This window comes from Hordeum vulgare, chromosome 3H (genome assembly GCF_904849725.1).
Source record: "Hordeum vulgare subsp. vulgare chromosome 3H, MorexV3_pseudomolecules_assembly, whole genome shotgun sequence".
Taxonomy (NCBI): domain Eukaryota; kingdom Viridiplantae; phylum Streptophyta; class Magnoliopsida; order Poales; family Poaceae; genus Hordeum; species Hordeum vulgare.
In genome coordinates, this window is record NC_058520.1 from 230666800 (window position 1) to 230738888 (window position 72089).

Here is a 72089-nt window from a genome sequence, read left to right on the forward strand (position 1 = left end):
GATCACCGACGTCAACTGCATCGAGCTTGACCTCGACTACATGGAACCAGGCAAGCATGTTTGAACTCTTGATGTGTTGTTTGCTAACCTAACTCATATTTAATACTCATCACCTTGCATATTTCATACATGTTATACGTATTTCAACAATGATAAAATGTGATGATGGGAAGTGGTAGTTATGAAAGGTCGTGGAATAGCCTAGTCACGCGGAACGTGATAGGCTATGGCCTGGTCATGACATGTGCACGATGGTGCTGGTAAAAACTTGGTTAAACTTAGGTATTGGCCTAGATCGAGTCTTGTCCATGTCATACTTCTATATCATGCTACCATAGTTTCCTGGATAATGGATTTGGTATAATCAGTTGTAGACCTATTATTAGTCACACACCACTAGAGGGGCCGGTATAAAGGTACCCATGGCCCTGGACTAAATCCAGTCATCCGGTCCAGGGGCATGGGTGTTTCCGGTCTGGGACCGGAAGGGAGGGCACTCCCCGTGAGCGCGCGATATAAATATTTTTGATCCGATGCTAGTCGAGGTCGGAGACTCCCCGTCTTATGGTTTTGCCTTGGCAGCGTAGTCCGGGTGAAGCCGGGCTCGTGGAGGTAAAAATGGGTGTGTGCTGATTCTGAGTACCCGCTTCTAAATTACGTATGCAGGATTAGTCATGATGACTATCGAAAACCATTGGCTATGGGTAAAGAGTACACCCTCTGCAGAGTCAAAACTATTCGAGTAGTCGTGTCCCGGTCAAGGACGTTGTTTGACGAGTCAAGTATCGGCCCTAGAGTCAGTCTTTGGAGTATAAGTAATGGTGATAATAATGGTTGTGGGGTATCATAAATAAACTGTGGAACCTCATCAAATATTTTACTGGTACAAGAATTGTCCTGAAGGGTGGTTGTACCACCCGGATACTTGTTATTTATTCATTTTGCCCTTTCCATGGTGTCGCTGAGACGCCCGACTCTGGCGTGTTATTTACTTATTATGCCCTTTCTGTGGTGTCGCTGAGACGTCCGACTATGGCCTATTACTTATTTATTATGTCCTTTCTGTGGTGTCGCTGAGACGCCCGACTGTGGCTTGTTATTTATTATGCCCTTTATATGGTGTCGCTAAGACGCCCGACTGCGGCTTGTTATTTATTTATTATGCCCTTTCTGTGGTGTCGCTAAGACACCCGACTGAGGCCTTTTCTTTATTTTTCCCTTACTGTGGTGTCGCAAGGACGCCCGTTTGTGGCTTGTCATTTATTTCTTTTATGCATGCCCTATATATGGTGTCGCTCAGACGCTCGACGGTGGTTTTACTAACCTTTGTTAACCTTTCAAGGCGTCGCTCCAGACACTCGATTGGTGTACTTTAATTTTCTGTTAAGGATATCTTGGGAGGACTACCGCCTGATTTATCCACTAAATTAATTTACTTTTAACACATATATTTTGGATATAACCTCATTCTAACCATGCATATTAAAATCCACTTCATCCATCTCATCTTTTGTGCAAACTGTTTGCGAGTACTTCTCGGAGTACTCACTTGCTTGTTGTTGTGGCTAGATCTGGATGAAGGAGATCTCATGGATGAAGAGTTCGATAGCGAGTCCGATGTCTAGAGGAGTCCGAGTCAGTATTGCGATCCTGGAGTCCGCCGATGTTTTATTCCATCGCTTCCGCTACCCCGAATAAATCGTTGAGCTTCACTCTGATGCTTAACGCGTAGTAGTACTTGTCATGTCACATTACTCTGATGTGATGTGACCCCTTTTATTTTTGCGAGCAGTACAGTCACCCTAAGACCACTGTAACATTCTATTTTCCCTAAGACTTGGATATGTTGTAAGAATTGTAGAGCAACCCTTGCTCTACTTGTATAATATTAAGTACTACTAGTTTTCTGTATCAAGTTGAGTATGTCAGTGAGAAATATTTTTCTTCACTAAGGACGCACATGGCTGATATCCAATTAATTCATTTATTTGGAAACTGGTCGTGACAAACTTGGTACCAAAGCCAGGCTCATCGTAGGAAACCCCTAGGCACGATCGCTGACAGGATTAGTCGTTTTCAATTCCTCCTTATTTTAGCAATTTTCTGTTAGTCAACATATATTTATGTTTTGACTATATGAAAAAATTGTTTTCTAGATGGCTGGCAGTGGTTGCCCGTCGCAGGTGTTCGCCAATGAGCCAACGGGATTTTCACGACTTCTTTCCGTCATCGTTAAGATCGCGATTAGACCAACGACTCGCACCGAGTACACATTTTACCGCCACAAGATCAGCGACTCCCTGACTATGCATCAGGCATCGGTGCATTTTATTGGTGGTCGACCAGAGATTCGTCGTGTTCGCTTTGTTGGGACAGCCATGCCTACGGAGAGGCGAGCTATTCAGATGGCAGCCAGAGAGGCAATTGCTCGTCTCCAGGACACTCTTCCAGCAATGAAGACTCGTCCTTATTATTACCTGCCTTGCCACGTGTCGTACACCAGTCACTATGCATTTGCTTGCCCTAGAGGAGAGGAAGATGATGCTCTTGGGATGCTCATGCAGTATGTCCGAGCCCTGGAGTCAGCCTTTGATGGCCTAGAGGATGACTTGGTGGCTGCTCGCATGGAGCACCTTACTCGTCCTCACCACAGGACTGAGCTCCTTCGCCCCGCACCGCCTCGGTTATGCCCGTCTTCTTCTGCCTCATGCACCCCGCTAGCTCATCTCCGCCGTCAGCTGCCTACCATTGAGGAGTTCAATCAATTCATTGCTCCTTCCCCCATTATAGTTGTTATGCCTGCTAGTCATGTGCATGCTTCGTCGTCTCTTGCAGTCCGCTTAGAGCCAGTAGAGGAGGAAGTGAACTCCCTAGCTCCTCATCTGGGACTTTCCCTGGGTCAGCCAATCCAGGTTCCTTTCGACTCCGCCTAGAGATGGTGCAGCAGATCGCTGGCACGCATGTATGATATGTATAATGATGTGCTCCTAGACCGAAGGGAAGTAGTCGGGTTACGTCATGTAGGACAGGAGAAGTGCACTAACTTAAATAACAAGTCACGCATACGAGAGTACGACCTGAGTGGTATGTATAATTATGTTCAACGTAAGATGTATCGCAGTCCTTCTCCGAACATGACAGTTATTTTATGAAAAATCCTTGTAGTGTTTCCTTGGAAAATATTTCTGAACTTTTTATTCGAACTTCACTTTTCTTATTGATTCTTGCAACATTAACCCATCTTTAAGAAAATGAGCCGTCCCTGGACACGCTCCATGCCAAGGGACAATGGAGAAAATCAATCCGCTGAGACAGGGAACAACTTCACTCAAGATCCGCACAACCAACACGAAAGCAGCCCAGCACTTTCAGAAGTCTGTCGTTTATACGAGCAGAGCCAACAGCAGCATCATGAAATGATGAATCAACTGATGAATATGGGAAATCAGCGTGGTCCGCACCCACAACACTCCCGACTGGCTGAATTACAAAAGACACGTCTGCCAACATTTTGGCACACCGACAAACCAATGGAAGCAGACGATTGGCTGCGTGACATTGAAAGAAAGATGACAATTGCACAGTGTTGGGATCATGAGAAGGTACTTTACGCTCCCCACTATTTGACTGGAGCCTGCAACCTCGTGGTGGGAAAATATAATCCACGTACATCCAAACGAGAATAGTATCACATGGGCTGAATTCAAGTAAAGTTTTCGGGGAGCGCACATACCCAACAGTGTGATGAAAATAAAGAAGAGAGAATTCGAAGACCTGAAGCAAAGAAGTTCCAGCATGGTGGAATACTGATACGTCTTAAACGTATCTATAATTTTTGATGGTTTCACGCTATTATCTTGTCTTCTTTGGTTGTTTTATGTACCTTTTATATCTTTTTTGGGACTAACTTATTGATTCAGTGCCAAGTGCCAGTTCCTGTTTTTTCCGTGTTTTTGACTCTTTTCATATCTGATTTTAGAACGGAGTCCAAACGGAATAAAAACCCCGAAATGATTTTTTCCCAAACGGAAGAAGACCAAGGGGCCTTTGGGCCAAGCCAGGTGGGCTCCAGGGAGCCCACAAGCTCCCACCACGCCACCAGGGGAGGCGGCGGTGGGCAAGCTTGTGGCCTCCCTGGCCGCCCCCTGACCTAGGTCTTTGGCCTATAAATTCTCAAATATTCCGCAAAAAATCAAGGAAGCCTCGAAAATACTTTTCCGCCGCCGCAAGCTTCCGTTTCTGCGAGATCTCATCTGGAGACCCTTCCCGGCACCCTGCCGGAGGGGACTTTGGAGTTGGAGGGCTTCTTCATCATCATCATCGCCCCTCCAATGACTCGTGAGTAGTTCACTTCAGACCTACGGGTCCGTAGTTAGTAGCTAGATGGCTTCTTCTCTCTCTTGGATCTTCAATACAAAGTTCTCCATGATCTTCATGGAGATCTATCCGATGTAATCTTCTTTGGCGGTGTGTTTGTCGAGATCTGATGAATTGTGGATTTGTGATCAGATTATCTATGATATATATTTGAGTCTTTGCTGATTTCTTATATGCATGATTTGATATCCTTGTAAGTCTCTTCGAGTCTTGGGTTTTGTTTGGCCAACTAGATCTATGATTCTTGCAATGGGAGAAGTGCTTGGTTTTGGGTTCTGCCATGTGGTGACCTTTCCTAGTGACAGTAGGGACAGCAAGGCACACATCAAGTAGTTGCCATCAAGGGTAAAAAAATGGGGGTTTTATCATTGGTTTGAGATTATCCCTCTACATCATGTCATCTTGCTTAAGGCGTTACTTTGTTCTTATGGACTTAATACACTAGATGCATGCTGGATAGCGGTCGACGTGTGGAGTAATAGTAGTAGGTACAGAATGTATCGGTCTACTTGTTTCGGACGTGATGCCTATAGATATAATCATTGCATAGATATCGTCACGACTTTGCGCGGTTCTATCAATTGCTCGACAGTAATTTGTTCACCCACCGTCTACTTGCTTTCATGAGAGAAGCCACTAGTAAACACTACGGCCCCCGGGTCTATTCACATCCATCGTTTACATCTCCGCTTTTACTTTGCTTTGTTACTTTGTTGCTTTCAGTTCTCACTTGGCAAACAGTCTATAAGGGATTGACAACCCCTTCATAGCATTGGGTGCAAGCTTTTGTGTTTGTGCAGGATCTTGAGATACTCTTCCGCCGGATTGATACCTTGGTTCTCAAACTGAGGGGAATACTTAATGTGGCTGTGCTACATCACCCTTTCCGCTTCGAGGGAACACCAATGCAAGGCTCCAAGGCCACGGGGGAAATCCTTTGCATACTTGCCTAGGAAGTCCCTTAAGGCGTAGCCGCAGCTGAAGGATTCCTGGTGTCGTCGACACAACTATTTCTGGCGCCGTTGCAAGGGATACACAGCAAACATCAGAAGTATTTCTAGTGCTGTTGCCGGGGAGGAGAAAACAAGATCTATCCAAGTAGGTCTCACAAACTCTTCTCTTGCATTTACTTTTGTTGGCAGTTGCCTCTCGTTTTCCTCTCCCCCACTTCACATTTGCCGTTTTCATTCGCCTTTCGCCTTCGCCATTTTCTTTTGCCTTTGCCGGTTTTCTTGCTTTCTTGTGTGCTTGTTTGGTTGTTTTAAGTCATCATGTCTGAAAACACCAAACTTTGCGACTTCTCGAGCACTAATAATAATGATTTTATTAGTACTCCGATTGCTCCCGCCACTAGTGCGGAATCGTATGAAATCAACGCAGCTTTGCTGAATCTTGTTATGAAAGAGCTATTCTCTGGCCTTCCTAGTGAAGATGCCGCATCCCATCTCAATACCTTCATTGAGCTTTGTGATATGCAAAAGAAAAGAGATGTGGATAATGATGTGATTAAGTTGAAACTTTTTCCTTTCTCGTTGCGAGATCGCGCAAAAACTTGATTTTCTTCTTTGCCTAAAAATAGTATCGATTCTTGGGATAAGGCAAAGATGCTTACATATCCAAGTATTTTCCGTTGGCTAAGATCATCTCCTTACGTAACGATGTCATGAATTTCAAGCAACTTGATCATGAACACGTTGCACAATCTTGGGAGAGGATGAAGCTTATGATTAGATATTATCCCTCTCATGGCTTGAGTTGATGATTATACAAATCTTTTACGCTGGCTTGAATTTCGCTTCTCGCAATATCTTGGACTCCGCCTCAGGTGGAATGTTCATGGAAATCACGTTAGGAGACGCTACAAAACTCCTAGACAATATCATGACCAACTACTCTTAGTGGCACACTGAAAGGTCGCCTGCTAGCAAAAAGGTGCACGCTATAGAAGAGATTAACTCGCTTAGTGCTAAGATGGACGAGTTGATGAATCTGGTTGCTAGTAGAAACGCTACCGTATATCCTAATGACATGCCACTATCTTCTTTGATTGAGAGTAGCAACTCTAGTTTGGACGTGAATATTGTTGGTAGGAACAATTTTGGCAACAACAATGCTTTTAGAGGAAACTATGTTCCTAAGCCTTTTCCTAGTAACTCCTCTAACAATTATGGTAATTTGTATAGCAACACTTATGGAAATCACAACAAATTACCCTCTGATCTAGAGAGTAATATCAAAGAGTTCATCAACTCTCAAAAGATTTTCAATGCGTCCATAGAGGAAAAACTACTCAAAATAGACGATTTGGCTAAGAGCGTTGATAGGATGTCTTGTGATATTGATGCTTTGAAAGTTAGATGCGCTCCTCCCAAGGTCAACTTGGATGAAACTTTCAATGCTATGCGTATCTCCATGAATGAGAGCAAAGAAAGAACCGCCCAAATTCGCGCTAAACATGAATGGTTTAAAAGGGTGCGTTCTAGTGATGCAAATCACGAAGATCTTAAAGTGCTTGGTATTTCTCCTCTTGAATCTTTGTTTTCGCGTGTCAAACCTACTTATGGAGGGGATGGATATGAATCTACTTTGGTTGAAAAAACGCCCTAATGATTCGGAGACCACCTATCTTCATGATAAAGGTGTGGAGAGTGGAGTAGAAGAAGTCAAAATTTTGGGTAGTAATGGAACTCCCACTTTGGATTTCAAGGAATTCAATTATGATAATTGCTCCTTGTTTGAATGCATTTCTTTGATGCAATCCATTGCAAACTCTCCACATGCTTATAGCCAACGCAAAGCCTTTACCGCGCATATCGTAGATGCTATGATGAAATATCTTGAAGAGAAGCTCGAACTAGAAGTCTTTATACCTAGAAAAGTTCATGATGAGTGGGAACATACTATCAAAATCAAGATCAAAAACTATGAGTGCAATGCTTTGTGTGATTTGGGTGCTAGTGTTTTCGCGATTCCAAAGTCTTTATGTGATATTCTTGGTTTTCATGAGATTGAAGAGTGTTCTCTTAATTTGCATCTTGCGGATTCTACTGTCAAGAAACCCATGGGGAGGATCGATGATGTTCTTATTGTTGCAAATAAGAACTATGTACCCGTGGATTTCATTGTACTTGACATAGATTGCAATCCTTCATGTCCCATTATTCTTGGTAGACCTTTCCTAAGGACTATTGGTGCTATCATCGATATGAAGGAAGGGAATATTAGATTTCAATTTCCTTTAAAGAAGGGCATGGAGCACTTTCCTAGAAAGAAAAGAAGATTGCCTTATGAATCTATGATGAGGGCTACCTATGGTTTGAGCACCAAAGATGACTATACGTGATTCCATCACTTTCGCCTAGCTAAGGGCGTTAAACAAAAGCGCTTGTTGGGAGGCAACCCAACGAATCTATCCTTTTTCTTTCTATTTTGTGTTTTCCACACTTTCATAATTCTGTTATGATTGTGTTTTTTGTGTTTATTTTTGCATTTGTGCCAAGCAAAACTGTTATGATTAGTCTTGGGGATGATCGTTTGGTCATGCTGGAAAAGGCCAAAACTTTCTGGTCACAAAACGATTTTTCATTTTTTTTCTGTAAGAGCTTTTGAGTTGATTCTTTTTGCTGTTGATTGCTACGCAAATTCTTTAGACTGTTGTAACTTTTTAGAATTTGTGAAGTGCCAGACGTATACGAAATATACAGATTGCTACACACTGGTCTGTTGTTAATAGATTCAGTTTTTATTGTGTTGGTTGCTTATTTTGATGAAACTATGGATAGTATCGGGGGGTACTAGCCATGGAAGATTGAAAGTACAGTAACCCAACATCAACACAGGTAGAATTTATGTTTGCTACAATACCTAAGGAAGTGGTGGTTTGCTTTCTTGTACTAATGTTATCACGAGTTTCTATTTAAGTTTCGTGTTGTGAAGTTTTCAAGTTTTGGGTGAAGTTCTTATGGACAAAGAGATAAAGAGTGGCAAGAGCTAAAGCTTGGGTATTCCCAAGGCACCCCAAGATATTAAAGGATGCCGTAAAAGCCAGAGCTTGGGATGCCCCTGGAGGGCATCCCCTCTCTCGTCTTCAACCCATCAGTAACGTTACTTGGGGCTATATTTTTATTCACCACATGTTATGTGTTTTTGCTTGGAGCGTCTTGTATCATAGGAGTCTTTTATTTTTGTTGTGTCACAATAATCATTGCTGCACACCTAGAGAGAGATACATGCACTCACCGTGATTTTGTCGAGCTTGACTTATATCTTTTGGTAGACAATTCAGCTCACATGTGCTTCACTTATATCTTTTGAGCTAGATACTTTTGCTCTTTGTGCTTCACTTATATCTTTTAGAGCACAGCGGTGTGTGGCTTGGTAGTTGATCTATGCTTTGAAAGTAGTCTCAAAAGGGGTAGTTATCCAAACGGATACAAAAACTTCCACCTTAATGTGCATTGAATAGTTAGAGAAGTTTGATTCATCTCAATTAGTTTTGAGTTGTGGTTATGGTAATATTGAAAGTCCTGCTGGTAAGGTGTTGTGGATCTAGAAATACTTGTGTTGAAGTTAGTGATTCCCGTAGCATGCACGTATGGTGAACCGCTATGTGATGAAATCTGAGCATGATTAGTATATTGATTGTCATCCTTTGCGTGGCGGTCGGGATCGCGCGATGGTTTATACCTACCAACCCTTCCCCTAGGAGTATGCGTTGAATGCTTTGTTTCGATTACTAATAAAACTTTTGCAACAAGTATATGAGTTCTTCATGACTAATGTTGAGTCCATGGTTTAGATGCACTTTCACCTTCCACAATCACTATCTTCTTAGTGTCGTGCAACTTTCGCCGGTGCACAAAACCCACCATTAGCCTCCCTCAAAACAGCCACCATACCTACCTACTATGGCTTTTTCAAAGTCATTCCGAGATATATTGCCATGCAACTACCACCATGACATGTGCCACCACGTCTACATTGCCATTGCACGATCGTAAGATCGCTAGCATGATGTTTCCATTGATGTCTATGCCATGCTAGATCATTGCCACGTTACACTACCGAAGGCATTCCATATAGAGTCATCGTTACTCTAATTTTTGAGTCGAAAGTGTGATGATCATCACTAATGGAGCATTGTCCCATGTGAGGAAATAAAAGAGGCCAAAGCATCCCACAAAAAAACAGGCCAAAGAGCCCACCAAATAAAAAAATGAGAGAAAAAGAGAGAAGGGACAATGCTACCACTTTTTCCACACTTGTGCATACTAAGCACCATGATCTTCATGATTGAGAGTCTCTCATTTTGTCACCACCATATAGCTAGTGGGAAATTATTATTATATAACTTGGCTTGTATATTCCAATGATAGGCTTCCTCAAAATTGCCTTAGGTCTTCGTGAGCAAGCAAGTTGGATGCACACCCACTAGTTTTCTTTAAGAGCTTCCACATACTCGTAGCTCTAGTGCATCATTTCTATGGCAATCCCTACTCATTCACATTGATATCTGTTGATGAGCATCTCCACAGCTCATTGATATGCCTAGTTAATGTGACTATCTTCTCCTTTTTGTCTTGCAACCTCCACCACATTCCACACCATCTATGGTGCTATAACCATGGCTCACGCTCATGTATTGCGCGAGAGTTGAAAAGGTTTGAGAAAGTAAAGGTGTGAAACAATTACTTGGCCAATACGGGGGTTGTGCATGATTTCAATTCGTTGTGCAATGATGATAGAGCATAGCCAGACTATATGCTTTTGTAGGGATAACTTTCTTTTGGCCTTGTTATTTTGCAAGTTCATGATTACTTTGCTAGTTTGCTTGAATTATTATTGTTTCCACGTCAATAGCAAACTATTGTTCTGAATCTAATGGATCTGAACATTCACGTCACATAAGAGGAATTACAAAGGACACCTATGCTAGGTAGCATGAAAGCATCAAAAATTCATTCTTATCACTTCCCTACTCGAGGACGAGCAGGAGTTAAGCTTGGGGATGCTTGATACGTCTCAAACGTATCTAAAAATTTTGATGGTTTCACGCTGTTATCTTGTCTTCTTTGGTTATTTTACGTACCTTTTATATCTTTTTTGGGACTAACCTATTGATTCAGTGCCAAGTGCCAGTTCGTGTTTTTTCCATGTTTTTGACTATTTTCAGATCTGATTTTGGAACGGAGTCCAAACGGAATAAAAACCCTGAAATGGTTTTTTCCCAAACGGAAGAAGAAGAGGGGCCTTTGGGCCAAGACAGGTGGGCTCCAGGGAGCCCACAAGCTCCACGCCACCAGGGGGAGGCGGCGGTGGGCAACCTTGTGGCCTCCCTGGCCGCCCCCTGCCCTAGGTCTTTGGCCTATAAATTCCCAAATATTCCGCAAAAAATCAGGGGAGCCTCGAAAATACTTTTCTGCCGCCCCAAGCTTCTGTTTCCGTGAGATCTCATCTGGAGACCCTTCCCGGCACCCTGTCGGAGGGGACTTTGGAGTTGGATGGCTTCTTCATCATCATCATCGCCCCTCCAATGACTCGTGAGTAGTTCAGTTTAGACCTACGGGTCCGTAGTTAGTAGCTAGATGGCTTCTTCTCTCTCTTGGGTCTTCAATACAAAGTTCTCCATGATCTTCATGAAGATCTATCCGATGTAATCTTCTTCGGCGGTGTGTTTGTCGAGATCCAATGAATTGGGGATTTGTGATCAGATTATCTATGATATATATTTCAGTCTTTGCTGATTTCTTATATGCATGATTTGATATCCTTGTAAGTCTCCCCGAGTCTTGGGTTTTCTTTGGCCAACTAGATCTATGATTCTTGCAATGGGAGAAGTGCTTGGTTTTGGGTTCTGCCAAGTGCTGACCTTTCCAAGTGACAGTAGAGGCAACAAGGCACACATCAAGTAGTTGCCATCAAGGGTAAAAAGATGGGGGTTTTATCATTTGTTTGAGATTATCCCTCTACATCATGTCATCTTGCTTATGGCGTTACTCTGTTCTTATGGCCTTAATACACTAGATGCATGCTGGATAGCAGTCGATGTGTGGAGTAATAGTAGTAGATACAGAAAGTATCGGTCTACTTGTTTCGGACGTGATGCCTATAGATATAATCATTGCATAGATATCGTCACGACTTTGCGCGGTTCTATCAATTGCTCGACAGTAATTTGTTCACCCACCGTCTACTTGCTTTCATGAGAGAAGCCACTAGTAAACACTATGGCCCCCGGGTCTATTCACATCCATCGTTTACATCTCCGCTTTTACTTTGCTTTGTTACTTTGTTGCTTTCAATTCTTACTTGGCAAACAATCTATAAGGGATTGACAACCCCTTCATAGCGTTGGGTGCAAGCTTTTGTGTTTGTGCAGGATCTTGAGATACTCTTCCGCCGGATTGATACCTTGGTTCTCAAACTGAGGAAAATACTTACCGTCGTTGTGCTACATCACCCTTTCCGCTTCGAGGGAACACCAACGCAAGGCTCCAAGGCCACGGGGGAAATCCTTTGCATACTTGCCTAGGAAGTCCCTTAAGGCGTAGCCGCAGCTGAAGGATTCCTGGTGCCGTCGACACAACTATTTCTGGCGCCGTTGCAAGGGATACACAGCAAACATCAAATAGTACTCGGTAAGTTTCCTGTCAACAAAATTCCTGCCCTGGTTTTGTTTGATTCTAGATCTTCCCACTCGTTCATTTAGAAAATATTTGTCTCGAAACACAACTTTTCAACCCTCCCCTTGAAAAATTCAATGACTATCAAGTCCCAGGGAGTACAGCACACTACTCAAGAATATTGCAAGAATGTATCTATTGAAATCAAAGATTTGGTGTTTTGGGCAAATCTTATTGTTATTGAAAGCAACACATTGGGTATTATTTTGGGAATGGACTGGCTAAACACCAACAAGGGATTTATTGACTGCTTTAATCAAACGGTCACCCTCACTCACCATCAAGGTAAGAGGGTAAATGTTGCAGGATTGCAGCTCCATGGAAGGGAAAATCAAGCAAAGCAAGATTAAACCAGACAAAGGCGAGTGAGTTGAAAGACGTTCTAGTGGTATGTGAATTTCCGGATGTATTTCCTGACGAGATGCCAGGTATGCCGCCAGATCAAGAAATAGAATTTGTTATTGAGCTTGCACTGGGCACAACCCCAATATATAAGAAGCCGTACCGCATGGCACCAACTGAGTTAGTCGAACTCAAGAAGCAAATAAAAGAACTATTGGACAAAGGGTACATTAGACCAAGCTCTTCACCTTGGGGATCACCAGTACTGTTTGCCAAGAAGAGAGATGGAACGCTGAGACTATGCATTGATTATCGATCACTCAACATGGCCACTATCAAGAACAAATATCCACTGCCCCGAATAAATGATTTGTTTGATCAATTAGCACAAGCAAAGGTATTTAGAAAGATCGATTTAAGGTCAGGGTATCATCAGCTCAAGATCCATCCAGAAGACATTCCAAAGACAGCCTTTACCTCGAGATACGGATTGTACGAGTTTACACTAATGCCTTTCGGACTAACCAACGCACCAGCTTACTTCGTGCATTTGATGAATAAGGTATTCATGAAGTACATGGATAAATTTGCCGTAGTCTTGATCGACGACATACTTGTCTACTCCAAAAATCCTGAAGAGCATGTGGATCACCTAAGAATTGTGTTTGGAGAACTCCGCAAACATTAGATGTATGCAAAATTCAGCAAATGTGAGTTTTGGCTTAAACAGTTTGGATTTTTGGGACATGTGATGACACAAGATGGCATAGCCATAGACCCAGAAAAGGTCAAGGCCATAAGTGAATGGCCGCAACCAGCCAATGTGACAGACATCCGGAGTTTTCTCGGATTAGCAGGATATTACCGAAGGTTCATTGAAAAAATTCTACTATTGCCCGACCCATGACCTAGTTGCTCAAGAAGGAAAATAAGTTTGAATGGACAGAAGCTTGTGAGAAAAGTTTCAAGGAATTGAAGAAGAGATTGACTACAGCCCCAGTATTGATTGTGCCAGACTTAAACAAGTATTTTGAAATATATTGTGATGCCTCCAGGAAAGGCCTCGGATGTGTACTCATGCAAGAAGGAAAGGTCGTGGCTTATGCCTCACGACAACTCCGGCGACACGAAGAGAACTACCCCACTCACGATTTGGAGTTGACCGCCGTGATTCATGCTCTCAAGAAATGGAGACACTTTTTGCTTGGAAATCGCTGCAAAATATACACGGATCATAAGAGTCTCAAGTATATTTTCACAAAGCCAGATCTCAACCTACGACAATCACGTTGGTTGGAGTTAATTAAGGATTGTGATGTGGGCATTCATTACCACCCGGGTAAGGCTAACGTAGTAGCAGATGCTCTTAGCCGGAACCCCGCTATGATAGCTCGATGCCGACGTTCCAGAAGATTCCCCTTTATTTATGTTTCCGTCATGTGATTATTTTCTTTTGTTGCATCATCATTTAGTTTGCATCATGGCATCTTGCATTATCTGTTGCGTGTGGTGTTTTGAGTGTGTGTGCTTCAAGTGCTCTCGGTGTTTTTGCATGCAATAGGAACTCCCCTCTCTCCTCTTTTATTTGTTTTGTGGTTGCGTAAAAGTTTCCGTTTTAACCCCTTTTAAAAAAATGCGTCTTCTTCTAAAAACCCTTTTATTAAATGTGGGGGCAACCCCTTGGGTTTTTCTTTTAGTTCTTCTTTTGTTTTATTTCAAAACCAGAGTCTCATTTTCTTTTTCACCTTTAAAAGAGTTTTTATTTTATTCATTAAAAAAAGGGTTTTATTTTATTCCTCAAAAGGTTTCATTTTTATTCGTTAAAAAAATGCCCAAGCTATTTTTATAGTTGGGGTATATTTTTCAAAGGAGCCAAAAGCATTTGTTTATTTTGTTAAAAACATTTTCTTTTGTTTGAGTTTTCTGTTTTTAAAATAAAAGAAAACAAGATTGAGGGAGGGAGAGAAGGAGCCCAGCCTGCCAAGGCCAAGGCCCAAGGCCCCTACTACCTAGCGAGAGGAGCTCCTCGCCCTGTTCCTGCCCGATCCCTTCATCCTTCCCCCATGCGCTGCAGCTCTCCCCGTTCCTCCCAATCCCCTCTTCTCCCTTGCCCCAGCCTCGCCATGCCCCAGGCCCGAGCAGCCCCGCCGCCAGTAGCTCCCCCGTGCGCCGCCTCTTCCACCCCCCCCCCCCCCGCGCGTGCTCGCCGCCGTGCTCGCTGCGCCGCCTCGTGGTCGCCTCCCCGTGTTGCGCCCATGGAGCTCGCCTCCCGTGCCGGAGCCATGTGTCGCGGCCTCCTCCTACCGCTCCGCCGCCTGCGTCGTGGCCTGCCGCCGCCTGCCGCAGTGAGTTGCTCGCCCGCCGCCCTCGTCCCGTGCCGCGGTCTCCCTCAACCCCGCCGACCTCGTCCGTTCCCACCGCCGGCACCCATGGCCTCGCCCTCGCGAGCTCATCGGCCGCCGATCCCCCGCGCCGCTGGCCTCGGCCCGAGATCCTCCTTCCATCCCCGTGTGCCCGAGTTGCTAGTTGCCGAGCTTGCCGTTTTGCTGTGCAGGTTGCCGGTGCTAGTGGTTGTTGCTAGCCTGCCTTGCTGCTGTCGTTGTAGCTTCTTGCCGATAGATGTTGTTGCTTGCTGGCTGCTGCTGCATGTTGTAGCCGCTGCTCTGCTGCCTGCTATCCTGCTGCTTGCCGTATTGCGTGCCTGCTAGTGATGTTGCCGCTGCTCTGCTGCACCGCTTGCCTTGCCGCTGGTTGCTGCTGCCGAGTTGTTGTTGTTGTCCCGTGCTGCTTGCCTGTTGTTGTCTGATGCGTGCCTACCTGAGTAGCTCTTGCCTGCTGCGAGCGATTGTTGTTGCTGTCCCGTTTGCTTGCTTGCCGCTACTTGGTAGCCGTTGTTGCCGGTAGCTGTGTGTTGCTATTGTCAGATGCCGTTGCTAGCTGCGGGTTGCTGCCCGCTGCAGCTTAGTGCTGCAGGTTGTAGCTTGTTGTTGTTGCTTGCTGCTAGGCTGCTAGTTGCTGCCTACCGTTGCTGTTGTGCTTGCTTTCTAATGCCTGCTAGGTGATGTGCCTGCATTGCTTGCTACTAGCTAGCTAGTTGTCGTAGCTTGCATGCTACTAGATGTTGCTTGCTTGTGTTGTCGCTTGCTGTCGCCGCGTGCACCATCCCCGCCGTCGTGGTATCGACAAATTTGCCGACCACCACGTCGTCCTCGACGACCCCCGGAAACGTGTTCGACTACCGCCGCCGAAGACCCGTCTACCGACGCCAAATGTATGACCACCGCCGACAAGATCGCCAAGAGTACGACTATCATCGACGAGACCCGTGTACTGACGCCAAGCGAACGACTACCGTCGATGAGACGACGACCACGACTTCCACGACGTCCGCTACGAACCGAACCGCTCCGATATGCATGCTTCGAAGGTATACCGTTGGAATGTGTCGTGTACCGAATGCAAATGTTGTATGAGATGTACCGTATGTTTGCACCGTATGTTGCCCGTTGCACGTGTACCTCTTTCGTTGAGCCCCGACACATGGGAACCCGGTAGGGGGGATAACCCCATCTTTGTTTAGCATTCCTCACACGCTTCCTATACGTTGGCACGATGTCTCGACGAGTTATCGGGATAGGAACGTTGTCGTGGCTTCGTTTCTGTCTTGCCGCCATGGTTCCCTCTCGCTTGCCGTGGTGACATTTGCTTCTTTCTCTTCTTGCCGTGATGTTGTAACTTGCATGCATGACGCATTCATGGCATGATATCTTGTGTTGCATGTCTCTTGTACGTAGCTCCGATCTATGCTCCGCGTGTTAACCGACTAGGATGACAGGTAGAATCACCGCTTCACCCCTTGCCATGTTAACAACATTTAATATTGTGTGTTAATAAAACGGGAGTGAACTAAATAATTAAACGTGGAGTTTCGTCGATATGTAGCTCGTTGCATATCGAGCTTCACTTAATGTGTAGTGTTTGCGTGAGGTGAATTGCCATGTCATGCCTTGCATCAGTGAACTGATCATGCATCATATTAGGTTTGCATCATCTTGTCCATCGTGTGGTGAATATCTGTGTTGATGTTTGTTTCCGGTTTGCTCCGTCTCGATAGAGTTCCGCAAGCGTGTCGGAATGTGAGGACCCGTTCGACTACGTTGGTTCGCCGACTTCACGGAGTTGTTCTTCTTCCAAGCGGGATCTCAGGCAAGATGGCCATTTCCCCAGATACCATTACTATCATTGCCATGCTAGTTATTTCGATGCTATCGTTTATGTCTCGTTGCCTACCACATGTTAAATCTCAGCCTCTCAACAATGCCATGATAACCTTCAACCTGTTCGACCTAGCAAACCACTGTTTGGCTATGTTACTGCTTGCTTAACCATGTTGTTAGCGTTGCTAGTTGCAGGTGTAGTTGCTTCCATGTGATAACATGGGTCCCTTGTTATATCACCATATTAAATGCTATTTAATTTAATGCACCTATATACTTGGTAAAAGGTGGAAGGCTCTGCCTTTCTAGCCTGGTGTTTTGTTCCACCTTTGCCCCTTAGTTTTTGGCTACCGGTGTTATGTTCCATAAATGAGCGCTCCTAACACGATCGGGGTTGTTATGGGGACCCCCTTGATAATTCGTTTTAGATTAAAGCTGGTCTGGCAAGGCCCAAATTTGGTACTACATTTTCCTAATAACTAACGAACCGCATAGGGAGTAATTAACCCGAGGAAATTTAATCAACCCCCGGGCCAGTGCTCCTCATGAGTGTTGGTCCACCCACCTAGCAGTCGGCGGTGCCACCACGGGGCAACTCGAGGTTTGGTTCTCGTCCACTATGCATAGACGGTGTGTCCTGAGAACGAGATACGCGGCTCCTATCGGGATCGTCGACACACCGGGTGGCCTTGCTGGATTAGTTTTACCTTTGACGAAATATCTTGTGCATCGGGATTCCGGTGATGCTTTGGGTAATCTCAGAGTTGAGGTTTTCCACTAGGGAATCCGATGAGATCGCGAGCTTCATGATTGAGGATTTCTATGCGACTTGTGGTAATTTGTGATGGACTAGTTGGAGCACCCCTGCAGGGTCAAATCTTTTTGGAAAGTCATGCCCGCGGTTATGTGGCAACGTGGAAACTTTGTTTAACACTGGTTCTAGATAACTTGAAGTTAACTTAATTAAAATATGCCAACTGTGTGCGTAACCGTGACTGTCTCTTTCATGAGTTCCTTCTCCGATCGAGGACACGGTGGGGTTATGTCTGACGTAGGTAGGTGTTCAGGGTCATTCATTTGATCAAATGTAGTTCACGACCGCTATGCGTAGATCTTTCCCCCTCATTTTTCTTGTACTCATAAGTTAGCCACCAAATATATGCTTTAGTCGCTGCTGCAACCTCACCACTTAAACTTGCCTCACCTATTCAGCTTTGCTAGTCTTGATACCTTTGGAAATGAGATTGTTGAGTCCCCTGTGGCTCACAGATTACTACAACACCAGTTGCAAGTACAGGTAAAGGTTACTTGACGCGAGCGCGTTGATTGTTCATTTGGAGTTGCTTCTTCTTCTTCTTCTTCGATCTAGGATGGGTTCCAGGCCGGCAGCCTGGGATAGCAAGGATGGACGTCGTTCTTCTTTTCTCGTTTGTTTTCGTCCGTAGTCGGACCCTGCTCTTACTCTTGATGAATATGTAATGTACTGATGTGACTCTGATGTAGCTTATGCCGAATGTAAGCCAATTCTATATATATCTCTCTTCTTTTCAGTACATGTACTTGTAATGATATCAATTCTTGCGACACGACGAGATGCGCTTCTATCCCTGACGAGGCCCTCTTGCCAAATTGAGGATAGGGTCGCATCTTGGGCGTGACACTCTCCTCGGGCAAGAAACTAGTACCAAAGATGAGACCTGAGCTTGCAGAAGAGTTTGCTTTGCTAAACCTGCTCCTCATTCCAGAAGGTCCAGTGGCACAACTTGAAGTACAACCCACTTTGGACAGGAATATCAAGGAAGCTCGGAAAGGACACCCCAGCATTGAAGGCATAAAGAAAAATATGAACCTCCGGAAGGCCCCTGAGTTTATTATTGATGAGCACGGGATTCTGTGGTAGAGAGACCGACTGTGCGTACCGGACCAAGAGGACCTCAAAACTCAAATTCTGGAAGAAGCCCACAACGTGCCCTATTCTATCCACCCAGGAGGCACCAAAATGTTCAAGGACCTCCAGACGAAATATTGGTGGCACGGAATGAAGAGAGATATTGCCTCTTTCATCGCCCGTTGTGATTCATGTCAACGAATTAAGGCAGAACATCAGAAGCGAGCACGGCTATTACAACCTATGAAGGTACCCGAATGGAAGTGGGATGAGGTAGGAATGGATTTTATTGTCGGACTACCCCGGTCATGACATGGACACGATGCTATATGGGTGATCACTGATCGGCTCACAAAAGTGGTTCACTTCATACCAGTCAAGACTACGTACTCCACACAGAATCTAGCAAGACTATACCTCGCCCGTATTGTGTGCTTAGACGGGATACCCAAGACTATTGTATCCGATAGATGCACCCAGTTTACCTCAAGATTTTGGGAATATCTGCAACAAGCTTTGGGAACACAACTAGTATTTAGCACAGCCTATCACCCTCAGACTGGAGGACAAACCGAGCATGTAAATCAGATCCTCGAAGACATGCTCAGGGCTTGTGTGCTCACATATGGGAACAGTTGGGAAGACAGTTTGCCCTACGCCGAGTTCTCATACAACAACAGTTATCAAGCAAGCTTGGAGATGTCGCCTTTCGAAGCCTTATATGGAAGGCGATGTCGTACTCCTCTAAATTGGTCAGAAACCAGAGATAGCCGCATCTTGGCCCGCAGTTCCACCAGGAGGCACAGGACAAGGTAAAAGACATAAGAGAGAAACTCCAAACAACCCAAAGCCATCAAAAAAGCTACTACGATCAAAAACACCGGGATGTCGGTTTCAACCCTGATGATTATGTGTGCCTTAAGGTATCACCCATGAGAGGGCTACAAAGGTTCAAAGTCAAAGGAAAACTTGCACCTCGTTTCACTGGACTGTTTCGCATAATTGCTCATAAAGGTCAAGTTGCCTACCAGCTAGACCTGTCAGCAGAATTGTCATACGTACACAATGTGTTCCACATTCCGCAGCTAAGGAAGTGTGTGAGGAACCCCGAGCAACAGGTAGCTCATGACAACATATAAGTGCAACCACACCTATCCTATCAGGAACACCCCGTGAAAATATTAGAGGAATCATAAAGAAGGACTCCACAGAAGGTCACCAAGCTATTCTGAGTATAATGGAGCAACCACTCACAAGATGAGGCCACGTGGGAAAGAGAGGATTACCTGTAGAAAGAGCAACCACGGCTTCTTGAGGAATGGCTAAAATCTCGGGAACGAGATTTTTCTTAAGGGGGTAGGTGTTGTAACACCTAAGATTTTTTAACTTTTATTTCCTTGATTTCCTTAGATTTTTAAATTCTTGGCTTGACAAAAAAGCTTTGAAGCTCTCTTGCTAACCTTCTTGAGAAAACCTTTTGGAGCTTCTTTTTCCACCAAACAAGTTTTAGAGATATTCTTTTGGCCCTTTCTCAAAAAGAATTGGTTGAGAGAATATTTTTTCTTTTGCAAATTTGGAAATTTTTCATAAGCCTTCTATTATTTATTTCAAAAAAAATTAATCACCACCTTATGTTTTAAATATTTTACACCTTCCCTAGCCCTAAAGTATTATTTTGAATGTTTTCCAAAACTTTAGAAGGGATGGATCACCCTTAATTATTTTATTTGAATAAAAGGGATTTTCTGTAATCAGTTTAAACCTCTGCCATTTTACAAAGGAAATCATCTTTTCCTTTGGATTCTTGACCCCAGACTCTAGCAGTTTGAAGCCCTTAGTGTCTTCTATCATTTCCACCAGAAACTTTGAGTTGCCAAGTTCAAATATTTCGACTGAAGTTTGACCTCGGAAACTTATTTTCTCTGAAACCTGTCTCAAACTTATCCAAAAATTCTGAAAATTTCTGGAGTGCCTTTTCTTCCAATGAGAGTGCTCCCCACAAAATTTCAGCTCCAAATTCATCCGGCAGCTATCCTTTTCAAATTGTCGAGCACCTCATCTGCACTCTGACTGTGCCTGTCTGAATTTAATTCAGACCAAACTTCAGTCACAGCCGCAGCTCTCTCCCCCTCGTCAATCTCGCCAGTGTCGTTGCCTTGGTCGTCGGTCCTGTGTCTCGAGCTTATCCCCTGCGTCGCGCATCGCCTTGGACGCTTCTCCCCATCGGTGGCTAGCTGACAGAGCCGGCCAAGCTCAGGCAGCGGCTCTGCAACAGCCGTAGCATCTCCCTGGTGCAGCCCCGTGCCGCCCGGCACCGTCCATTGCCTCTGCAGCCTCTGCGTGCGCCCCTTCAACAGTGCACGCCGCGAAGACCGTTGCCACGCACCGAGCTCCTCAGAGCACGGTTTCTGCAACCGCAGAGCTCATCAATGGGTGCGTCATGGCCGCGTTGCCGCACTCGATGACCAGCACCTCTTTGGTCAAAAATGAGACCCCCGTGGTAGTTAGGTTCGATCCACGCCACCTAATCTCCTGCCCGAGCCTCTACTTTGCCGGAATTGCTTGTCGGAGTTAATGTCGAAGCTCCTCCCGTGGCGCCTATAAGTAGAGCCCCTCCCTAGAGCTTTGGAACCCATCTCTCTCCTCTCCTCACTCCTCCTTCGCTCCCCTGCACCAGCCGATCCAGGAAGAGGCCCTCGAGGGACCTTCTTCCCCAGCTCCGCTCGCCCCGATCCGCTTCGGGATCCGTCCATTCCAGAGTCGTGTAAGCATCGGTAGGACCTCCAGAGGCATCCATTCGCGTCCAGGAGCTCCTCCTCTTCTTACCCATCGCTCAATTTGATCGCAGTAGCTCTCTTCCGTCGATCCCCGCAACTCACCGGAGCTGCTATCTGCCGGAGACTTGTTGCCATCGACGTGAAGATTCCCCCACAGCCAAATCCTCTTCCTTCAGATGGGCGAGTCAACGGTGAGTGTTGTCGCACCCTCAGCTCGCTCTCTCCTCCCTCCTATCGTCTTCGGCGATCACCGGATGCTTCTGGTGCTGGTGAGGCCTTCGAACCTCACAGTGGGACCCCCCCCTTGTCAGTGTCTCCCTCTCCCTCCGAAGCGTTGCAGAAAATGTATTCGTATAAAAGTTGTTTTCCTTTCGGGGAAACGCCTTTCCCCTCGGGCACTTTGATTTATCTCAAGCTAGCCCCTGTTTGAAATAAATATTATTGCAGATTAGTCCCTGAAACTATTTTGGCTATAACTTTTGATCCATAACTTATTTTTGAGTGATTCTTTTTGCAAATTGATCCTGGTAATGCCTAGATTAATTTAAGATTTTTCTAAAAATATTTTAAGGCCAGTAGCTAGGCAGTGCCACTTATGCCATTGTTTGATGTATATCGTAGATTCCGACACCGAGATCACCGACGTCAACTGCATCGAGCTTGATCCCAACTACGTGGAACTACGTGATAACCCACAAGTGTAGGGGATTTTAACAATTTTCAAGGGTAGAGTATTCAACCCAAATTTGTTGGTTCGCCAAAGGGGAAGCGAAAGAATATTCTCAAGTATTAGTAGCTGAGTTTGTCAGATGCAACCACACCTGAAAGATTAGTGTCTCCAAGCAAAATATCAGTAGCAAAGTAGTATGATAGCAACGGTGTCAGAAAAAGATTTGTTGACGGCAGACTATTCCTAACTGTTGTATCAATGGCGCCAGTAAGTTGCACGTGGACGGGGAACTATTCTTCCCCGGCAACGGTGTTGAAAAAGGGTCTTCCAACAAGTAACACCAAAGTAGCAAGGAACAGCAGTAGCAGCAGAGTAACAGCAGTAGCGACAGCAGTAGCAGCAAAGTGGCCCGATCCCTTTTGTAGCAAGGGACAAGCCTGGACAAAGTAACATAGCAAGGACCGGTAGTAAAAGACTCCTAGGCAGTGGATCGGTGATGTATGAGTATGACGGATGTGATTCATCATGTAACAGCTATAACACGGAGAGATAAGTAACTAGCTCCCGTTCGTCAATCTAATGTAGGCATGTATTCCGTATGTAGTCATACGTGCTTAGGGAAAAGAACTTGCATGACATATATTGTCCATCCCTCCCGTGGCAGCGGGGTCCTAATGGAAACTAAGGGATATTAATGTTCTCCTTTTAATAAAGAACCAGACCAACGCATTAACACTTGGTGAATACATGAACTCCTCATACTATGGTCATCTCCGGCTATTGTCTCTCCGGGGTTGCCGGGTCATAACACATAGTAGGTGACTACAACTTGCAAGATAGGATCTAAAACACACATATATTGGCGACGACACAATAGGTTCAGATCTGAAATCATGGCACTCGGGCCCTAGTGACAAGCATTAAGCATCGCAAAGTAGTAGCAACATCAATCTCAGAACATAGTGGATACTAGGGATCAATCCCCGTCAAAACTAACTCGATTACATGATAGATCTCATCCAACTCATCATCGTCCAGCAAGCCTACGATGAGATTACTCACGAACGATGAAGAGCATCATGGAATTGTCGATGGAGGAAGGTTGATGATGACGATGACGACGATTTCCCCTCTCTGGAGCCCAAAACGGACTTCTGATCTGCCCTCCAGATGAAGAACAGGAGGTGGCGGCGCCTCCGTATCGTAAAACGCAATGAATCTTCTCTCTAATTTTTTATCTGGCAAGACAGAAGATATAGAGCTGAGTTTGGGGGCGGTGGTGCCACATGGGCCCCACAAGCCCTCACGGCGCGACCAGGGGGGTGGCCGCGGCCCAGGGGCTTGTGGCCCACTGGCACACCTCCTCCGGTGGATCTTTGCGCATGTATTTTTCATTTATTCCAGAAAAATTCTCCGTAAATTTTTTGGACATTCCGAGAACTTTTATTTCTGCACAAAAACAACACCATGGCAATTCTGCTGAAATGAGCGTCAGTCCGGGTTAGTTCCATTCAAATCATGCAAATTAGAGTCCAAAACAAGGGCAAAAGAGTTCGAAAAAGTAGATACGACGGAGATGTATCAACTCCCCCAAGCTTAAAGCCTTGCTTGTTTTCAAGCAATTTAGTTGACAAACTGAAAGAGACAACAGAAAAACTTTGACGAACTCTATTTGATCTTGTTGTTGCAACTATGTCTAACTCATATCCAGAGTTTCAGCAAGATCACAAGCAAACCACATAAGCAAATGACATCTAGGTTTCACGGTAAACTCATATCAATTACATAATCAACTAGCGAGCAAATAATAATAAGCCTCAAACGTCAACACTTCAATCAAAACAACATGAAGTAGTACGAATAGATGGTATCTCGCTAGCTCTTTCTGAGACCGCAAAGCATAAATGCAGAGCACCTTCAAAGACCAAGGGTTGACTAAACATTGTAATTCAAGGCAATGAAGATCCAGTCACAGTCATACTCAACACAGTTAAAAGCAAAGCATAAAAATGACAGGGGTGCTCTCTAATTGGTGCTTTTATAAGAGGAGGATGACTCAACAGGAACATAAATAGACAGGCCCTTCGCAGAGGGAAGCATTGATTTGCAGAGGTGCCAGAGCTCAAGCTTTGAAAACAGAGATAATAATTTTGGGTGGCATGCTTTGATTGTCAACGCAATGACTAAGAGTTCTCAATATCTTCCACGCTACACATGCTATAGGCGGTTCCCAAACAGAAAAGTAAAGTTTTGACTCCCCCACCACCAATCAATCACACTCCACGACCAGCCGAATCCTTGGGTACCGTCCATACCAACATCAATCCTGGGGGAGTTTTGTTTGCAATTATCTTTTCGATTTGAGCATGGAACTGGGAATTCCAATTACCGACCCCTTTCTCGTGAATGATGGTGAATAAACACATATAGAGGATAACACGCCTAGCATGTAAGATACCAATAGCCCCCTATCACCACATGAGCGGTTCGGGCATGCAAAACAGATTATTTCTTGAAGGTTTAGAGAGTGGCACATGCAAATTTACTTGGAACGGCAGGTAGATACCGCACATAGGTAGGTATGGTGGACTCATATGGCACAACTTTGGGTTTATGGAAGTGGATGCACAAGTAGTATTCCCGCTTAGTACAAGTGAAGGCTAGCAAAATAATGGGAAGCAACCAACTAGAGAGCGACAACAGTCATCAAAATGCATTGAGATTAACTAACATTGAGTGCAAGCATGAGTAGGACATAAATCACCATGAACATGAATATCATAGAGGCTATGTTGATTTTGTTTCAACTACATGCATGAACATGCGCCAAGTCAAGCCACTTGAATCATTCTATCATACTACATCATAGTCATCTCAACATTCATGTTGGCAACAAAGAAAGATCATTATAAGCTCCTAGCTAAGTAAGCATGGCATAAGAAACTATGATCTCTAAGTTGTCATTGCAAACATGTTTCTCTCACAACAAATCTGAACTAGGAACACTGAGCTAGTCATATTTACAAAAACAAAATAGATCGAGTTCATACCAGCTTTTCCAGGCTGAGTCACTTCATCACATATTGTCATTATTGCCTTTCACTTGCATGACCGAACGATGTGAACAATAATAAGAGTGCTCGTGCATTGGACTAAAGCTGGAATCTGCAGGCAAACACAAAGGAGAAGACAAAGTAATATGGCTCTTTTGAAAGCTAAACACGTATGCATGCAAGAGCCACTAAACATTGTAACATGGTCTTCTACCTTGACCCAAAGAAAAAGAAAACTACTTACACGGGAAAGTTCCCAACAAGAAAAAGAAGAAAAGAAAATCTTTTTGGTTTTTCTCAAACTAGACAGACACGCGAAAAGAAAACGAGAAAAAGAAAATAAACTAGCATGGATGATAAAGTGGCAAAGTGTGAACACCGGCTAACAAAGTGAAAGCATAAGCAAGAATGTAAAGTCGGTGAGAACACGTACTCCCCCAAGCTTAGGCTTTTGGCCTAAGTTGGTCTACTCCCAAGGATGGTCCTGGCGACACCCAAAATCATAATGGGGTTATACGGGAGCGATGCAGCCACTGCCTGAATAGTTGCCTCACGGAGACGAGCAGCCTTTGCCTCCCTCTCATACTCCTCTTCCTCTCCTCTGGTTATGTAATATCTCCGTTTTACCTGAAAGTCAAAGAAGGAAGGAGCAGGAAGGGTAATATGGAAAACACGCTGTCGGTTAAATATCAAACGGTATAGGAGGGATTCATCATCCCTCTCAAGGAACTGGTAGCGTGTCAAAGCGACGCGGTCAAGGAAAGTTGTATGGAGCGGGGGATCTCCTTCGCGGATGGGTACTCCAAGAACATTTGCTATGAGAGTGGCATAGATCCCACCAAAGAAATCCCCTTCAATAGCATTCTTATTCAGCCTCCTTGCTATAATAGCTCCCATGTTGAAGCTTTTGTCACCCGTCACTTCGCTCTTAAGGATACTAAGATCGGGTGTGCAGAGGTGACAATGCTCAATCTTGCCATTAATGCATCTGCCTATGAAGAGGGCAAAGTAATGCAAGGTAGGAAAATGAATACTCCCCATGGTAGCTTGCATAATGTCTCAAGTTTCTCCAACTGTAATACCAGAGCAAAAATCTCTAACCAAAGATTTATGAGGATCATTGAGGCTACCCCAAATAGGTATTTTGCAAATTCGATTGAAATCCTCTAAATCCATGGTATAAGATTTATCATAGAGACCAAACAGTACCGATGGCTCACGGCCAGCTGAAAATTTGAATCTACGAACAAAAGAGGCAGTGAGAGCAACATACTGTTCACATTTATCGGAGATGAATTCTTCGAGTCCGGCGTTGTGAACAAGTGCATCAAACTCATCTTTGAAACCTGCCTCAATCATAAATTCATCAGAAGGCCATTCACATGGTTGTACCTGCGCGTCCCTAGGTTGGTAAGGATCAGGCTCCCAAATCGCAAGACGGGGACCTCTCTTGCTTGAGGAACCACCATGAAAGTTTCTCCTGAACATCTTCCTTTTCTGAAACTTTCAGTGACCAAAAGGAAAAGTGAACAAGGCTCAACTAAGCTAGTAGCAACTACTCCCACAAGTGCCTAGAGGCTATATTACGCATCAAAACTACTTGGGACCAGCTAAAATTAGCATGCAAAGCTCAAGAACATGGTCACCAAGGCAGCAAAAATACGCGGAGTATAAGGCACTAGAGAAAAAACTAATTGGACCAATGGAGGAGTCACTTACCGAGGAGTAATTTCCCCAAAACAATTCGGAGAATGGTGATTTGAGCAAAGAGATCGAAAATCCCAGCAAGAGGAGCAAGAACATGGGTTTGAGCTGTGAAACGTTTTTTTCTGGAGGTAGGAGAACCACATGAGAGCAAGAATGAGTGGAGGGGATGCATGTGGGCCCCACAAGCCTGGGTGGCGCGGCCAGGGGGTGCCCGCGGCCCATGGGCTTGTGGCCCACTGGTACAGCCCCTAGACAAACTCTTTGTCTCAGAATTTTTCAAAAATTCCAGAAAAAAATCATACTTGATTTTCAGGACGTTCTGAGAACTTCTATTTTTGGGGTACTTTTCTACCGGACGCTAAAACAGAAAACACGGAAAACTAAACTAAATCTATCATTTTTCTTCTAAGCAACCTAAAGTGAAAGCTTGGAACAAAGCTTTGTGACTCCTCGATTCATCCATCTCATGGTCATCGAAAGAAAATCCGCCAATGAGGTTGATCAAGTCTCCTTGACAAACCTTTTCGAATCGCGAAAGAGAACGGAGAATTTTCGAATAGTCACTAGGTCACCTCAATGGGGTTGTGTATCTCCCCAACAAGCAAATCATACTTCATCTTGACACGAGGAATAGGGCATTCAAAGATCCCAATAAGAATCGATGAAGTTTTTTTGATAGCATTGATGCAATATACTCGATATTGTTTCTTCGGAAAGTGCACCGTATGCTCATTACCGTTGACATGGAAAGTGACATTGCCTTTGTTGCAATCTATAATAGCCCTACAGTGTTTAAAAAGGGTCTTCTGAGGATGACCGCCATGGCATCGTCCTCGGGAATATCCAAGATAACAAAGTCTGTCAAGATAGTGGTGTTAGCAACCACAACAGGCACATCCTCGCAAATGTCGATAGGGAAAGCAGTTGATTTGTCGGCCATTTGCACAGAGATTTTAGTGGGTGTCAACTTATCCAGTTCAAGTCTACGATAAAGAGAAAGAGGCATAACACTAACACCGGCTCCAAGATCGCATAACGCAGTTCTAACGTAGTTGCCTTTAATGGAGCAAAGTATAGTGGGCACACCGGGATCACCTAGTTTCTTAGGAGTTCCAGCCTTGAAGGTATAATTAGCGAGCATGGTGGAAATTTCAACCTCAGGTATCCTCCTTTTATGAGTCACAATATCCTTCATGTACTTAGCATACGGAGACATTTTGAGCATACCTGTCAAACGCATTTGCAGAAAGACAGGTCTGATCATCTCAACGAAGCGCTCAAAATCTTCATCATCCTTTTTCTTGGATGGTTTGGGAGGAAAGGGCATGGGTTTCTGAACCCATGGTTCCCTTTCTTTACCATGCTTCCTAGCAGTGAAGTCATTCTTATCGTATCTTTTAGTCTTAGGCTGTGGGTTATCAAGATCAACAGGTTCAATCTCCACATCCTTATCATTGCTAGGTTGAGCATCAACATGAACATTACTATTGATATTATCATTAGGCTCATGTTCATCACCAGATTGTGTTTCAGCATCAGTCCAAGCATTCTCATTGCACAAGATGTTATTCAATAGGATCTCAGCTTGTTCTACAGTTCGTTCCCTAAAACACTACCGGCACAACTATCTAGGTGGTCTTTGGAAGCATCAGTAAGTCCATTATAGAAGATATCAAGTATTTCATTCTTCTCAAGAGGGTGATCAGGCAAAGCATTCAGTAGCTGGATGAGCCTCCCCCAAGCTTGTGGGAGACTCTCTTCTTTAGCTTGAGCAAAGTTGTATATTTCCTGCAAGGCAGCTTGCTTCTTATGGGCATGAAAATATTTTTCACAGAAGTAGTAGACCATATCCTGGGGGCTACGCACACAACCAGGAGCAAGAGAAGTGAACCAGGTCTTAGCATCATCCTTTAGCGAGAAAGGAAACAGCTTGAGGATATAGTAGTGGCAGATCTTTTCCTCACTAGTGAATAGGGTGGCTATATCGTGCAGTTTGGTAAGATGGGCTACAACCGTTTCAGACTCATAACCGTGAAAAGGATCAGATTCGACCAGAGTGATTAACTCAGGGTCGACAGAGAATTCATAATCCTTATCGGTCACAAAGATAGGCGAAGTAGCAAACTTCGGGTCTTATTTCATCCTAGCATTCAGAGATTTTTCTTTCCAGTTGCGCAGTAATTTCTCAACATCATAGTTATCCTTACACGCAAGAAAGTCCTCAGCTATCTCTCCCTCCATAACATAACGCGTATCAGGCATATGAGGCAATTCAGGCATAGGAGAGCTAGTTCTAGCAGGCAAAATAGCAGGTTCTACTTCAATAGTATCAGCAGTTTCAGAAGTATCATCACATCTAGGAGCAATTCTAGCAATTTGTGCATCAAGGAATGCACCTAGTGGCAAAGCAGTATCAAGCATAGCATCATCAGGCATAGTATCAAGCATAGTATCAAGCATAGCATCATCATAAGCATCATGGGCAGCAGAAATAGCATCATCAAGCACAGGCGACATATCAAGATTTCTAGCAGGAGGTGATGTCGCAAACTTACTCATAACTGAAGGTGAATCAAGTGCAGAGCTAGATGGCAGTTCCTTACCTGTCCTCGTAATGGAAGGCAAGATTTCAGTTCTTGGATCTTTCGGATTCTTCATAGTGACCAGCAGACATAAATCCCAAGTGACTCCGAGAATATAGTTGTGCCTCCCCGACAACGGCGCCAGAAAAAGGTCTCGATAACCCACAAGTGTAGGGGATCGCAACAGTTTTCGAGGATAGAGTATTCAACCAAAATTTGTTGGTTCGCCAAAGGGGAAGCGAAAGAATATTCTCAAGTATTAGCACTTGAGTTTGTCAGATTCAACCACACCTGAAAGATTAGTGTGTGCAAGCAAAGTATCAGTAGCAAAGTAGTATGATAGCAACGGTATCAGAAAAAGATATGTTGACGGTAGACTATTCCTAACTGTTGTATCAATGGCGCCAGTAAGTTGCACGTGGATGGGGAACTATTCTTCCCCGGCAACGGTGTCGAAAAAGGGTCTTGCAACAAGTAACAGCAAAGTAGCAAGGAACAGCCGTAGCAGCAGAGTAACAGCAGTAGCGACAACAGTAGCAGCAAAGTGGCCCAATCCCTTTTGTAGCAAGGGACAAGCGTGGACAAAGTAACATAGCAAGGACCAGTAATAAAAGACTCGTAGGCGGATCGGTGATGGATGAGTATGACGGATGTGATTCATCATGTAACAGCTATAACACAGAGAGATAAGTAACTAGCTCCCGTTCGTCAATCTAATGTAGGCATGTATTCCATATGTAGTCATACGTGCTTAGGGAAAAGAACTTGCATGACATCTATTGTCCATCCCTCCCGTGGCAGCGGGGTCCTAATGGAAACTACGGGATATTAAGGTTCTCCTTTTAATAAAGAACCGGACCAACGCATTAACACTTGGTGAATACATGAACTCCTCATACTATGGTCATCTTCGGGAGTGGTTCCGGCTATTGTCACTTCGGGGTTGCCGAGTCATAACACATAGTAGGTGACTACAACTTGCAAGATAGGATCTAAAACACACATATATTTGCGACAACATAATAGGTTCAGATCTGAAATCATGGCACTCGGGCCCTAGTGACAAGCATTAAGCATGGCAAAGTAGTAGCAACATCAATCTCAGAACATAGTGGATACTAGGGATCAATCCCCATCAAAACTAACTCGATTACATGATAGATCTCATCCAACTCATCACCGTCCAGCAAGCCTACGATGAGATTACTCACGAACGATGAAGAGCATCATGGAATTGTCGATGGACGAAGGTTGATGATGACGATGGCGACGATTTCCCCTCTCCGGAGCCCAAAACGGACTCCAGATCTGCCCTCCAGATGAAGAACAGGAGGTGGCGGCGCCTCCGTATCGTAAAACGCGATGAATCCTTCTCTCTGATTTTTTTTCCGGGCAAGACGGAAGATATAGAGCTGAGTTTGGGGGTGGTGGTGCCACGTGGGCCCCACAAGCCCTCACGGCGCAGCCAGGGGGGTGGCCGCGGCCCAGGGGCTTGTGGCTCACTGGCACACCTCCTCCGGTGGATCTTTGCGCATGTATTTTTCATTTATTCCAGAAAAATTCACCGTAATTTTTGAGGACATTCCGAGAACTTCAATTTTTGCACAAAAATAACACCATGGCAATTCTGCTGAAAACGGCGTTAGTCCGGGTTAGTTCCATTCAAATCATGCAAATTAGAGTCCAAAACAAGGGCAAAAGAGTTCGGAAAAGTAGATACGACAGAGACGTATCACCACACACGCATGTTTGAACTCTTAATGTGTTGTTTGCTAACCTAACTCATATTTAATACTCATCACCTTGCATATTTCATACATGTTATACGTATTTCAACAATGATATAATATGATGATGGCAACTGGTAGTTATGAAAGGTCGTGGAATAGCCTAGTCACGCAGAACATGATAGGCTATGGCCTGGTCATGACATGTGCACGATGGTGCTGGTAAAAACTTGGTTAAACTCCAGTATCGACCTAGATCGAGTCTTATGTGTGTCATACTTCTATATCGTGCTACCACAATTTCCTGGATAATGGATTCGGTATAGTCAGTTGTAGACCTATTATCAGTCACACACCACTAGAGGGGCCAGTATGAAGGTATCCATGGCCCTGGACTAAATCCAGTCATCCGGTCAGGGGGCATGGGTGTTTTCGGTCTCGGACCGGAAGGGAGGGCACTTCCCGTGAGCGTGCGGTATAAATATTTTTGATCCCATGCTAGTCGAGGTCGGAGCCTCCCCGTCCTATGGTTTTACCTTGGCAACGTAGTCCGGGTGAAGCCGGGCTCCATGGAGGTATAAATGGGTGTGTGCTGATTCTGAGTGTCCGCTTCTAAATTAACGTACGCGGGATTAGTCATGATGACTATCGAAAACCGTGGGCTATGGGTAAAGAGTACGCCCTCTGCAGAGTCAAAATTATTCGAGTAGCCGTGTCTCCGATCAAGGGCGTTGTTTGACGAGTCAAGTGTCGGTCCTAGAGTCGGTCTTTAGAGTATAAGTAATGGTGATAATAATGGTTGCGGAGTATCATAAATAAATTGTGGAACCTGATCAAATATTTTATTGGTACAAGAATTATCGTGAAGGTTGGTTATACCACCCGGATACTTCTTGTTATTTATTCATTTTGCCCTTTCTGTGGTGTCGCTGAGACGCCCGAGTGTGGCCTATTACTTATTTATTATGCCATTTCTGTGGTGTCGCTCAGACGCCCGGCTGTGGCATGTTACTTATTTATTAAGCCCTTTCTGTGGTGTCGCTGAGACGCCCGACTGTGGCTTGTTATTTATTATGCCCTTTCTCTGGTGTCGCTAAGATGCCCGACTGCGGCTTGTTATTTATTTATTATGCCCTTTCCGTGGTGTTGCTAAGATGCCCGACTGAGACCTGTTATTTATTTTGCCCTTACTGTGATGTCGCAAGGACGCCCGTTTGTGGCTTATCATTTATTTCTTTTATGCATGCCGTGTATGTGGTGTCGCTCAGACGCCCGACGGTGGCTTTACTAACCTTTCTTAACCTTTCGAGGCGTCGCTCCAGACACACGATTGGTGTACTTTACTTTTCTGTTAAGGATATCTCGGGGGGACTACCGCCTGATTTATCCACTAACTTAATTTACTTTCAGCACATATATTTTGGATATAACCTGATTCTAACCATGCATGTTAAAATCCACTGCATGCATCTCATCTTTTGTGCAAACTGTTTGCGAGTACTTCTCGGAGTACTCACTGGCTTGTTGTTGTTGCCAGATTTGGATGAAGGAGACCTCATGGATAAAGAGTTCGATAGCGAGTCCGATGTCTAGAGGAGTCCGAGTTAGTCTAGTCCGTTGTTGTTTTATTCCATCGCTTCCGCTACCCTGAATAAATCGTTGAGCTTCACTCTGATGCTTAACGCATAGTAGTACTTGTCATGTCACATTACTCTGATGTGACGTGCCCCCTTTTATTTTCGCGAGCAGTAGAGTCACCCTAAGACCACTGTAACATTCCATTTTTCCTAAGACTTGGATATGTTGTAATAATTGTAGAGCAACCCTTGCTCTACTTGTATAATATTAAGTACTACTGGTTTTCTGTATCAAGATGAGTCTGTCAATGAGAAATATTTTCTTCACTAAGGACGCACATGGCTGATTTCCAATTAATTCATTTATTTGGAAACTGGTCGTGACAGTATCCGACAGAGGACATGGTGGGTCTATGTTTGACCCGTAAGTAGGTCAACCCCCCCCCCCCCCCCTCTCATTCTTGTACTCGTAAGTTACTCACTCAAATAAATGCATAGTGTTTGTTGGAGCCTCACCACTTAACCATATCTCACTCATTAAGTTTTTTAAGTCTTGATACCTTTGAAAATGAGATTGTTAAATCCATGTGGCTTAGAGATTACTATAACAACTGTTGCAAGTACTGGTAAAGCAATACTTTGACGTGAGCGTGATGATTGTTCTATTTGGAGTTTCTTCTTCTTCTTCAATCATAGGATTGGTTCCAGGACGGCAACCTCGGATAGCAAGGAGGGACGTCGTTTTATTCGTTCGTAGTTTGACCCTGCTCTTCTACTTGATGATTGAATGTGTTATTGTATTTGAGATGACCTTGTTGTAGATTGTGGGAGTGTAAGCCAATTCCATATACTTATCTCTTCTGTACATGTACTTGTAAGGATATCTATTTTTACGAAACGGCGGAATGTGTTTCTATCCCTCTCGAGACCCTCGTGCCAAAATAAAGATAAGGTCGCATTTTAAGTTTTACAAGGTCACCGCTCCTTCCCTCCCGTCGATGTCCAGCTAGGTGGGCTCAACATCGATTGCCAGTTAGTCGCTTGGTGTCGACGTCCGAGTCTACAAGGGATGAGGTTATGGAGACGGAGCTAGAGAACGCCAAGGCGAAGCTAGAGAAGTGGAAGCTTCAGTTCTCAAGATTCATGGCCGGGCACAAGGAACGGACGCTAGCAACGATTCAGATTAGGTATTAATTATACCTTCAAAGCCAAATTAGAATATAAATGTAATGAAATATATCATTTTTGTATAAAATCCGTTATGTTTGCACGAATTTCATACGGTCAACTTGAGTTGTTGTCAACATGAACCCGCTAATTCTCTTCTTCAACCAGTTCTCCTTAGTAACCAGTCAATTCTCTTCTTCAACCAGTTCCCCTTAGTAACCAGTCAATTCTCTTCTCTCATATGAAAAGCTAGAACTCCTACTTGTTGCTCAAAAAAATGATGATAAATTAGCTACTAAGTAAATAGAGTGACATCAGCATAATCTGTAATCAATCTAGAAAGCATGCAAGTCTCCTTGCATTCACATGATTATTCTTACATTACAGCTCAAAAATGCAAGTGAACCGAGAAGACATACATTCCAGTGCACATTATTGCAAGCTCAAATACAACATTCGTCAGTATGTGAAAGTCCACTACATCAAATGGCGATGCCATGGAGCGGGCTACCGAAGAACTAGATCTCAGTGCAGCACTGGCTGGTGGCACAGATCCACAACTAATTAATCGGCTACAGCATCTTTGGATGGAGTGCTGGCTGGATGCAACGTCATCAAGCCAGAGTTTCTTGCTGCAGACATAGTCATGGACAGGAAACATCAGATCATAGTACATTTGTATCCGAATAGTAAATCAACATTCATCATTTACATTGGTCATTAGAAACAACCAATGGCATTTGCCAAAAAATTCAGCTGTGAGCATAATCACCAAGCATGAAAAGGCAATGACAGCAGCGCCAAACATTCCTAGTTGCCTCATACTTGGACATCTATCGACAATGAATGTCAACTGTGAATGAAATGACAGGGTTTGTGCCCTTACACTAACAATTTTGTGGTCAAATCTATAATAAACTGGAGTACAACCAAACAGCAATTACGGTGTCAATAGTTCAATAATTCCATTACTCATTTCCGACATGGATAGTGAGTTCAATAAGACATGGTAAGTGTGCATAAGTATACGAAGTACAATATGTACCATGATCTAATTTCTCAACCAACAATTCCAGACTTCAAAGGAAACCAAGATGCCAGGTGTTAAGTTGCTTTCAAACTACAGCGTAAACACTTTTGTTAGATGGCACACAATAATTATGGAATCTAGTACAAAAGTCGTACTAAATCAATGACAATTAATATGGACTGGAGGGAGTACCATTTTTACGGTGCGTCTTTGGCTACTACATGCACCCTAAAAATTGTAGATCATTCCATGGTTCAAACTTCAGTGGAATATATTATCTGAAAGTCGATGAAACATAAATCTTTAAAGCACGACACATGTAGCACATGTAACAGCATTTGCAAAAAGACAAAAAATAAATTCACATATAAACCTTATTATTTTAATGAAACAATTCACTACAAGCAATAAGGTTATCCAGCGTCGCATATAATTTTCAGATCATCAACAACTCTGGCAATCTTCTGACCCATGGATGGATATGGAAGAACTAGATCGCAGTGCTTCTTCACATAAACAAATGACTGCTTGGTAAGTGCACTTTCTTATGAAGAACACGAGTTCCCAGTGAGACACAACTAATATAATCCACATGACATCACCGAGCTAACATCAATAACATTGTTCACTCTTTAAACACAAGGTGTTAATAGTCAGAATGTACGAAACACACACCTATAGTGCCAGAACTGTCGTCTCCGCTTTCCAGACGGCGCCGAAACACAAGATGGCCAGGATACGGATATCACAGGAGTATCCTCCTTTTCAATTTAAAAAGAAATGAAGAAAATGCTGATACGCCAACAAAACCGTCATGACAAGGTGTCGGCGATGCAAGGTCGACACCTATGGGAATCAACGTGAAACCCTTGTGATCGTAGGGCGGGGAGAGGTGACGTGAAGAGCAGAGCTAACAATAAGCACCGGGCAAGCCTTTTTACCCAGGTTCGGGCCGCTTACGCATAAAACCCTACGTCCTGCTTGTCTAGTTGTATTAAGCGTTTTGTTGTCGATTGTTACAGTGACCGTATTATGGGTCGATGTCCAAAAAGTCCACCCCCTTCGAAATGAGCCAAGGGCCTCCTTTTATAGGCAAAGGGGTCGCCTACAGTGCTCGGCGGTAGGTTCACGAGGAAACCTAGGGCGGTGCTTATCCATCTACAGGTGCATTTAATGCTCGATGGTAGGTTCACGAGGAAACCTAGGGCGGTGCTTATCCATCTACCGCTGTCAGGTGCATTTAATGCACGTCTTGTCCTTGTCAGCGATACACGTATCCAGGTGTTTCGACACCTGGACGTTGTGTTGGCGCATGCGGAATGCGCTGGCACTTGGGGGGCGGTGGCACTGTGGCAAGGGCGGTTGCCCACAAGTGGCCAGGCCCGTCATCCCGGCAAGGAGCTTGTCGGGGCCTTGAGTCTTCGTCCCGGCAAGGGAGCTTGCCGGGGGCTTCAGTCGTCATCCCGGCAAGTGAGCATGCCGGGGTCTTGTACTTGGTGAGTTCATCACGCCCGCCTTGGTCATCTTCCCGGCAAGGCAGGCTTGTCGAGGCCTTGATAATCTTGAGGGTTGCATCTTGACTGGGTCCTGCCATGCCCTGCCGGCAGGGGCTCTTCGCTCCCGTGCACAAGTCTGGGGCACTAGGGACCCCGGTCTTTAGTGCACTGACAGGAGCCCCCGGGCCTAGGCCACACACGCATGCGAAGCGTTGTTGGGCCAGGCCCAAAGAGGTGCACGGCTTTCGTGGCTGGATCCGCTGGCAGTTGCTTTTCCCCACGTCACGCATTGGACGCGCAAAGTGGGGGTTGTGCGCGGAGTGGCCTTCTCCACCTCCTGAAACGCCTCTGCCACGCGCGTGGCATGCGCGGTTATGGACGGACAGGTGGCAGACATGTCCTTAAAAGGCGCAGCAATGGCTGGGCCCGCCCGTGCATGCATTGGTGCAGCAGGGCGGTTCCCTGTTCGCCCGTGAGCACGAGCAATTGGGCGAGTGGGGTGGTGGCTTCTGGAGCAAGGGAGGCTAGCCCCCACGCCCCGTCCTATAAATTGGGAGGGTTTGCGAGGGGTTTTGCTCACCCAACTCCTTCTAAATCCACCAATTCCTCAGCCTTGGTCTTCAGAGTCTTCTTCTGTCTGTAGGTGGCGCTCGCCCCTAACCATGGTTAGGGGACGGGGTCGGCCACTAGGGCGGCGAGAGGATCCCGTTCGGATCATGCACAGCTTCTGGGGGCGCCGCGGCGGAGGACGGCCCAAGCGCCCGTGGCGGAGGAAGGGTGAGGGGCCGCGGTCGTCGTGGCGGTCGAGGTCAGGGGAGGCGGAGCGCTACTCCAGTGCCTCCGCCTTCCCCGAGGCTTGCTCCTGTGGCGGTCCTCCATGTTGCTCGGGCGAGGCTGGAAGGCCTTCGCCCACGCCCATCTCCTCGGTCCGGCCTTCGGCCACACCCATCTCCTCGAGGACCGGCATGTCCTCTGCTTCGAGCTAGCGGAGGCGGACATGTTGTCCGTCAAGTTCCAGGGGCGCCCATGTGTGCGTCTCGGCCACCATGAAGATCGCTCGAGCAGCATTGAATGCTCCGCTTCGAGCGACGGCGGCGGAGGGCGGCAGTGGTGACGGTGCTGGGCCTAGTCCCAAGCCCGGGGGAATCGAACCGGAAGGCGATTCCCCCGGCTGGGACTGAGTGCTTCCTGCACTGGCGCGGCGCGGCCCCACAGACCATAGTACATAGACTTATCCAGCATTCTCCCCCTAAGTCTTGTACGTCGTCTTGTGGGAGAGTCGAATCATCCCAATCCTGGAGCAAAGTTCGAGGAACTTGATCCTCCCAAGAGGCTTGGTGAGCAGGTCTGCGAGCTGGTCCGTGATGTTGATGTAGCTCGCCTCGATGCTCCCTTCTTCCAAACAGCTGCGGATGAAGTGATACCTCAGTCGGATGTGCTTGCTCCGTTCGTGGAAAACGGGGTTCTTTGCCAGGGCCAGGGTGGACTTGCTGTCCACCAGGAGCTGCACCGTTCTGGTGTCTCGGACGAGATCACCAAGCAGTCGAGCGAGCCAGAGCGCCTGAGTGCAGGCGGTGGAGGCCGCTATGTACTCGGCCTCACAGCTGGACAAGGCCACCACCTGCTGCTTGACCGATTGCCAGCTCACGAGACACTTGCCAAGGAAGAAGAGGATCCCGCTCGTGCTCTTGCTGGTGTCGATGTCGCCGGCGTGGTCGCTGTACCCGACGAAGTGTGCCGCCCCCGGACACCTAGGGTAGTGGAGGCCGTGGTCGAGTGTCCCTGCCACGTAGCGGACGATCCTCTTCACTGCCTGCTGGTGCTCCGACGTGGTCGCTCCACGAACCGACTAACATAGCCCACGGAGAATGCCAAGTCCGGCCGTGTGTGGGCGAGGTAGCGAAGGCTCCCCACAAGGCGTCGGTACTGCGTAGCGTCCACTTCCTCCGTCGTGCTGTCGCGGCTCAGTTTCAGCCTCTCCTCCATCGGAGTGAGAGCTGGGTGGCAGTCGGTGAGCCCAGCTAGCTCAACGATGCGCTTGGCGTAGGCGGACTGTCGAAGCGCGATCCCGGAGTGATCCTGGTACACCTCGATCCCTAGATAGAAGGAGAGGAGCCCCAGATCACTCATCTGGAAGGTGGCCTTCATGTCTTCCTTGAACGCCGCCACCTCTACATCTTTGATGCCGATGATCACAAGTCGTCAACATAGACGCCCACCAGCAGGGCATTTCCTCCACTGCCCCGTCGGTAGACGGCCGCCTCATGCGGGCTTCGCTTGAAGCCCATCTTCTTTAGCGTGGAGTCCAGCTTGGCGTTCCACGCCCTAGGTGCCTGCCGTAGACCGTAGAGAGCCTTACGCAGGCGGAGTACCTTGCCCTCCTGGCCGGGGATCGCAAATCCCGGTGGCTGATGCACATAGACTTCCTCCTTCAAGTCGCCGTTGAGGAATGCCGACTTGACATCCATGTGATGGACACGCCAGCCCTCCTGGGCAGCTAGCGCAAGGAGAAGTCGCACGGACTCATCCGTGCCACGGGAGCAAAAGCGTCGTCGAAGTCGACTCCTTCCTGCTGCAAGAAGCCTCAAACCACCAAGCGAGCCTTGTGCTTGATGATGGCGCCGGCTCCATCCCTCTTCAGCTTGAACACCCACTTAAGGGTGATTGCGGTGTGACCATGAGGGAGGTCAGCGAGCTCCCAGGTGCGGCTCTGCTCGACCGCATCCATCTCCAACTGCATCGCGGCGCGCCATGCCGCGTCTCTCTCAGCCTCTGCAAAGGACCGAGGTTCGCCGTCCTCACACGCGAGTTGTAGTTGCGCCTCCAGGTCGCGTGGCACCAGTCCCGGCACCGGCTGGTCGCCGAGTAGATTATCCATCGTACGATACCGCAGCGGTTCGCCGCTATGATACGCGTCGACGCGCTCCTCGTCGTGAGTGAGCAGGGAAGCGAACTTCATCGGGTTGTGCTCTGCGTGAGCTGGTGCTGATGAAGACGAGCCCGGAGTGGTGACTGCCGGGGCTGGAGTATGCGGCGTCGCCGGTTGTGGTGCCGTCGGCGTAGCAGGTACCGAAGTTGATGTAGTTTTGGGGGCTGGGGTAGACGTGCTCGGCGAAGAGGAGCTGCTTGCTCCCCCAGCTTCCTTGAAGTGGACGTACTCGACAATGAAGTCGTCATACGTCGGCGTCGAGCCGTCGTCCACCGCCTTGTCCCATTTCCACCCTCGCCCTTCGTTGAACACGACGTCTCGCGCCGTGCGCACACGCTGTGTCTCTGGATCGAGGATGCGGTAGGCCTTTGAGCCCTCCGCATAGCCGATGAAGACTCCCAGAGTACTCCTGTCGTCGAGCTTGCCGATGTGGCCGAGCTCTTTGGCGAACGCAAGGCCGCCAAAGACCCGCAAGTGGGAGACCGCCGGCTTCCGCCCATGCCAGGCCTCGTACAGCGTCCTGCCATCGAGTGCCTTAGTAGGCGAGCGGTTGAGGATGTAGACGGCCGTTAGCACCACCTCTCCCCAGAAAACAGCCGACATCCCTCTCTGCTTGAGGAGAGCCCGAGCCATCCCCACAACCGTCTGGTTGCGCCGCTCGACGACGCCGTTTTGCTGCGGGTTGTACGGCGCGGAGTAGTGGCGCTGGATGCCCTCATCAGCGCAGTACGATGCGAATTCAGCCGCCGTGAATTCGTCGCCGTTGTCAGTGCGCAACACGCGCAATTTGCGGCCGCTCTCCGCCTCCACAGCAACCTGCGCGCGCCTGATGGCGTCCGCCGCCTCTCCCTTACTGCCGAGGACCATCACCCACATGTAGCGAGAGAGGTCGTCGACGAGCAGCAGGAAGTAGCGTCGACCTCCTGGTGTGGCTGGCGTCACCGGGCCGCACAGATCTCCGTGCACGAGCTCCAACCTCTCCTTGGCCCGAAAACTCGCTTGTTGGGGAAAGGGGAGTCGTCTCTGCTTCGTCAGCACACAGATGTCGCAGAACTGCTCCACATGGTCGAGGCATGGCAGGCCTCGTACCATCTCCTTGGCACTTAGACGCTTCAGGGCCTCAAAATGAAGGTGCCCAAAGCGTTCATGCCATTGCCACGCCTCGTCGTCCCGACGGACAGCGAGACAGACCGGTTGTGCCATCTGCACATCAAGGACGTAGAGTCGATTTTCACCTCTGGGTACCTTGGCGAGAAGGCGACGCTGGCGATCCCAGATGCGTAGGACCCCATGCTCAATCAGCACGCGTGAGCCGTTCTCATCCAGCTGTCCCAAGCTGATGATGGAGTTCCTTAGCGCGGGGATGTAGTAGACACCGGTGAGCAGCCGGTGCTCTCCCGTCTTGGTGGTGAAGATGACGGAGCCGACGCCCTTAATTTCCACAGCTGAGGCATCCCCAAACTTGACGGAGCCTCGCGCGTCGGAGTCGAGCTCGGCGAAGAATTCCCTTCGACCGGTCATGTGGTGGGTGGCGCCGGTATCGAGGCACCACCCCGCAGTCTTGTCCTTCCCGGAGCCATCGCCGAGAAGAGTGTGTGCTTTTGGCTCGTCGAGGTGGAGGAGAGCCTTTGCGACTGGTGTCGCTGAAGGTAGCTCGATGCTTGCATGCGCCATGAACAGAGCCGTCTCCTCCTCCTCCCGCCTGTGCGACATGAGCCTGGCCTTGTCGTGGTTGTCGACACTCATTGGCCCAATGGCCAAGCCGGCCACAGTTGTGGCAGCTGTTGTCCTGTGCCGGCTTGGGCTTGCCAGCGACGCCGTCCTTGGCGCCTCCGCGGGCGTCACCTTCGGCACGTCCTTGTGCCTTGCCGCCCCTTCGCTCCTTACGCTGCTTGCCGCGCTTGCGGCCGCCCGTCGTGGAAGAAGGCTCCCCCTTGTCACCAAGGCTGGCATCCCACTGCTCCCGAGTTAGGAGCAGCTTCCCGACGGTGGTGATGGGCCCCGAGGGCGGCTGTGGCTCGTCGGTGTCGACGACCTTGAGGCGACCTATCGCCTCCTCGATCGTCATCGTGGAGAGGTCCAGCAAAGACTCGATCGAGCGACCCATCTGCTTGTACTTCTCGGGAATGCACCGGAAAAGCTTCTCGACAGCTCTCTCCTCGGTGTAGGTGGCATCGCCGAACTTCACCATCTTCTGCAGCAGAGTGTTGAGACGGAGAGCAAAGTCATCAACGTCCTCACCTGGCTTGAAAGCCAGGCTCTCCCACTCCTTACGAAGTGCCTGCGGTGTGGACTTGCGAGCACGGTCGCTGCCGATGCGTGCCGCGGCGATGGCGTCCCAAGCCTCCTTGGCAGTCCGCTTGTTGGAAAGCAAGAACTGCATCTCGGGCGGGACTGCGGCGATGAGGGCGTCCAGCGCCCGTCGATCTTCTTTGTGGTCGACGTTGCTGTCCTGGACTGCCTCCCACAGCCGCCGCACCTGGAGCCTGATCATGATCGCGGCCCACTCGACGTAGTTGGTTTTAGTGAGGGTAGGCCACCCAACACTGGGACCAACATCCCTGACCACAGTCCGGACCTCGTAGAGGCCGCGGTCCTGGTCGTTGCAGCCGTCGTCGCCGTGCGCACCGTCACCTGGAGCGCGGGCGTGCTCGGCTGCCCACTGCGTCGTCCGCTCTTGCGCCACTTTGGCGCGGTCTGCGTCGGCGCCGTCGTCCGCAGGCGCGGAGCGGTTGGAGCTGCCGAAGCCGACGCGGAGTGCCTTGGCATCCGCCGTAGCCTCACGTGTTGCCTCCGCTGCTGCTGCTGCTTCTACCTCCGCCCTGGCTGCTTCTACCTCTGCTCTGGCTGCTGCCAGCTCCGCTGCAGCCAGCCTCGACACCCTTGCTGCCGCAGCAGCTGCTGCTACAGCTACTCGCTCACGCTCCTCTGCCACGGCGCGCTCGGCCTCCTGCCGGCGCCGTATGCTCGAGGTAGCCGTGTGCTGAGAGCGACCTGCAGACATGGCTCGCTGCAGGGGGGCTGTTGCGTGAAGAGGAGGCTGTTGCTGACGAGCTGCTGCTGCTCGACAGTCCGGAGGGAGGGAGGTAACTAGGGGCAGTCGGAGCAGCTGCTGCTACCGGCTTAGGCTGCTCAGCTCCCGGTGAGAGAGGTGAGCAGGAAATGCTCAGGGTACAAGATAACGAGGCTCTGATACCACTTGTTAGACCTTTCAGCATGGCATTGTGTGAGAAATAAACCAACGAAAATTGTCCCAACTCTCCTAGTGTCATCCACAACTATCAATGCTCAGGCTGTAAGGTCTAACAAAGTCTAGGGCACTAGGGACCCCAGTCTTTAGTGCACCGACACACGGCGAGCCCAGTTGAAGCCCACGACTAAACCTAACTGCTGCCCGGTAGAAGGCGCAGGTGACGAGGCTGGGCATGATGTTCCCAAATCTGAAGTATCGTTTCTGGAAACATGTTACAACAATAGCAGTAGACATATCATTTTATTAATTATTTATATACACTCATCGTATCGCCGTATTGCTCTTTCTAGAATTTGTCATGTCCTGTGTCCCTATACTCAATGTATCGCCATATGGTGCTTCATAGATCAGAAGTAGTTTGCTTCTCAATCCCAATCTCAGCAATGGGTTGACATGGGAGGAGTCCGTTAAGAGAGATCTGAAGGACTGGAATATCACCAAATAACTAGCTATGGACAGGGGTATGTGGAAGCTAGCTAACCATGTGCCAGAACCATGAGTTGGTTGCAAGATCTTATGGGTTTCAGCTCTAGCCTACCCCAACTTGTTTGGGGCTAAAAGCTTTGTTGTTGTTGACTTGTTGTATTATGACTGTTATAAGTTCCTTGTCATCGTTATTTTGTTTCTGGAGAAAACATCCATGTATTGTATACATCATCAACTAAAATGTTCCAAAATTCAAATGTCCTAATATGGCAAAGCTAACAGGCATTGTTAATCTCAGTAAATGAAAAACAAATTACCATACCTACTTTGGCTCAAAAGAGATAACAGTAATTTCACACTTGGGCGCCATAGTAGTCTATCATCTCTGTTACCGTTTAGTTTATGAATACTAGCATATCACCACTAACAAGAATATGTTAGGTTCTAAATTTGGGTATGCATACAGCCATTTGCAGATAAACATTTTCGAAGTTCAACAATTTAGACCACTGTTTGTAAAGCGTCCCTAAAGCGCATCATAGCGCCCTCCAGGCTCAAAGCGTCCAGCTCGCTTTAGACATGTGTCTAAGGCGTCCACCTTAGACATTAAAGCGTCTGAACCGCCTGCTTAGGCGTCCTGATTGGCGCCTTAGTGCAGAGAGGACGCCTTAGGCTAGCCATGCAGGGGAACAAAGATTCCTGTCAGGAAAAAAAGGGCTGGGCAGGAAAACTGGGCTCGTGTGTGAAACAGTTACATGAGGGGAAAGAAAAGAGAGAGAACCAAAACCAGAGCGTGCACATCTCCAGGCCTTCAGCTCTCTCCTCTCTCCTCTGGCAGCAGCTTCATCCTCAGATCTGCATCAGCTTCCTCCTCTCCGGACACAGCTCCTCCCCCTTCTCTCTGGCTGCAGCTCCTCCCCCCTTCCTCTTCCACAACCACAATGTATAGCTCCCACCCTCTCTTCTCCCCCTTCCCCTCCCCCTTTGCTCTTTCTTCCATGCTCAGATCTGCACCAGCTTGTAATGCCTTTCCTGCTCTGTTATGTGTTATGCTATACACAGCTCCTCTACTGTTAGGTGCTGCTGCTGCATCTCTTATAGTAGTTGGCTAGTTGCTTATTTCATAGTGGATGGATTAGAATAGTGGCTACTAATTTATATTTGCACACTCATGGATTAGAATCAAGGTACGTATGCCTCACTAAATGGTACTCTATTCTACTGCCCATGAGGTTCAGAGTCTGTCTAAAGCATCGCCACACTTTACGATTTGGCGCTTAAGCAGTAAGGCGCCCCCCAGCGCCTCGCTTCGCTTTACCACTTTAAAAACATTGATTCAGACAGATAAATTGAGGAGCTGTAGAATGTCAAATAAATGCATAAGACAGATCACTGGTGAGATGTAAAGGACTGTCTAATCTAGAAAAGGCGAATGGGTAGAAGCATATCACTGTAGAAGAATGTCTTGTGACAGGCAACTATAGAAAGTGCACAATACTACAGGCGGTCTCTGCACCTTGATAAAGTAACGCTAACCAGCACAACCAGTCCATGAGATTATAGTCTAAAAACGAAGAAAAACAATGATTAAAAGTTTAAAACAATGTCAATGCTAACAGCAGTACCTTCTCAGCTGGCCTCAATTCGGCGCTGGTGAACCCCTCAGCAACAAGCTTATTGACAGCATCTCTCAGCCTCTCATACTCTTCCTTGACATTGTAAACCTGGTGTGAGATTCTTACATACCCCGTCACTGGATCACTATTATTATCCTTTGCTATCTCTTGCACTTCAACCTGTCTGGTATTGTAGTATATAGGCACCTCAACTTTGAAATCCTTCCTCAACATGGTCCGCACTCTCAGTGCATCATCATCACTCTCAATGCAAAGACAACTAGGCATCCCTACCATAACCATGCTTCCGCACATTACTGGTGGTGATCCAAGAAATGTCCCCCATGCTTCGGCAAGCATCCTCCCCATCTCGACCACCTTCTCATGGTTCCGGCTGCGTATCCCCTCAATCCCACCTTCAAACCGGTTCACAAAGTCAATAGCTTCAGGAACGACTATCTGGGCACTGTAATCCCGTGTCCCAATCCATCCACTCTCCATAGGTAGCCCATTGCCATATTCATGTGACACGACAGGGTGGTGGAGCTGAGAAGCTATTGGGCCACCCTTGCGGGTGTGTAAGAAAGCCACGGCTGGGGGGCAAAAGAACCACTTGTGGAGGTTGCTAGTATAGAAATCCGCCCCAATGTCTCGCACATCGACAGGGACTTGCCCAACAGAGTGTGCAGCATCAACAAAAACTTTGTCGACGCCCTCTTGGCGGCAAATGGCAACTAGCTCCTTGACTGGAATGAGAACACTGGGCATGGAGGTGATGTGGTCAATGACAGCAAGCCGGACCTTACGACCACCGGCCTTGGCAACAGCGAGCGCAGCATGGAACTCGGCAATAATGGCGTGAGGGGAGGTGACGGGGAACGGGAGGGGTACCTCGACGACAGTGGCGCCCGCGCGAGCAACGTAGGCCTGGATAGATTTCTTGACTGCTCCATAGGCGTAATGGAGCATGAGCACAGCGTCGCCCCGAGCGAAGTGCCCCTCGGCAAAGCTCCAGGCGGCATGCTGCAGCACGATTGCAGCAGCGGTGGTAGCGTTGTCTACGAGGGAAATCTCGGACACGTCCCCAGCGTTGACAAGGGCCGCGACGGCTGCGCGGGAACGGCGGAGCCCCGGCTGAAGGCCGTCGAAGTAGAAGGCGTCGGGCTGAGCGAGGAAGAGGCGCTGCCAGCGGGCCTGCGCTTCGAGCACGGAGGCCGGGCAGCAGCCGAAGCTGCCGTTGTTGACGCGGGCAACTGCGGGGTCGTGGTGCGCGAACTCGTCGCGGATCTGGGCGGCCGAGATGAACGCTGCGCGAGGGCGCTTCGCGCGCGGCGGCGATGGGCCGTTTCCGTTGCCGTGACCGTTCTTGGAGACCTCATCAGACGGGATCGACGCCATCGACGCCGCCGACGCCGCCGACGCGCTAGGGTTCGGATAGACAGAGGGTACGTGGTGTTGGAGTGGCACTGGTCTGGGTGTGCAACGGTGGATTTGGATTCAGGACTGCACAATAATCTCTCGCTCTCTCCCTATCTATACCTATATATATATACCTATACTAGCAAAAGGGTCCGTGCGTTGCAACAGGAGAAAAAAAACCACACGCTTTTAATTTTTTTATAATCATTTTGATTTATTAAAATAATGATGAAACGCGGGTTGAATAACAAAAATTACAGGATTTTTTTATAAAAATAACGTGGTGGGTTTTCCGACGGAAGCAATAGCCTCTTTATTATTAGGTATACATAATACTAATACTATACTAATGCTATACTATACTATACTAATCTCCCCTATATATCTCCCCTAATAATAATAAAGCGCGCACCGCTTCTGCCGTACGTCATGGCGTTTTTGCAAAAACGTCCTCCTGATTTTCCGAAATCAACCCACGATCCTTCGAAAAAAATTGTTTCGTTTGCCCCTGTCCTCCACCACCGGCAGCTTATCCGTTCGGATTGTCCACCACCGGCAGCTGGCGAACTCGGAGCCAGGCGTTCGTGTCGCGGCGGCCATGGGCGAGGTGAGGGACGACGGTGCTGGTCGTAGGGCCTCCACCACCGACAGCTTATCCGTTCGGGTTCTCCACCACCGGTAGCTGGCAAACTCGGAGTCTCGGAGCCAGGCGTTCGCGTCGCGGCGGCCATGGGCGAGGTGAGGGACGACGTCGCTAGTCGTAGGGGAGGACGAGGGCGCGTCGCGGCGGGTGTGAGCGAGGCGAAGGACAACAATGCCGGTTCCAGGGGAGGACGGGGGCGCCGGCGTGTCGCGACGGCCGTTCGCTGCGGCCCACATGGGCACCGGCCACCCAAGCTATTCCTCGGCGACGGCACCGTGGAGGTGCTCGAGATCTCCATCCCCACCGACACGGTGCGCGTCAACAGCAGTAGCATTGCGCTGTCACCGGCAATAGGGGCACAAGGCAAGAAGGCCAACGGCGTAGCAAAGTACCACACATGGAGTGGGTTCAGAAGGGGCGGCCAGTTCTTCGTCTCGCCGGAGAAGAACAAGTTCGTGGTGTTGTCTTGCAGCAACGTCCAGGTCCTCCTCGTGGAGGACAACATCACCATCAACGCCTGTGCCACTTACTGCCCACCAGCCCAGGAAAGGGCCAACCTTTTCAGTTCCCCCTGAACAAGGAGTGCTCCGACATTGGCTGCTGCAGTGCTGCCATCCCCAAAGGCTACACTTCCTATAGCATCCAGGTCCAGGCCCCCGGCAATGTTTCTGAATTTGACGCAGAATCTTCAGTGTACATCGCCGAGGAGGGTTCTTATAATGTCACACACCTGAATCTTCAGTGTACATCGCCTGCGTCTGGGTGCCGCAGCGGCAGCAGCTCCTGTCAGAACTACACAAGCTTTGCTTACAAAGGGTACCGTTGTAGCTGTTGTGCAGGCTACGAAGGCAACCCTTATGTTGTGGATGGAAATAAAAGAAGGAAGGAGATATTTACAAGAGAAAAGAATAAGGAAAAAGAGGCCATATGTGTGGGAGAGAGATTTACAAGAGAAAAGAAGAAGGGAAGAGAGGCCATATGTGTGGGGTGGGCTATTAAACGGATGCTTGAGAAAGAGATATTTACAATAATTTAAGGAGGACACGATATGAGAGAAATAAGAAATGCGAAGAGAGGAAAGCTGCATATAATTTAAGGGATACTACCGGCCTATAAAGTATACAATGAGCATTTACACATGGAAGCAGAATACAAAACACAACTTTTTTTTAGACACTGTTTATCTCGCCCCTATAAAGTATACAATGAAAATTTACACATAGAAGCAGAATACAAAACACAATTTGTTTTTAGACACTGTTTATCTCATCAAGATAGACGACTACGTAATAAAGCAAACTATGTTTTGTGCTAAAATGATGAGACAAAAGAAGATAAGCTGCTCAAGGACACATGATTACACTACATTGCAAGTTGAAAAAAATGTGCAAAGTGGAAGTTGGTACTAAAGCAAATTGATCTTTTTGATCTGCAAACAAATTTCAATCATAATATGTGCCATTCAAAGTGGAAACTTAAGTGTTAAGAATATTATAGTTGTTCACCATTTGATTGTTTTTTGAGTGATGAACTCCATGCTAATTGCCCCTTTGCACAATCAGAATATGAGAGCATTACTTTATTTTGTTTCATCACAAAAAATGGATCACGACTTTCAATCAATCACTGTTGCATGTAATATTAGCTGGAAAGTAGATATATGGATTAGAGAAATTCATGTTAAGCATTGATCTATAGATTGGATGTTTGAGCCACTAACTTAACTGTAAATCTATGATATTTTTGTCCCGTCGCAACGCACGGGCATTTGTCCTAGTAATAATAAAGCACGGAGCGCTTCTGTCGTCCGTCGTCGCTATTTTACAGAAAAACCCGTGTCTTTGTTATAATTTAACCCGCAGTCCTCAAGTCAGCCTCAAACGGTATATGCCGGAGAAAGAAAAAACACCCGCACAATGCTGCCTCCCGATCCCATCTGGACCTTGAGCCCGCCGCCACCTCCTTCCACGTCCCACGCCGCCGACCGTCGTCGCGAGCAGTCATCGCCTACCGTGGGCCTTCTCGCCGGCGAGGCAAGGTGAGGCTGAGGGGGCCGTGCGTGGCCGCGAGGAGGCGGGGTCGAGGAGGCAGGAGGACCCCTGTCGGCGGTGCTCCGTCGAGGACTTGGCGAGGGCGGGGGGCGGCTCGCGGGCGCGAGCCTACTACGCCGCCCTTGTCGGCCCAGCGGGGGTCGGCAAGACGGCCATCGTCGAGGGCCTCGCGCAGCGAATCGCTGTCGGGAACGTCCCAGACACGCTCGCCGGCGCGCGCATCGTGGAGGTTGACATGGGGTCCATGGTTGCCGGGACGCACTGGCGCGGCATGTTCGAGCAGCGCTTCAAAGACGCCATCAAGCAGGCCGAGGAGGCGCAAGGCAAGGTGATCCTTTTCATCAACGAGATGCACATGGTTGTAGGCGTCGGCGGCGATAGGGGAGGCCCCGTGGACACCGCCAACATCAAGCGGTCACCGTGGCGCTCGCGGTGATGAACCGGGTGTTGTACAAGCTTGCGCTCGTGCCCATGAAGAATTACCCCTTCTTCCTCGCTCAAGTTCTCACGTTTGGGTAAGTTTGAAGCTTCCAAGGACGTTTAAGCTCAATTCTTGCGAAATTTACAGTCGGTGTTGCACGCTTTAAAACAACGTGCAACCCTTTTAGAGTTCCACGCCAACTGAATGCATGTGCAACTTCTTTCTGCGCATCCTTTTCGTACACTGATTTCTGCGAAGTCAATGCACAAACCGATTTTTTAAGTGCTCGTGAACTTCCTAACTTCTGCAGGTATGTTGCGGTGTACTTCTCTGTCCTCTTCGTAAGATATCAGGCCGGTATTGTCACTAGAGAAATGCTAGCGCTTCCAAAATCGTGCTTCATGTTAATTGGATTGCTAGAAGCAATGGGTGTTGCTTCAGGCATGGCTGCTGCAGGTGATTTACTGATACTGATATTCGCACTCTACTTTTAGATTGCAGTATTTCAAATGCAATTCTTAACAGCTACTGTACGTGAACTATGGTTTCTTCACAATTCCGATCATAACTAAAATCAGTTTCGTATTTGCATTTTTGCCCATGCTCACACCTATGTTGCCTGGGCCATCTATTCCAGTGTTGTCTCACGTACTATGTTTTTGTTTTGCCTGGCAAGTTTAAAATTCTCCACATGTTCACTTCTGAGTAGTATGTTTTTGTTTTGCCTGGCAAGTTTAAAATTCTCCACATGTTCACTTCTGAGTAGTATTTAATATCCCGTGCCAAGCACAAACATTCTTTTGTACTGCTTACATTCAATCCTGTGTTAACTTGGTTTCATATATATCCCATCTTTGTGATATCCTGGATTTATTTATTATTCCAATTTTCTGATCACCCCTCTTGAGGTTGTTGTTCTGTTACATATCTCAGTGCTTTCTAGACGTGCTACTTTGATAATCTTGCTAGCTGCAATGCTAGATTTAATATTTGTGCATAAAGATTAGCACTCCCTCCGATCCATATTAATTGTCGCTGCTTTAGAACAACTTTATACTCTTAACACACCTGCTGTTGTTTTGCAGTAGTTTTTGGTATGGCAGCTTATTTTATCTGTCATTGTTTTGGAAAGGAAATATAGAGCAAACCAAATTCTTGGATGCTTGCTTGTTACAACTGGAGTAATTCTATCAGTAGTAAGGTATGAATAGGAACATCTAGCCTTGTTCGGACGACTCATGTATGTACTTCACATCACAGTTCTCGTAATTTGAACTGATTTGTTTCGAACTGTCTGTTATATTGGGCATGATGGATTCATTGGTATTGTGTATTGGACATGTTCGCATAAGCTTCTGATAAGGTGAAATTATCAACTGCTAACTACTCCCTCCGTTCCTAAATATAGGTGTTTTTAGATATTTCAATAGGGGAGAAGCACGTAGTGCTTCTGTCGTCAGTCGTGGCGTTTTTGCAAAAAAAACTTCTGTGTTCTCGAAATCAACCCGCAGTCCACACTACCCGACGATAAGTGAAAAAAAACGTTTCATATGCAGCCTCCATCGTTGACTGCCTCGCAAGAGAACACGAGGGTTCCTCCGTCGCCGCCGCCGCGCCCCCATCTATCCAATCCGCGGTGCCCGGCGCCGGCGCCGGCGCCTGGCCATCACACGCCCGTGGCCGTGGCCATCTGCAACCACCGCGTTAGCGTGCGGCGGCATCAGGCTGTTGGTAATTTGTGAGGACTTATCCTCCTAATCCGTGGGCAAGGCGAGCTGGCGACAAGGAGGCTTGATGCTCCTCCGTCGAGGCGAGCTATGGCTGCGGGGTTGGGCATTCGCCCCGTCGACGCAGCGCGCAACCTCCCGCGCGAGCACGCAAGGGCTCCACGAGGCGGGGAAGCGCCGAAGGTCGACGCGAGGCGGATCCGGTCAGGATGCAACGCGGCCGCTGACTCATTCAGTCGACGGGACGGCTCAGGTATCGCCCTATCCCTCATCTCTTGATCCCCTCTGCTATCTTGAGATGCACCTGGATGTGGGTGATTTCATGGCCTTCATGGCTTTGGAATCGGCCTCGTGTTCAAAATGAGTTGAGGATTTTTTTTCCCTTGCTAAGGATAGGACTGCACCTGTAGGTTCAAGTCCATGAGCTTCGGTGGCAAGGACGACTAGATATACGACAAGTCGAGCATGCTCATGCGCTAAGCTCCTCGGGACTGGTACACAGATCCTCTCTTGCATATCCAGATAAGCAAGACATGTCTGTATTGCATCTTACATCCATCGAATTGAGGGATTAATCATTGGTTATGTGGTAGGTTTACATGGATGCTATTCGGGAGAAGGCAAATATGAGGAGCAAATAAAGTCAATCCTGGCACAAATAAAAACACTCCCTGCATATTGATTTGGCCGCAATCACCGCATGATTTTCATGCATTACAAAATCATATAGATAGGAGATTGCGGTAGATCACGCCGACTTAGGCTACAATTTCCATGCATATTTGGTTGTCGCTACATCCTTTCTCCCGCACTTTTAATAAGTGATCATGAGTAAGAAAATAAATTTCTGTTTTTTGCTATTCAGTACATGTGAGATTCGTTTTTAGACTTCACAACAAGAGTAAAAATTATTGATTTGACGTCTATGCAGGTTGTATCTTGTTTGGGGGGAAATCAGAAAATTGATTGAGCATGATGTGTCACCTTATTTCATTTTCCTGTAAGCTCTACTATACCTAATGCTAACATGGTCTATGTGATCTCAAGAGCCCAGCCAAGATCAGGATTACATGGTTTATCTAATCTTTCAAGTATGGCAGCGAACACGAGCATCCATTCGGGATTTTTCAAGTTCTGATAGAGTTATGAACCCTTCACCAAAGGCCTCATCCCTAGGTTGCTGGAGGATCAAGATGGTGGCATCAGGGTTCCCATGACCATTCTCGCCATGTTTGAGCTCTTCAAGCATGCCCCAAGCTCGTAAGCTTCTCATATCTTCAGTCCCGTTCTTTAGTTGTTGCAATTTCGCCTTCAGTTTATAATGCCAGAAGAACACTAACCCTGTCTACCATCAAGTCATTATTGTTATGGACACAACGAAGTATAGGTATTTTCATAGATAGTATCTCAACATTATTGTCTTGTGACACTGGCCAAGCATAGACTGACATAACGACATCTTTCAGCAATTTCCCATATTACTTCAAATAGTGTATTGCAACATTGTATCTTGTTTTATAGGAACCGAGTCACACACAAAAGGGCCAGATTGTCTGGCACATAGTCCATGATTTGTAAGTAACCACCTGTAAATCTTAATTTAGTTGCTATTGGAAAAGACGGTTGCTTTCGGACCTTCCATGTCGAGAAACTAGAAATAGTATGAATGTGCTTTTCCCAACATTGTATTTTGTTTTATAGGAACCGAGTCACACACAAAAGGGCTAGATTTTCTAGCACATAGTCCATGATTTGTAGGTAACCACATGTAAATCTTAATTTAGTTGCTAATGGAAAAGACGGTTGCTTTCGAACCATCCATGATGAGAAACTATAAATACTATGAATGTGCTTTTCCCTGGATCCCACGTGAGACTGTTGCTCTAATGTTTATTCCAGGTTGAGAATGGCAAGAAGACGCTTATTCTCCATGGTACGAAGACTAGCGCAGTTTTGAACTCCATGCCGTCAGATCTTTTTCACCCGAAACGTGATCATTTTGTGAAGTACGCCAATAATATCGATATCATTTGAGAGTGGGGGTTCCCTGGAGTTCTTCTTCCTTAAATCTTACTACAACCTTTTATTCACATTTACCATTCTGTAGATGGTGACAACGAGGAATTGTTATCTCCTTGAGAAAATTGGGATTAAATCGGTGACACTCTCAAAAGTAAAATGACTTTCTGAGCTAGATAGCGACTTTGTGAGCACCGATATAGAAATTATAAACCTTTTCTATGTTTGTTATATTGATCTTTTCTTTTTGTGTGTATTAATTATGAATATTATTCTGCATTACTTCAACTGTTACTTTTTATGTGTTTGCAGTAGGACTATATGGTTCTAACTCAAAGTAGAGGCCAACAAACTCCTTTTGGAAGGACTTATGACCACCACATATATGATCTTATTGAAGTAGGAGTGAAAAACTACAAATCGTCTATAAATAGAATGGAACTGGTTGAAGTTGAGCTTTCAATGGAGCGGGTAGTTCAGCGCCGCTCACACCAAGTTGAAAGTTTACACAAAGTTTATAGGAGGGTTAGTAAAGAAAATCTGTTCATCAGGAAATGCACCAACAAAAAATTGTGTCAAAGTGCAAGTCAAACTCTCTTAATATTTTTTTTCCGTTGTTTATGTCTTCAATTACAATTCTTATTGTTTTTAGCTGGCATTGATGTACGAACGGAAATAGTATGACTTTTTGCCCTCTCATCGGCCATTGCATTTTTGAGTCATATCTGTCTATAAAAGTATTTTGTACCTTATGTTTTGTATATTTGGAAATGTCTAAAGGTGTGTTGTTTCATATAAGTGTGTGTTATGCTCCCTATGTCTTTCCCGATAGCCTTAGTATGGTCATCGTTTTCTCATTTATATCCTTCATTTTAAATTGAAAAATATGAATCATTGCATTGTGCCAAAATTTATCATTCTTATTTGATTTATAGACAATAGTTCGTCAAGAAAAAAAATGTGAATTTCGTATAACAAGCTAAATCAGAATCTTCTCTATTGCAGTTGGGATCATGTCACATGAGTACTGAGTTGTCATTATTTTCAAATTCGATTAGTCCACAATGTAGCTTGATGTGTATCTTTGACACCATTCATTTTCTGCCACCAGATAATAGAAGTTGTTCGATTGGTAAATTATTTTTCAGGTTTTCAAATACATGCTTATTTGTTTTGCATTCCTTGTAAAACATGGCCTTTCTTGCTTTTACAAAATATCGGACCATTAGGACTAAACTTCGTATGTCCCGTTGCAACGCACGGGCTCTTGTGCTAGTACTAATAAAGCAATGAGTGCTTCTGTCGTACGTCATTAAATTTACCCTTAATATTGGTAAAAATTACCCACAGATGTCACATAAGTGATAAAGAACGGTTCGGCCTGTGTAAAGGCGTCGGCGCCACACATGGTTCACGTATATAATTATCCAGTAGCAAATCACGTGAGCACTAGCAGCCAACTGGCTAGAGCCGTCCGGTCCCTCCTAGCCGACCTGTGTTCGATCCCTCCTTCTCCCTGTGTTTCTTTGTTTTTCTCGATTATTTCAGTTGAGCGCAAAGATTAAGTGGCATCATTATTTCAGTTGAGCGCAAGATGAAGTGGCATCGCCCAAGTGACATCTTATCTGATGGGCTGGACAGTATTTCAATTTCGGTTCAATTTTTTTTTTGCAGTTTCAAGTATTTTTAAAATATTCATATATTTGAAATCCCAACTCCAAAATTAAAAATTTATATAGAAAAATCACTCAGAAAACATTCCAAATATGATATTATCTTCCGTGTTAAAAGTTACGTTTATGTTGCACCTTATGATGGGCTGGACAGTGTTTCAATTTCAGTCCAACTTTTCTTCTGCAAATTCAAGTGTTTTTAAAATATTTATATATTTCAAATCCTAACTCCAAAATTAAAAATTTATATACAAAAATCACTGAGAAAATTGTGTACATTCCAAATATGATATTATCTTGCATGTTAAAAGTTACGTTTCTGTTGCACCTTAAACTTTAATTAATACTTTTCTCCGTTGTTTCTCGTATATATTTCAAAAATTCCTTTATATTTGTGCACAACACAACTTATCATATTGTTTCTGGTTTGACACACTCAAAGATTTCAAGTAGTTTGTTGTTGTCGTTGATTGTGTGTATGGCGAGTATTTTTTCTCTTCCGTTGCAACGCACGGACCCTTTTGCTAGTATAATAATAAAGCGCGGAGCGCTTCTGTCGTCCGTCGCGGTCATTTTGCAAAAACACCCCTCGCTTTTCTAGTATTCAACCCGTAGTCCGTTTTTGAGTCAAAAAACGCGGAGCGCTTCTGTCGTTCGTCACGGTCATTTTGCAAAAAACAGCCCTCGCTTTTCGAGTATTCAACCCGCGGTCCATTTTTGAGTCAAAAAACAAATCGTTTTTTGCATTTTTTGGGAAACCCCCTGATGTTTCAGGTAATCAACCCGCAGTCCGGATTTAAGTGAGAAAACGAATCGTTTTTTTGCATTTTTCCGAAAACCCCTGATGTTTGACGTAATCAACCCGCCCTTTGTATTTTAACAAAAAAAACCTAACTTTTCAGTTAATCAATCCACATTTTATCTAAAACAAAATTATCCATATCTTTTAAACCGTAACTCTGATTTTAACATGTTATATATGAAATTTGATTAAAAAAATGTGTAGAATTTAAATAGGATGTTATTTTTAGCTGTTGAATGTTTCTTAAATATTATTTTTGTGTAAACTTAATCTATAGTGCACGGTCCTTTTTTCTCTCTCTTTCCGGCGACGATACGAATTGCAATAAACATCCATTAAATTAATACCAAATTGAGAGGAAAGAAAACATCGTTAACAACACATGCGCACCTTTAGAAAACCTTGTGGGGAGAAACAACATATTTTCTCATCTTATTCTGAGTGACTGTATATTCAAACGCGTTTTCATTGTGTGAGTACTAAAGTCATCGTCGACAACACAAATGTGATGTCATGTGAAAATATATTGCGTTCAGAGCGTATGTTATTTTCTCTTTTGTTGCAACGCACGGGCTCTTTTGCTAGTATCATAAATATAAAGTAATACTCTTTCCGTCAGAGTTTAGAAGACTCAAAAATCTCCGAAATCTAGGTGGGTATTGATTGGCTATGAGATGGACTAAAAATACTTCCTTTGTTTGTAAATATAAGTTTTTTAGACATTTCACTAAGAGGCTACATACGAAGCAAAATGAATGAACCTGCACTTTAAAGTATGTCTATATACATTCGTATGTAGTCTTTTAGTGAAACCTCTAAAATAATTTATATTTACGAACAGAGGGAGTAGCATCTTTGGTTAACTCATGCGCCTAATGAGATGAGAATTTAACGTTTGGTGTTCCCCACAACCTCTAAACGAGCGGAACGAGCGCATGCAGTGGTGGGACAGTCCACTCGAATCGATCTCCTTCCCTTCCCTCCTCCCGCATGTGCCATCTCCTCACGCACTCCTTCCCTCTTCTTACCGCTCACTATCCACCAATACAGAGATAATTTCGCTTCGAAAAAAAGCTCACATCATTGAACCCGCCTCCAAACCCAAATTTCTGCATCCAAAGCGAAATCAGGTGCGCCAAATCCCCTCGTTTTATAGTTCCCCGATGGAATCACACGAACAAACGCCACCGGTCCTCTGTCCTCATTCATCCCAATCCTATGGCATTGTCGCAGCCAGGTTCTGAGGGTCGCCAGCCTTCGCCTCGCCTCTGTCGGTGTCGGATTTCGGGCTCCGCAAAACCCTAAAGATTCAAACTCAGGGGTGTGTACGAAGATCTCTCGCGGGCTCGCCTCACCTAACTCGCTACTCGTCGGGGATGGCAAAGAACTCACTCAATGGTGAGGAAGACATAGAACACGGCAGTTTACCCAGGTTCGGGACGCTGGGAAGCGTAATACCCTACTCCTGCTTTGATGGATTGCCTCTCGTGGAGGTTGGTGGACGAACTAGTACAGTGTTCGAGGGCCTACGACGGCTGGGTGGCTATTGTGTGGTGTCGTTGTGCGAATGAATCGATCTCCCCCTTCTAGGAAGTAAACTACCTTCTATATATAGTGGCGGCCCCGGTCCTCTTCCCTTATCGTTTCGGCGGGAAGGGATCCCATAAAGGCCAATTTTGAAGGGGGACAGGGGAACATGCTCCCCTGCCCAAAGGTGGTTTTCGCCTGCAAAGTGGCTGCCAACGCTGCAGGGACGGGTTCAGGGGTGACATCTGTCCTGCTGGCGGGCGGCGATGGCCTTGTTGCACCAGAAAGGAAACCTTTGGAAGATGCCTTGGGAACCCCGGTACGTCCTTGCCTCCCTTTGCACTAAAGGGGAAACTGCTCCACCGTGTTATCTGTTGCTCGCTTGTCCTTCCCCTGCGCCATCCTTGACTGCTGAGGCCGGGCCTTACCTCGGAATATCCGCCGCTCCAGAGGGGTCCTGATGAGGCCCCCTACGGGTCTTGATGTCGTTCCTCCTCGTGAGGCTTGGCCCCTCGCGAGCACCTTGCCTTGAGTGGCACCGCGCCCGATCGTGCTTGCTTGATGGAGTGGGCCAGCCCTGGGCCACATGCATGCGGGTCTGGGTACCCCCTTTCCCAGAACACCAACAGTAGCCACCGGGCCCACGACGTGCTCAGGTTGGCTTCTGGGCGAAGCCTTAGGGGGGCCAGGTGCTGCAGGCCCTAGCCTGTGGGCTAGGCCGGTGCACGTCACGCGGCTGATGTCAGGTCTCCCTTGTCTTGTGTCTCCGCCCGGGTTATCGGGAATCTGACTCATTGGGTTGGTCCATTATTGCTTGCCTTTCTCCCACACTCGCTCTTCCTCCTTGATCTCCAACTCCAACCGGCGTCTCCTAGATCCAGGACCGCGCCATTCTTTTGTCGATTCAGCGATGGCGCCCGCCGGCAAGTAGAAGCCCGAGACGCAAGGACCTGCACCGGCTCCTCCACTCCTCGAGTGCGCCCTCTCCAAGGATGTGGATCTTACCCCCGTGCTCCCATGGACGGCGGACGAGTCCAACGAGCATGGGCGGACACTGATCTGGCCCAGCGCCACAGCAAAGCGGCCAGCATCGAAGGCGGTATACCCCTTCTTCCTCCATAGCGTCTTCGCCGGGCTGGTACCGCCTTTCTCCTTGTTCTTCACCGCCATCCTGAACCATACGGGATCCAGGCTCTTCACCTCCAGCCCAACTCCATCTTGCTCCTGTCCGTCTTTGCTTTCTACTGCGAGGCCTTCGTAGGCGTGCGTCCTTTAGTAGCCTTCTTCCGTCATTTCTTCAGCATGTGCCTGCACGACGACACCCATTTGTCGGCATGCGTCTCCTTCGTAGCGGCCCAGAGCGGCAATTTGCTCCTGAAGGCCGGGAGGAAGGTGTAAACCTTCAGGCATCGTTGGGTTCTCATGAGCCTCAAGGTCGCCAACCCTCGGCTGCAGGAGCTGAAGGGGCTGCCGGAGAAGACTTCTGCGTGGAGCTTAGCGAAGCTCTCCGACCCTCGGGTCGTGCCCATCCTGGAGCGCTTCTCCTGCGACATCAGCGCCAGGAGGCTGACTGGTGGAATGATAGTGAAGGAATTCTTGATGCAGCGCCTGGCGCCCCTTCAAGCCCACTCCAGGCCCGTGTGGAACTACCGGGCTGGTGACGACGAGCTCAGGCTCCGGTCCCAGGACCTTCCCACTGAGGAGCTGAACAGGGTCGTGGCAATCTTGCTGGGCGGTGACCCTGGTGACCTGCCCGAGGCTCTGGGTCCGCTGTACCGCCTCGACGACCAGGCCAATCTGATTGTCGCGCTACCTGTCTTCGATGAGCGGGGGCTCTTCCCGGCCGAGGGCTCTCGTCCGGTAGAGGTGTCATCAGACGACACCTCCGGTGGGGGAGACTCGGAGAAGACCGTCAACGACTGCCCACGAGCGTGCATCTCCCATCATAGGCCGTCCTTCTGCGCAGGCTTGAAGATGATGACGCCACCGACGAGGTCTCCGTGGTGATCTCCTCGTGCCCAACCAGGACCTCCAAGGGACCCGCGTCGGCCCCGCGCGCCACGCGGTCCGCGTGCATACTCGCCCCCTAGAAGCACGGGGTTGAGTCGCCCTCGGCGCATCCTGCCTCCGCCGACGGGAAATCTGAGGCGTCGGGCTCGCCCCCTTCCGCGGGGGGGGGGGGGGGAGGGGGCTTGTTGCCCCTATCGTCGCCGATGCGGAGAGGAGGAAGAAATGGCGCGATGTTGAAGAGTAAGTGGCTCGTCTTGGCACGCTCCGCGCGTTCATCGTCCGCGCATGCCTGATTCTCTTTTTGCCTCATGCCCAGGGGCGTTGCTTCGCCGGGGGTGCAGAAGAAGAAGGCGGGCGTCAAGCCGAAGGCGACTCCTGACGCACCGCCGGCTGTCCCCAACACGTCGGAGCCTACCGATGAAGAAGGGGAGGCTCGCGGGGCGACCTCTCTGGCCTTGGTCGCCGAGCCCCCGAAGCATCCTGAGACGGTCGTGGCGGTGCCGTTGCCCGAGGGGCAGGCTCTTGAGGGTCCTCAGTCCGCCGATTGCCAATGCTCGCAATCTCTGAGCAACCTTCGGAGCCCCATGTCCCTCGTGACGCTGCATCCCCGACGGCACCGCCTCGGACAACACTAGAGGCTCCTGAGGGGGTGGTCCAGAGGACCCCAGTATACGTCCAGGGCGTCTGATACGTCTCCGTCGTATCTACTTTTCCGAACTCTTTTGCCCTTGTTTTGGACTCTAATTTGCATGATTTGAATGGAACTAACCCGGACTAACATTGTTTTCAGCAGAATTGCCATGGTGTTGTTTTTGTGCAGAAATGAAAGTTCTCAGAACGTCCTGAAAATTTACGGAGATTTTTTCTGGAATAAAAGAAAAATGGACTTCACTAGGGAGCGGCGCCGCATTTTAGTCTTCCCCGTGCTGCGGCTAGCTTTCATTCATTCCTTGCTTGCATGCAACATTACACAAGCATGGTATTATTAAATATTTTTTGATTTTGCATTTAAAAAAGATTTATCTCCCAAACTGTTATCTCAATTAATGATCCGTTTTCATCACTGGCTTTTTCACGACGGGATCTTCAAAACTAGATCCCATGTCGACATGTTTCGATAACTTTTGTTTTCGACGGTACTTGCCAGATTATTATCACTTACTTGTCACATTATTTGTTACATAGTTCTCACATTAAATCAGCTTGGTTATCAGGTTTATGAATGTCGATATACCCCACTAAAAAACTTGATTCATTATACTTATGTTGATTCATGCATTTATGTGCTTATTGTTAGTGTTTTAATACCCACTTTTTAGCTTCACATAACATTGCAATGCATAAAAAGTATAAAAGTATTTTCCTGATAACTATGTATAATTTTTGTGCCAACTATACGCCCGTAAGATGACAACTATGATGACATAAATGTGGCAACTAGGAACGACGATTTTTTTTTCAACGAAACATGTCAACATGGGATCTTATTTTGAAGGTCTCGTCATGACGATCTAACGGTAAAAACGCATCTCGAATCAAATTATTAGTCTGTAAGATAAATCATTTTTAAAATTCAAAAAAGCATTTAATGCGATGATATAAGCATGAGCTGGAAGATTTTTGCATGCACATGGGGCTGTGCGAGCCGCTGCATGGAAAAGCTTTAGTGCGGCGTTTCTCTTTATAATTTCTTAAAAAAAATACGTGCGCAAAGATCCACCGGAGGGGGTGTGCTAGTGGACCACAAGCCCACACGGTGCGGCCACCCCCTAGGTCGCACCATGCAGGCTTGTGGGGCCCACGTGGCACAACCGCCCCCAATCTCAGCTCTATATCTTCTGTTTCGCCTGGAAAAAAAATCAGAGAGAAGGTTTCATCACGTTTTGAGATACGGAGACGCCGCCACATCCTGTTCTTCATCTGGAGGGCAGATCTGGAGTCCGTTTCGGGCTCCGGAGAGGGGAAATTGTCGCCATCGTCATCATCAACCTTTCTCCATCGACAATTCCATGATGCTCTTCATCATTCGTGAGTAATCTCATCGTAGGCTTGTTGGACGGTGATGAGTTGGATGAGATCTATCATGTAATCGAGTTAGTTCTTGACGGGGATTGATCCCTAGTATCCACTATGTTCTAGATTGATGTTGCTACTACTTGGCTATGCTTAATGCTTGTTACTAGGGCTCGAGTGCCATCATTTCAGATCTGAACCTATTATGTTGTCGCTAATATATGTGTGTTCCAGATCCTATCTTGCAAGTTGTAGTCACCTACTATGTGTTATGACCCGACAACCCTAGAGTGACAATAGCCGGAACCACTCCCGGAGATGACCATGGTATGAGGAGTTCATGTATTCACCGCGTGTTAATGCGTTGGTTCGGTTATTTATTAAAAGGAGAACCTTAATATCCCGTAGTTTCCATTAGGACCCCGCTGCCACGGGAGGGATGGACAATAGATGTCATGCAAGTTCTTTTCCCTAAGCACGTATGACTACATACGGAATACATGCCTACATTAGATCGATGAACGAGAGCTAGCCACATATCTCTCCGTGTTATAGTTGTTACATGATGAATCACATCCGTCACACTCATCCATCACCGATCCACTGCCTACGAGTTTTTACTACTGGTCCTCGCTACGTTACTTTGCCTAGGCTTGTCCCTTGCTACAAAAGGGATTGGGCCACTTTGCTGCTACTGCTGTCACTTTGCTGCTACTGTTGCTACTGCTGTTACTTTGCTGCTGCTGCTACTACTGTTCCTTGCTACTCCGTTGTTACTTGTTGCAAGACTTTGTTGGCGCTAACATCCCGTCAACAAGGCCTTTTCTAGCGCCGTTGCTGGGGATTGCCAAAGCTTTTTTCTGGTGCCGTTGCTATCGTACTACCTTGCTACCGATACTTTGCTTGCAGACAATAATCTTTCAGGTGTGGTTGAATTGACAACTCAGCTGCTAATACTTGAGAATATCCTTTAGCTTCCCCTTGTGAGCGAATCAATAAATTTGGGTTGAATACTCTACCCTCGAAAACTGGTGCGATCCCATACGCTTGTGGGACATCAAGGCTTTTTCTGGCGCCGTTGCCGAGGAAGCATAGCAATATTATCAAGAATTGTCTCCCGCCAACGTGCCTTTTTCTGGCGTCGTTGCCGGGGAGGCACAACTATATTCTCTGAGTCACTTGGGATTGACGTCTGCTGATCACTATGAGGAATCCGAAAGATCCAAGAACTAAAATCCTACCTTCCACTACGAGGAGAGGTAAGGAACTACCATCTAGCTCTGCATTTGATTCACCTTCAGTTTTGAGTAAGTTTGCGACTTCACCTCCTGCTAGAAACCTTGATATGTCGCGTGTGCCTGATGATGCTATGCTTGATACTACTGTGCTTGATGATGCTACTTCTGCTGTCCATGATGCTATGCTTGATACTATGCTTGATGATGCCATGCTTGATACTATGCTTGATGATGCCATGCTTGATACTATGCCTGATGATGCTATGCTTGATACTATGCCTGCTATGCCTGATACTACTTTGCCACTTGGTGCCCTTGATGCACATATTGCTAGAGTTGCTGCTAGATGTGGTGATGCTTCTGAAACTGCTGATACTATTGAAGTAGAACCTGCTACTATGCCTGGATTGCCTGTTATGTCTGAAACGTGCTATGTTATGGAGGGAGAGATAGCTGAGGATTTTCTTGCATGTAAGGATAGATATGATATTGAGAAACTTTTGTGCAAGTGGAAACAAAAATCTCTGAACGCTAGGATGAAATACGACCCGAAGTTTGCCACTTCGCCTATCTTTGTGACCGATAAGGATTATGAATTCTCTGTCGACCGTGAGTTAATCACTCTGGTTGAATCTGATCCTTTTCACGGTTATGGGTCTGAAACGGTTGTAGCCCATCTTACCAAACTGCACGATATAGCCACCCTATTCACTAGTGAGGAAAAGATCCGCCACTACTATATCCTCAAGCTGTTTCCTTTCTCGCTAAAGGATGATGCTAAGACCTGGTTCACTTCTCTTGCTCCTGGTTGTGTGCGTAGCCCGCAGGATATGGTCTACTACTTCTCTGAGAAATGTTTCCCTGCCCATAAGAAGCAAGTTGCCTTGCAGGAAATATACAACTTTGCTCAAGCTGAAGAAGAGAGTCTCCCACAAGCTTGGGGAGGCTTATCCAGCTACTGAATGCTTTGCATGATCACCCTCTTGAGAAGAATGAGATACTTGATATCTTCTATAATGGACTTACCGATGCTTCTAGAGACCACCTAGATAGTTGTGCCGGTAGTGTTTTTAGGGAGCAAACCGTAGAACAAGCTAAGATCCTATTGAACAACATCTTGTGCAATGAGAATGCTTGGACTATTCCCGAACCACCTCCTAAGCTCCGAAGAAAAGAGGTATTCTATTCCTCAGTCCTGAAGATACGCAAGAAGCCAAGAAATCTATGCGAGAGAAAGGCATTAAATCTGAAGATGTCAAAAATCTACCACCTATCGAAGAGATCCATGGTGTCGATAACCCGATACAGGTAGTAGAAGTAAATTCTCTGCGTAGGTTTGATGAGAGTGATATTCCTTTTGATAAACCTGCTAGCTTATGCGTGGATGAATTTGATAACTTTGTTGCCAAACAACAGAGTTTCAACAAATATGTTAGCAGACAATTGGAAAAATGCTCGTATGCTTAGTCATTTAAGTGCTTGTGTGGACAGAAATGTCAATGATCTTAAGCTTCTGAGTAAACATGCTTCTATGGTTACTACTCAGGTAGAACAAGTACTTAAAGCTCAGAATGACTTGCTCAATGAGTTGAGTGACAATGCCATCAGAGTCGTTACTAAAGGCGGTAGAATGACCCAGGAACCTCTGTATCCTGAGGGTCATCCGAAGAGAGTTGAACAAGAGTATCAAGGAGTTAACACTGATGCACCTAGTCATCCTAGAAATAAGAAGAAAGATGATAGGAACCTGCACGCTAGAAACAATGTTGCTACTACACCTGAGAGTCCAAACGATGCGTCTGTCTCTGATGCTGAAACACAATCTGGTGATGAACATGAGCCTAATGATAATATCAATAGTGATGTTCATGAAGATGCTCAACCTAGCAATGAAAAGGATGTGGAGATTGAACTTAGTGTTGATCTTGATAACCCACAACTTAAGAATAGAAGATACGATAAGAATGACTTTGCTGCTAGGAAGCATGGTAAAGAAAGGGAACCATGGGTTCAGAAACCTATGCCCTTTCCTCCCAAACCATCCAAGAAAAAGGATGATGAGGATTTTGAGCGCTTCGTTAAGATGATCAGACCTGTCTTTCTGCAGATGTGTTTGACAAATATGCTCAAGATGTCTCTGTATGCTAAGTACATGAAAGATATTGTGACTAATAAGAGGAGGATACCTGATCTTGAGATCTCCGCCATGCTTGCCAACTACACTTTCAAGGGTGGAACTCCGAAGAAACTAGGTGATCCCAGTGTGCCCACTATACCTTGCTCCATTAAAGGCAACTACGTTAGAAGTGCGTTATGCGACCTTGGAGCCGGTGTTAGTGTTATTCCTCTTTCTCTTTACCGTAGACTTGAACTGGATAAGTTGACACCCACTAAAATCTCTCTGCAAATGGCCGACAAATCAACTGCTTTCCCTATCGGCATTTGCGAGGATGTGCGTGTTGTGGTTGCTAACACCACTATCTTAACAGACTTTGTTATCTTGGATATTCCCGAGGACGATGCCATGGTTGTCATCCTCAGAAGACCCTTTCTAAACACTGCAGGGGCTGTTATAGATTGCAACAAAGGCAATGTCACTTTCCATGTCAACGGTAATGAGCATATAATGCACTTTTCGAAGAAACAATATCGAGTACATTGCATCAATGCTATCGAAAAAACTTCATCGATTCTTATCGGGAGCTTTGAATGCCCTATTCCTCATGTCAAGATGAAGTATGATTTGCTTGTTGGGGAGATACACATCCCCATTGAGGTGACCTAGTGACGATTCGAAAATCCTCCGTCTTCTTTTGCGATTCGAGAAAAGTTTTGTCGAGGGGATTTGATCAACCCCATTGACGGATTTCTTTCGATGACCATGAGATGGATGAATCATGGAGTCACAAACCTCTGTTCCAAGATTTCACTCTAGGTTGCTTAGAAGAAAAATGATAGATTTAGTTTAGTTTTCCCTGTTTTCTGTTTTAGCGTCCGGTAGAAAAATACCCCGAAAATAAAAGTTCTCTGAACGCTGTGAAAATCTAGTATGGTTTTTTCTGGAATATTTGAAAAATACTAGGACAAAAAGTTTGTCTGGGGCCCACACCAATGGGCCACAAGCCCTATGGGCGCGGGCACCCCCTGGCCGCGCCACCCAGGCTTGTGGGGCCCACAGGCACCCCCTCCAGTCATTCTTGCTTCCATCCAGTTTTCCTACCTCGAGAAAAAATCGTTTCGCACCTCAAACCCGTGTTCTTGCTCCTCTTGCTGGGATTTTCGATCTCTTTGCTCAAATCACCATTCTCCGAACTGTTTTGGGGAAATTACTCCTTGGTAAGTAACTCCTCCATTGGTCCAATTAGTTTTTGCTCTAGTGCCTTATACTCCGCGTATTTTTGCGCCTTGGTGACCATGTTCTTGAGCTTTGTATGCTAATTCTAGCTGGTCCCAAGTAGTTTTGATGCGTAATATGGCCTCTAGGCACTTGTTGGAGTAGTTGCTACAAGTTTAGTTGAACCTTGTTCACCTTTCCTTTGGGTCACTGAAATTTTTAGAAAAGGAAGATGTTCAGGAGAAACTTTCATGGTGGTTCTTCAAGCAAGAGAGGTCCCCGTCTTGCGATTCGGGAGCCTGATCCTTACCAACCTAGGGACGTGCAGGTACAACCATGTTAATGGCCTTCTGATGAATTTATGATTGAGGCAGGTTTCAAAGATGAGTTTGATGCATTTGTTCGCAACGTCGGACTCGAAGAATTCATCTCCGATAAATGTGAACAGTATGTTGCTCTCACTGCCTCTTTTGTTCGTAGATTCAAATTTTCAGCTGGCCGTGAGCCATCGGTACTGTTTGATCTCTATGATAAATCGTATACCATGGATTTAGAGTATTTCAGTAGAATTTGCAAAATACCTATTTGGGGTAACCTCAATGATCCTCCTAAATCTTTGGTTAGAGATTTTTGCGCTAGTATTACGGTTGGAGAAACTAGAGACATTACACAAGCTACCATGGGGAGTATTCATTTTCCTGCCTTGCATTACTTTGCCCTCTTCATAGGCAGATGCATTAATGGCAAGATTTAGCATTGTCACCTCTGCGCACCCGACCTTAGTATCCTTAAGAGCGCAGTGACGGGTGACAAAAGCTTCAACATGGGAGCTATTATAGCAAGGAGGCTGAATAAGAATGCTATTGATGGGGATTTGTTTGGTGGGATCTATGCCACTCGCATAGCAAAATTTCTTGGAGTACCCATCCGCGAAGGAGATCCCCCGCTCCATACAGCTTTCCTTGACTGCGTCGCTTTGACACGCTACCAGTTCCTTGAGAGGGATGATGAATCCCTCCTATACCGATTGATATTTAACAGGCAACGTGTTTTCCATATTACCCTTCCTGCTCCTGCTCTCTTTGACTTTCAGGTAAAACGAAGGTACTACGTAACTAGAGGAGAGGCAGAGGAGTATGAGAGGGAGGCGACGACTGCTCGTCTTCGTGAGGCAGCTATTCAGGCAGTGGCTGCAGCGCTCCCGTATAACCCCGACTATGATTTTGGGTTTCGCCAGGACCGTCCTTGGGAGTAGACCAAGTTAGGCCAAAAGCCTAAGCTTGGGGGAGTACGTGTTCTCACCGACTTTACATTCTTGCTTATGCTTTCACTTTGTTAGCCGGTGTTCACACTTTGCGAGTGTATCATCCATGCTAGTTTATTTTCTTTTTCTCGTTTTCTTTTCGTGTGTCTGTCTAGTTTGAGAAAACCCAAAAATATTTTCTTTTTCTTCTTTTGCTTGTTGGGGGCTCTCCCGTGTAGATAGTTTTCTTTTTCTTTGGGTCAAGGTAGAAGATATTGGTTACAATGTTTAGTGGCTCTTGCATGCATACCTGTTTAGCTTTCAAAGAGCCATATTACTTTGTCTTCTCCTTTGCGTTTTCGTGCAGATTCCAGCTTTAGTCCAATGCACAAGCACACTTATTATTGTTCACATCGTTCGGTCGTGCAAGTGAAAGGCAATAATGACGATATATGATGAAGTGACTGAGCCTGGAAAAGCTGGTATGAAATCGATCTATTTTGTTTTTGTAAATATGACTAGCTCATCATGCCTGATTCGGCTTTGTTGTGAGAGAAACATGTTTGCAATGACAACTTAGAGATCATAGTTGCTTATGCCATGCTTATTTAGCTAGGAGCTTATAATGGTTTGTCTTGGTTGCCAACATGAATGTTGAGATGACTATGATGTAGTATGATAGGGTGGTATCCTCCTTTGAATGTTTCAAGTGGCTTGACTTGGCACATGTTCACGCATGTAGTTGAAACAGAATCAACATAGCCTCCATGATGTTCATGTTCATGGTGATTTATGTCCTACTCATGCTTGCACTCAATGTTAGTTAATCTCAATGCATTTTGATGACTGTTGTCGCTCTCTAGTTGGTCGCTTCTCAGTCTTTTGCTAGCCTACACTTGTACTAAGCGGGAATACTGCTTGTGCATCCACTTCCATAAACCCAAAGTGTGCCATATGAGTCCACCATACCTACCTATGTGCGGTATCTACATGCCGTTCCAAATAAATTTGCATGTGCCACTCTCTAAATCTTCAAGAAATAATCTGTTTTGCATGCCCAAACCGCTCATGTGGTGACAGGGGGCTATTGGTATCTTCCATGCTAGGCGTGTTATCCTCGATATGTGTTTATTCACTATCATTCACGAGAAAGGGGCCGGTAATTGGAATTCCTAGTTCCATGCTCAAATCGAAAAGATAATTGCAAACAAAACTCCCCCAGGATTGATGTTGGTTTGGACGGTACGCGAGGATTCGGCTAGCCATGGAGTGTGATTGATTGGTGGTGGGGGAGTCAAAACTTTACTTTTCTGTTTGGGAACCGCCTATAGCATGTGTAGCGGGGCAGATGTTGAGAACTCTTAGTCATTGCGTTGACAATGAAAGCATGCCACCCAAAATTATTCTCTATTTTCAAAGCTTGAGCTCTGGCACCTCTGCAAATCAATGCTTCCCTCTGCGAAGGGCCTGTCTATTTATGTTCTTGTTGAGTCATCCTCCTCTTACAAAAGGACCAATTAAAGAGCACCTCTATCATTTTTATGCTTTGCTTTTAACTGTGTTGAGTGTGACTATGACTGGATCTTCATTGCCTTTAATTACAATGTTTAGTCAACCCTTGGTCTTTTAAGGTGCTCTGCATTTATGTTTTGCGGTCTCAGAAAGAGCTAGCGAGATACCATCTATTCATACCGCTTCATGTTGTTTTGATTGAAGTGTTGACACTTGAGGCTTATTATTATTTCCTCGCTAGTTGATCATGCCATTGATATGAGTTTACCGTGAGACCTAGATGTCATTTGCTTATGTGGTTTGCTTGTGATGTTGCTGAAATTATGGTTGTGAGTTAGACATAGTTGCAACAACAAGATCAAATAGAGTTCGTCAAAGTTTTTCTTTTGTCTCTCTCAGTTTGTCAACTGAGTTGCTTGAGGACAAGCGAGGCTTTAAGCTTGGGGGAGTTGATACGTCTCCATCGTATCTACTTTTCCGAACTCTTTTGCCTTGTTTTGGACTCTAATTTGCATGATTTGAATGGAACTAACCCGGACAAATGCTGTTTTCAGCAAAATTGCCATGGTGTTGTTTTTGTGCAGAAATGAAAGTTCTTAGAACGTCCTAAAAATTTACGGAGATTTTTTCTGGAATAAAAGAAAAATACCTGCGCAAAGATCCACCGGAGGGGGTCTGCTAGTGGGCCACAAGCCCACACGGCGCGGCCACCCCCCTAGGCCGCGCCATGCAGGCTTGTGGGGCCCACGTGGCACCACGGCCCCCAATCTCAGCTCTATATCTTCTGTTTTGCCTGAAAAAAAAATCAGAGAGAAGGTTTCATCGCGTTTTGCGATACGGAGGCGCCGCCACATGCTGTTCTTCATTTGGAGGGCAGATCTGGAGTCCGTTTCGGGCTCCGGAGAGGGGAAATCGTCGCCATCATCGTCATCAACCTTTCTCCATCGACAATTCCATGATGCTCTTCATCGTTCGTGAGTAATCTCATCGTAGGCTTGCTCGACGGTGATGAGTTGGATGAGATCTATCATGTAATTGAGTTAGTTCTTGACGGGGATTGATCCCTAGTATCCACTATGTTCTAGATTGATGTTGCTACTACTTGTCTATGCTTAATGCTTGTCACTAGGGCCCGAGTGCCATCATTTCAGATCTGAACCTATTATGTTGTCGCCAATATATGTATGTTTTAGATCCTATCTTGCAAGTTGTAGTCACCTACTATGTGTTATGACCCGGCAACCCCCGAGTGACAATAGCCGGAACCACTCCTGGAGATGACCATAGTATGAGGAGTTCATGTATTCACCGCGTGTTAATGCGTTGGTCCGATTCTTTATTAAAAGGAGAACCTTAATATCCCGTAGTTTCCATTAGGACCCCGCTGCCACGGGAGGGATGGACAATAGATGTCATGCAAGTTCTTTTCCCTAAGCACGTATGACTACATACGGAATACATGCCTACATTAGATCGATGAACGGGAGCTAGCCACATATCTCTCCGTGTTATAGCTGTTACATGATGAATCACATCCGTCACACTCATCCATCACCGATCCACTGCTTACGAGTTTTTACTACTGGTCCTTTCTACGTTACTTTGCCTAGGCTTGTCCCTTGCTACAAAAGGGATTGGGCCACTTTGCTGCTACTGCTGTCACTTTGTTGCTACTGTTGCTACTGCTGTTACTTTGCTGCTGCTGCTGCTACTGTTCCTTGCTACTCCGATGTTACTTGTTGCAAGACTTTGTTGGCGCTAACATCCCGTCAACAAGGCCTTTTTAACGCCGTTGCTGGGGATTGCCAAAGCTTTTTCTGGTGTCGTTGCTATCGTACTACCTTGCTACTGATACTTTGCTTGCAGACAATAATCTTTCAGGTGTGGTTGAATTGACAACTCAGCTGCTAATACTTGAGAATATCCTTTAGCTTCCCCTTGTGAGTGAATCAATAAATGTGGTTGAATACTCTACCCTCGAAAGCTGTTGCGATCGCATACACTTGTGGGACATCACCGTCCTGAACCAGGCCTTCGTTGCCCTGGGCAAGGTCGCGGTTGTGATGGCGGAGGGCGAGAAGGAGGCCAAGGATGCTCGCACTGCGTGCGAGGAGGCTCTAGAGGAAGCCGAATCCGCTCGCGCCGCACGTGAGGAGGTGATGAAGGAAGTCGAATCCGCTGGCGTCGCGCGTGAAGAGGCGATGGAAGGAGCCACAACAGTTGCCAGACGTTGTGAAGAGGCAGAGGATCGCATGAAGGCCTTCCAAGCAGAGCAAGCCAAGCTAACCGAGCAACTTTGCCTACGAGAGGAAGAACTCGTGGCCTGCAAGGCCCCCGGGAAGAAGAGTTGTCCCAGGAGGAAAATTTCCTGGGCGCAAAGCAGGCACGCTTGGACGAGTAGGAGAAGGAGATCGCCTTGAAGAAGACCCTTCTCGAAGCCAAGGGGGAAGCCCTCGCCGCAGCCGAGAAGAAGAAGGTCGTGGAGCTGGTTGGCTTCCCTGATGTTGAGCTCAGGCTTCGCACGACGCTCCACATCCTCTGCTGGTACGGGTTCGACGAGCTTCTGGCCACCCCAGAGAGCGGCTTCGCCGTGCTCGCGACAGAGCTCGCCGTGGCGTTGGAGGACGCCGTCATCCAGGTGGACAAGATCTTGGACAGCGAGTGTCGCGACCTCTTTTCTGAGGCCGCGACACGCGTCTTCAGTCACCTTCATCTTCGCGAACCGGGATCGTGCCGGTCCCCACTAAGGCCCGCCATAGCGCTGCGGAAGCGGTGAAGGGCCCCGTGGAGACGTTGGTGAAGAGGTTCGCCCGCATCACAGTCCCCTCGTCTTCGGATGCCGCTGAAGCCGACGATGGGGAAGACGGTGCCACTGACGCCGACGACAAGCCCCCTGAAGATGGAGTGACCGACGACAGCGGTTCTTCCTGATTTCTTCCCCCTGTCATTTCCCTGCAATGCAAATCGTGCCTCGTGGAGGCGTCAAACTCATTTACGTTTTCAAGAACTTGTTAAGGCTTGTAATAACTGGTTGTCTGCTTGAATGTTTTTTCGCCTCGTTTCTTTCATGTTTGCTGTGATACTCTGCGTCGGCAGGGCCCGGCCCGTGCATACCTCAGCCGCCATTGAACAAACCGGAATTCCAGGATGGCCCAAGAGGTGAGGGGCTACGTGTCCAATTAGGCTCCGGAGTCGCGATGCTCAGGAGTCCCACTTGACGTGCGAGCAGCCCTCATGAGGGGAACGCGACGAGGATTTTGAAAATTCAGAACACCTTCAGCACTCTGCATCGGCAGGGCCCGCCCCGCACATACCTCCGCCGCAGTTGGACCGACCGGAATTCCAGGACGACCCAAAAGGGTAAGGGGCTATGAGCACAGTTAGGCCCCTGAGTCGCAATGCTCACGGGCCCCCCTTGACGTACGAGCGACTCCAATGTCCCTCCTAAGAAGCTGACGGTTTGAGACTCCCGAACTCCTTCGGCACTCTGCATCGGCAGGGCCCGCCCCGCGCGTACCTCTGCCGCCGTTGGTCCGCCTGGGTGGCCCAAGAGGGAAGGGGCTACGGGCGCAGTTTAGGATCCTGAGTCGTGATGCTCAGGAGTCCCCCTTGACGTATGAGCGACTCCAGCGTTCTCCCTAAGAGATTTCAAGTGACTTGTTGAGCACACTGGGCTGTACGTCGGTAGTGCCCGCCCCGCGCGTACCTGTGCCCCTGTTGGACCGCCTGGGCGGCCCAAGAGGGAAGGGGCTACGGGGTGCAGTTATTCCCCTGATTCGCGGTGCTCAGGGGTCCCCCTTGACGTACGAGCGGCTCCGTACCTCCAGTTGTGTGTCCCCCGCGCTGCGCGTGGGCGTAGTCGTAGGTGGACTGGGTTGACTTCTTGGCCAGCTGTGGGCATGGTCATTGGTGGACCGTGTTGATTTCCCGGCCAGGTGCGG

At 46.9% G+C, this 72089-nt stretch overlaps 1 protein-coding gene across 2 annotated transcripts; it reads right to left on the reverse strand.

The window, feature by feature from the left end:
* Positions 1-34080: 34080 nt before the first annotated feature.
* Positions 34081-46030, reverse strand: LOC123443573 (putative L-cysteine desulfhydrase 1). 2 transcript variants are annotated; one of them, XR_006630726.1, is made up of 3 exons: positions 45408-46030; positions 34989-35074; positions 34081-34398 (listed from the first exon to the last, which is right to left on the reverse strand). XR_006630726.1 is itself a non-coding variant. In XM_045120000.1 (2 exons), the coding sequence occupies exons 1-2, from the start codon at positions 45912-45914 to the stop codon at positions 34381-34383; spliced, it is 525 nt and encodes a 174-aa protein (XP_044975935.1). In that variant the 5' UTR covers positions 45915-46030; the 3' UTR covers positions 34081-34380. The 2 variants fall into 2 exon arrangements, 1 of the variants encoding a protein (XP_044975935.1); XM_045120000.1 differs by lacking the exon at positions 34989-35074.
* Between the last annotated feature and the right edge of the window lie 26059 nt (positions 46031-72089).

Coding starts and splice junctions, on each gene's coding strand:
- LOC123443573 (XM_045120000.1), bottom strand. CDS start 45,914: ATGGCGTCGATCCCGTCTGATGAGGTCTCCAAGAACGGTCACGGCAAC.